We start from the raw sequence: 61,700 nt of genomic DNA, 5'->3' as shown, positions 1-61,700 counted from the left end.
TGCCCAGGGTGGCGAGCTCCATCCCCAGTGTGGGGCGTGCAGGAGGCGGCCGATCCACGATTCCCTCTCATCACGGATGTTTCTCTCTCCCTCCCTCTCCCTTCCTCTCTGAGATCGATAAAAATATATTTAAATAAATAAATCTGGCTGCGGCAGGAGGCCAGGGGTGGGTGGACAGCCTCAGGCTGTCTGTGCAGAGGGTGGAGGGACAGGAGTCCCTGGGGCAGGATGAACAGGACAGGAGTTGGGGGGGGGGTGCCGAGCAGTGAGCAAAGACATTGACTTCTGGGGCCTGATGTCTTCTGCCTAGCAGGGGTGGGCAAACTTTTTGACTCGGGGGCCACCATGGGTTCTTCAACTGGACCGGAGGGCCGGAACAAAAGCACGGATGGAGTGTTTGTGTGAACTCATATAAATTCAAAGTAAAGGAGCGGAGGGGAGAGCAAGAGAACCGGATAGAACAGCCGGATCCGGCCCGTGGCTGGTCCTGACTGGGGAAAAGAAATGGGCAATTTTTTTAATATATTTTTTTGGTATAAAATTAATCGTATACCTCCTCCGTGAGCCGGAGTCCTTCCGCCTAGCTATTTCTTTAAGAGAAAGGAAAATGTTTTGCCCATCCAGAAGCCTGGATGTGAAGTGTCCTTGAAATGATGAATGGATAGTTCATCGATGAGGCATCCATCAGATAAAAGACTTTTCAGCGGAGGAAGGACGCAAACCATTCCAAGCATGCAGAGTCGCGGAGGGCTCTTCGATGCGTTTTTCCAAGCGAGACGAGAATGACCCACAAGGTGACGTGTTATGCAATCCCATTTATATAACCTTGGGGAGTCCAACCTCTGGGGAGGGAAGCGGTTCACGGGGTGTCTCGCTCGGAGGAGGGACGCGCGGAAAAGGAGAGCTCAGGGGAAGACGGGACGGCTTGGTAGAAACACGCTGATGGGAAACGGTGGTGGCTGACTCTCGTCATTTGTCAAAATCCACAGAACTCTTTCCTTAAAAATATATTTTCTTATTGATTTCGGAGAGGAAGGGAAAGGGGAGGGGGGAGAGAGAGAGAGAGAGAAACATCCATGATGAGAGAGAATCATCCATCGGCTGCCTCCTGCACGCCCTCCTACACTGGGGATGGAGCCCGCCACCCCGGGCAAGTGCCCTGACCGGGAATTGAACCGTGACCTCCCGGTTCATGGGTCGATGCTCAACCGTTGAACCACACCAGCCAGGCTAATCTTTATTTTATTTTTTTTTTTAGTTTTGATCAATGTTCTATGGTTGTGTAAGTTTGTAACATGAAAGGAAGCTGGGGTGAGGGGGTATCCTGTAACTCCCCACAACTTTTTTGCAACTCTTCTCTGAGTCTAAAATGGTATCAAAAATAAAAATACTGCCCTGACCGGTTTGGCTCAGTGGATAGAGCGTCGGCCTGCGGACTGAAGGGCCCCGGGTTCGATTCCGGTCAAGGGCGTGTACCTTGGTTGCAGGCCCATCCCCAGGTGGGGGTGTGCAGGAGGCAGCTGATCGATGTTTCTCTCTCATCGATGTTTCTGGCTCTCTATCCCTCTCCCTTCCTCTCTGTAAAAAAAATCAATAAAATATATTAAAAAAATAAAAATAAAAATACTACCAAGTCGCCTTCCTGTGGGTCATTGGAGAACAACAAATTATAAGGAAACGTAGGTAAATATAAAAAAAGAAAATCTTTATTCTGTCTTTCTTTTTTTAAAAAAACACTTGTTTCTCATATACTGTATGTGTGTGTGTGTGTGTGTGTGTGTGTGTGTGTGTGTATATTATTGATTTTTACAGAGAGGAAGGGAGAGAGAGACAGAAACCTCGATCAGCTGCCTCCTGCACGCCCCCAACTGGAGATGGAGCCCGCAACCGAGGTACACATGCCCTTGACCGGAATCGAACCCGGGACCCTTCAGCCCGCAGGCCGACGCTCTGTGCACGGAGGGATTCTGTCTTCCTGATAAGCTGGCCTCCCGGGCCCGGATCCCCTGCTGACACCCGATCTACAAGGGCCTGCCTCGCAGCCCAGAGACCCTCTGACCTCTTGGCATCCCACAGGACCGGCCCTGGGCGTGATCTGAGGATGCGCATTTTGTGGTGTTTGTTTTTTTTTTTTGCACCGTTGGTTGCTACAGATTTAGATTTATGTTTTCTGGGGACGTGGTGCCATGACATGAGACGACCCCCTCGGCCACGCTCTCCGATTACCCGCGGACACGTCGTCGGGACTGGCAGGCCTGGACCTGCCCTGGCAGAATCGTTGGGCTCCCGGCTGCGGGACCCCACCCGCCTCCCCTCCGAGAACCCCGGCCCCCGCTCCAACATCCTGCACGTTCACACGCTCTGAGGAATAGAACCCCGGAGCCATCATCTCTTCAAGAGGCCCCCCGGGGAATGCCCGGGCGGTGCTTAAGCGGCTGTGAACGGACGGAATGAGGGTGAAGCAGAAATGCCCCGTTATTGAAAGAAGTCCCAGGATGGGGGTCGGGAGGGGGGGGGCGGTGAGGGGGACTCAGATATTCAAAGTGGCCAGGAGGAACATGCTTTATCTGGGTCACCCACGGCATGGGGCACTAGCCCCCTGTGAGAGGGACCATCGGAGCTGAGAATGACCTGATGTCAAAGGTCAGCTGACCCACGCCAGGGCCAGGACAGAAAGTGCCCGCCTGCCGGACGGCTTGATCGGTGGCCGTGGCAGCACGGGACTGGGGGGACCGTGGAGGACTCAGCCTCTGTCTGGTCGGGGTCTCATCTTCCTTAAAAAATTAAAAAAAAAAAATTGATTTCAGAGAGGAAGGGAGAGGGAGAGAGAGAAACATCCATGATGAGAGAGAATCCTGGATCGGCTGCCTCCTGCACGCCCCCCACTGGGGATCGAGGGTACAACCCGGGCATGTGCCCTTGACCGGGAATCGAGCTGTGACCTCCTGGCTCATAGGTCGACGCTCCACCACGGAGCCACACCTGCCGGCGGGGCTAGGGTTTTTTGGTTTGTTTGTGTTTTTAATGTATTTTATTGCTTTTTTACAGAGAGGAAGGGAGAGGGATAGAGAGTTAGAAACATCGATGAGAGAGAAACATCCATCAGCTGCCTCCTGCACACCTTCCACTGGGGATGTGCCCACAACCAAGGTACATGCCCTTGACCGGAATCGAACCCGGGACCCTTCAGTCCGCAGGCTGACGCTCTATCCACTGAGCCACACGGGTGAGGGCAAGGGTTGTTTTTTTTTTAATAAAAGGAATTCTCTGTTCATCATTCCAGGGAGATCAGAATAAAGAGAAACATTGTTTCAGCGAGGAAGGACAGAGCAAATATGATGACATCAATTAACGGATAATTAACAGACGTTAGAAACCTTTAAAAAGCAGCAAAGCGCCAGGACTAATGGTGTCTGAGTTACCGGGAAGAGAAGGGCCTCCGGGGAGGGAGGCCAGGGAATGTCACAGAGGAGACTGCGGCCATGGAATCACAGCAGGAGGCTTTTATTTTACTTTAATTTTAAAAAATATATATATATTTTTATTGATTCAGAGAGGAAGGGAGAGGGAGAGAGGGAGAGAGAGAAACAGGAGGCTTTTAAAGAGCATCCGGAGAACAAAAATTCTGGGAAGGGAAGGATATGATGGGAAGAGCAATAATACACGGACGAGCAGGCCCGGGAGATAAAGCGGAGTTATTCGTCGAGTGTGTGGAGCAAAGCAGGCTAACAGAGAGGCTCTAAGAGAACAAAGAGCAAGCTGGGAAGGCCAACGTGCAAATAATTAAAGTTCCAAAAAAATAAATAAATAAATAAAATAAAGGAAAAGGTGAAGAAAAAGGAAAGAAGGTACGCGATGGTGAGAAAACCCTAGCCCAGGGGTAGGCAAACTTTTTGACTCGAGGGCCACCATGGGTTCTTAAACTGGACTGGAGAGCCGGAACAAAAGCATGGATGGAGTGTTTGTGGGAACTAATATAAATTCCAAGTAAAGGAGCGGAGGGGAGAGCAAGAGAACCGGATAGAACAGCCGGATCCGGCCCAAGGCTGCGGCCTAGACGGTTCAGAAGTGTGGGGCTCGAGTCTGTGGACTGCAAGGTCCCTCTGCACATCTGGTGCCGCACAGAGAAGGGAATGGCAGGAAGCTCGCTCACCACCCGGAGGGCAGAGCTCCCAACGAAACACTAAAAAACCTACACAACGTGGCCAACACCAAGACCCGTCATTCCATGGCCTCAGGCAAGCAAGGCCTTTACCTTCCTAAGGAAATAGGACTTCCGACCCAGAGGGAGGGAGGGAGGAAGGGAGATGTCGTTGTGAGAGAGACACACCTATTGGTTGTCTCCTGCACCGCCCCCGTCAGGCTTGGGATCAAACCTGAAACCCATGTCCGTTTGTGCCCTTGACCGGGAATCGAACTCGCGGCCCTTCAGTGCTCGGGCCCAATGCTCTGACCTCTGAGCACACGGCCCGGGCCCCACCCTGTAATGACCTCAGGGGAGCCGATTCCTGCTTGGCCTGCATTCTCTTCCCAGGCCCCGGTGGGAGACGGTTTCCCAGCTTCCCTTGGGGCCGGGACCTCAGCTGACATGGCTCACCATGACCAAGAGCTTCACACTTTCGACATCCGTACCCCAGTTTTCACAGGTTACCCTCTTATCTCAGGTTGGGGGGGGCGGCACACCCCGTCTCCTGGGTATTGTGCCTGTGGTCCTCCCCTTCAGTCCCGCCCGCCCTGTAAGCTCCAGGACGTGTGTCCATCTCCCGGTTTGATGGATTGGAAATGGCAGTCAAATGCCCCACACTCCCTCCTTTATTTTATAAACGAACAAAGGAGAAAGCACAGCGTCCCGTCGATGGGGGCGAAGGGCCAGGCCACGGAGAAATCCTGCAGACCTGCTGCCCACGGAACGTGCCTTGTTGCTAGGTCTCTGGTATTATGGGGCACAGGGGGGTGCTCTGCTTTCAGGAACAGGGTCCCCATGACCACACCCAAGATAGAGGAATTCCCGGGGGGCCCCCTCTGGGCTCACATCCTTCTGGCTCGGGAGGCAGGGATCTCGGGCCCTTGGGGGACACGGGTAGGACAGGCAGCGCTGCAATCGCGTGGCCGGTGGACGCGCGGGCGGTGGGGGGGGGACGGCGCGCGTCCCCCGCACACGGTCCCTCAGCCTCCTCTGTGCGGCTGAGGGGTTCTCTTCGCCGTCTCTGACCCCCTGTCTGCCGGCAGCCAACACCCCACACTCATTCCTCCGTCGCGTGCCAGCTCAGCCACAGATGGCGTGAACCTCGGCGGCCAGAAGAACCTCAGTCAACGCCTGTCTGCGCCTGTCAACATGGCCCTGGGGTCCCCGTCTCCTGGCCCAACGCCTGCTCCGAGGCAAGCCCGGGGCGGCTGCCTCCTCTTCTCTGACGAATCCTTCCCGTCTGCGTCCCTCTCTGGACCCATTCATCCATCCATCCATCCTTCCGGATCCTCCCACAGTGATCAAAGCCTGAGGATGAGTATTGGCTTGCACCCGCATCTGTGAACGGGTGCGGATTTGCCCCAGGACACCTCCCTGCCAGGCTGTGACATCCCCTCGTCTTTCCCCACATCCCATCGCCAGCTCAGCCGTCCACTCCTGCTGCGAGGGAGGGGGACACTGCCGGGGGCGGCCAACGTGCTCATGAGCCTTTCCCCAGTGTCTGGGTGCTGTCCCGGAGCCGGTATCAGATGCAGTTCAGAAAGGTGGGCATTGCCTCGCCTGCCCCCCCTGCCCCCGTCCCCCCCTCCCCGTGGTGGAGCTGTGGGCCAGAAGGAAGCCTGCTGCTCTGCAGCCCCCGGCTGGCTGTGGGCAAAGGAGGCGGAGTTCTCTGCCAGTGAAAGCCCCTCCTCCTCCCCTCTCCCTGTTCCTCTCCCAGAACCACGCCCCCCTCAACACCTAGGACTTGCCTTAGTCCCTGACCCCCCACCCTCATCCCCCTCCCCCCCCGCTGGTGTCCCCTCTGAGCCTCCCCTGGCACTGAACTCTCGCCCAGGCTCACAAACAGCCCGGCTCACACCTCAGCCTTCCAGCCAGAGGCTGGGGAATCCACTTTCCAATCTTCCGCATCTCCCGCCGGAGAGGGGGTCCCCCGGGGGGTCCCTCACACACTCCGGCAGCCTCTCTCCCCACCCCCGCTAGGAAGGTCTCACAGCCCCGCCGCCGCCGCCCAGCATCAGGCTGGGATGCTGGAAGGACACCCGGCCCCGGTGGGAGGCCGGGATAGCGGAGCCCGGCTCCAGGTCGCTGACACCCAGCCGCCGGCGCGGAAGAGGACTGGACCCCAGAATAACCCGGCTCCGGCTCCCCCTCCTTCCCCCCCCACCCGCCGCCCCCCAAGGCTTTGCCCCAGGTCAGCTTCTGTCCGAGCGGGAGGGAGTGGAGCGGAAACAAAGAACAGCGGAGCCGGGTGCCCTGCACCCCGCGGGCTTGGTCAGTGCGCCCTGCGGCGGGAGGTCTCCCTGGAGACGAGTCGGGGGTGGGGCCACCTCCCACTTGCACCCGGGGCTGCAGTTCCCCCGGTGGCCGGCTGGGGTGGGAGTCGGGGAGCGGGGGTGGGGGTGGAGATCGTCACGTGGAGAGGCGGGGCGGGGGCGCGCTCGGCTCTTGAAAGGAGCGCGCGCCGAGCGAGCGAGCAGGCGGGCGGGAGCCGTGGCTCGGGCGGCCCCAGGCGCAGGCCCGGCTGACAGCTGACAGCGAGACGCCGGGGCGCGCCGGCCGGCAAACATGCGCCGCTCGGTCTGGCTGGTGCTGGCCGCGTCGCTTCTGCACGGTAAAGCCGTGGGCACCTCGCACCCCCGCTCCTCCTCCACGCGCTCCCCGGCGCAACCCGGGCGGCTCCGTGCGCCCCGCGCCCGGGCCAGCTTTGGGGTCCCTCGGGGCATCCGGGGGAGTGGAGGGGGGCCGGCTACGCGGGGAGGGAAGCTGGGATGGCGGGCACAGGGGGTGGGTCGGGGGGGGGGGCGTAAGGCGCACCCCCGCCGGCCTCTCCTTGAGCAGCCCGGCCGGCTGTCCCCTCGCCAAGGGTCCCTGCAAGGCGAGTTCCAGAGGAAGCTCTACAAGGAGCTGGTGAAGAACTACAACCCGCTGGAGAGGCCCGTGGCCAACGACTCGCAGCCGCTCACCGTCTACTTCTCCCTGAGCCTCCTGCAGATCATGGACGTGGTGAGCCCCCTGCGTGCGCGGGGCCGCGGCTGCCCTCTCCCCGCCCAGGGCTCCGGGGGGGCCGGCCGGGCGGGGTGGCTCGGCCCGGGCCAGGGGGTGGGGGTGGTAAGGGGGAGCGTGCTAGGATCCCAACCCGGCTGCGTGCCTCAGCCTCCCCGCCTGCCAAGGAGGAACCAGGGACGCCGTGTCACCCCCGGGCCACCTGTGCATAGAAACTCCGGGAGAAAGTCTCCCGGGGGCCGGGAATCGGCAAGAACACGCTCTCCCTGCGCCCATGTCAGCCGGCAGAGGGGAGGAGGGCCCACGTGTTGGTGTCATGTAGCCATTTCTACATTGTTCTCCTGTTGGGGGGGGGGGGGCGTGAAGTTCCCATGGGTCGGGCCTGGCTCTGGGCTCTGTAGTGGGTTCATATGCCCAGGCAGGGGGCGAGCTGTGAGCATTGAGGGACCCCCCCCCCCCGCCCCGCCGCCTCCCCAATTTCAATGTGTTGCCTTCTTGCTGAGGGTCGTGCTGACCCGTCCTGCACGCAGCCTCAGGGCGCGCCCCTGGGTGTCCCTTCAGGCGGCCGTCCCGGGCCCACGGGGCTCCCCAGCGCTCGCTTCCGTGGCCAGCTCTAGGCCATCGCCCGGTCACTTGGCTGTTTGGGCGCGTCCGGACTGCTCTGCATAGTCCATTTCCACCGGCGCAAGGCCTTCCCGCGACACAAACATTTTTACCGCGTGGCGTCTCCTTCCTTGTAAATGGGCTGGAGGGTGTGTGTCTGATGGGGCACTGGATTCCGCTGCCGAGGCGCGCGCGTGGGGCTCCGGGGTCAGGGGGTGCAGGGGGAGGGGAGGGGAGGGGAGGGCAGGGTGGGAAAGAGGCGCGACCACAGCCAGGACGACCGGACGACGGGACGACCGGATGACCGTGCTAAGAGCCGGCAGAGGGGTTCATATCAGTGGGGTAAGAAGGCGGGTGATGGCTCCTAGCCCTGCAACCGGGGAGGGCGCCGAGGGCCAAGGTGGCCCGCGATGGGAGCGCGCTGCCCTGTCCCCGCCCGCCCCTGAGCTGGTAGACACAGAGCAATGGCTCCTGCGAGACAACCGGCGCCCTGGGACCAGCTTTGGACCACGCACCAGCGCAAGAGGCCGGACAAGGTGCTGCGGAGGCCGAGGGCCTGTCCAGCCTGAGCACCATGGGTCACGGCCCTTCCCCCCTCTTCCCCCCCCATCCCCCCCCCCCCCGGGCTACGGCTTGGCCCACCTGCAAGGTCACCGCGGAGGGTCCCGGCGCCAGCGGGAGCGGCGGCTGCCCTGTCCCCGACTTCCCGCCACCCCCCGCGCCGCGGCTCCTCCCAGCAGGCAGTGCGCGCGGGCGCCCTGAGCGCATGCGCAGGCTCGCCCCTCCTGTTTCTACAACCGCCTGCACATGGCGCCCGGCTCGAGGCCGCTTCTAGACGGGGGGAGCACTTTCTCCACCGCAGACGAGAGGGAGACTTTATAGAAGGAGGCTGGGGGGCTGCCCCGGGGCACCTTGGGAATGCTCCGCGCAGAGGAGCCTGGGAGGGAGCACCACTGTGCACATCTGGGTGCCCCTGCATGGGAGCGGGGGGGAGGGGGGCGCCACCCAGGTGCTAGGCCTCCCTGCGAGGTCAGTGCGGTGCAGTGCCAGCCTCGGCAATCAAGGCCAGAAAAAGACACCAAAGGCATCCAGATGGGAGAGGAAGTAGTAAAACTGTCACCGTCTTCAGGTGGCATGGCCCTCGGTACAGAAAATCCCGAAGACGCCACCAAAAAACGATTAGAAGAAACGGAAACACCGTCTGCAGCATCGGTGGCATTTCTCTACCACCAACCGTGAATGAATGATGAGGAAAAGAAGTGAAGAAAACAGTTCCCTATTCAGTGGCACAGAAAAGGCCATAAGATACCCAGGAATAAATAAATGTTAGCGAAGGAGGTGTTGGACTCTGAAAACGAGACGACGCTGAGGAAGGGCGTTGAACAAGATAGAAACAAATGGAAGGACAGACCTTGCTCGTGGGTTGGAGAGATGAATACGGTAGAGGTGTTCTCTCTTTTCCGCGTCCAGCACGGAAAAGGAACAGGTCCGGTTCCTGAGTGGAGGAGCTGGGGATTAAGAAATAAAAGAAAGAAAGAGACCAGATAGAAAGGTAGGAACAAAGCTGGGAGCCAGGTGGGACGCCATCCTCTCTGATGGAGAGGCAGGGACCCCGGAGCCCACGCGGCACATTTATTTTATACCCCCAAATGCCGGGAAGTGTCACCAAAACTTAGGATCCAAGGAGCTCATTTGCATTCTTGAGTAGGCCCTAGTGTTCCTGGTGCTTGCCTGGATTTACATATCAAAGCCCGCTCCCCGGCAGCACCTGGACGAAGGTAAAAAGTCAGTATTGATAACGGCCCCCACCTCTTTGGGGAGGGCCTAACCGAGACGCGGCTCTGCCAGTCGCCTCGGGCTCAGCTGACAACAATTTAAAGAATGTCCATGTGCCTTCCCAGGCGGCCCTCTACAGAATACCGTTCAAACGTGCTTACTGCCTAAAGGTATTCTACGGACTCAGTGCACCTAGAGGGTCTCTCGTGCCTCCCAAATCAGGGGGGCAAATGGCCAAGGCCGGGCCCAAGGCATTGCATTCCGGCTCCTTCCACAACGGGAAGGAGCACATCTGCATCCTCTGCGTGTGGCCAGGAGTCCGCCCGGGCACGGAGGCCACACTCGGGACCGTGACACGGGCTCTCCCCGAGGCCCACGCAGCCACCGCCCGCCCAGGTCAAGGGCCACGCGCTGCAGAGTCCCCGGATGCCCAGGGCGCGGACGCACCCAAGAGGAACTGAGGACCCTGCCTGGGCCCTGGCCGGGTAGCTCAGTAGGAACGACAAATCCATGTCCCCTCCCGCCCCCTCTCTCTCCCTTCCTCTCTCTCGCAATAAAAACAGAGGCTGCCAGTATCGCTAGAGGCAGACAGTATCGCGACAGGTGCTGTCAATATCGCGACAGACATGCAATGTCACGACAGGAATGCACTATCGCGACAGGCGCTGTCAATATCGCGACAGACATGCACTATCGCGACAGGAGCTGTCAAATATAGTGACAGGTGCTGCCAATATCGCGAGAGACATGCACTATCGCGAGACGCTGTCAATATCGTGACAGCATGCACTATCGCGTCAGGCATGCACTATCGTGACAGGTGCTGTTAGAATCGCGACAGACATGCACTATCGTGACAGGTGCTGTCAATATCGCGAGAGGTGCTGTCAATATCGCGAGAGGCATGCACTATCGCGAGACGCTGTCAATATCGTGAGAGGCAGACAGTATCGCGAGACGCTGTCAATATCGCCAGAGGCAGACAGTATCGCGAGACGCTGTCAATATCGCGAGAGGTGCTGTCAATATCGCGAGAGGCGCTGTCAATATCGCGAGAGGCATGTCCTATCGCGAGAGGCAGCAGTATCGCGAGACATCGTCAGTACCGGGAGAGACAGGCGCCATCACGAGAGGGGCCCAGTCCCTCAAGGGGGAAGCCAGTACCGCCTCCTGCCTCCTTGAGAGTCGGTGACTTCTTTTGCAGAACCAAGTCCGCTGAGTTTATTTAAACGGGCCGAGCTGTAACGCACTGACGGGGGGACTGTCCTGAGATCCTGGGGGAGGGGGGGCGGGCAGGGGAGTCTCTCCATCCGGGACTATGAGGTATGCGGGCCTTTGCCACTTCCGGTCGGACGGGGCTCCATGGAAGGAAGTCGTGCCTGGTACGAGGTTCTCTTCGCTATTTCAGTTCCGGGGAGGGGGGGGAGGGGCGTGTGCCCATGGGGACGGGCTGTATTAGAGGCTGCGCCCTTCCCCCCCCCCCCCCCAAGATCTTCTTACTGTCCCCCTCTTTCCCCAGCAGAGGTTTCCACGCTGGGGTGATAAGGACACGACCTAGGATGCTCGCATTTTACTTTTTTTTTTTTTTTTTGGTGGCAGATCCTTGCTGTTGCGTCGCTTGACTCCACGCATCGTCGCTGAGCTCGGCTTGCAAAGTTTGCTAGGTTCTTGGGGATTCACCCGTGAGTCAGCGCCGGTAGTTTTCTACTTTTTAAAACCCAACATTCGGGCGAGGTCACCGCGGAGGGTCCCGGCACCAGCGGGAGCGGCGGCTGCCCTGTCCCCGACTTCCCGCCACCCCCCCGCGCCGCGGCTCCTCCCAGCAGGCAGTGCGCGGGCGCCCTGAGCGCATGCGCAGGCTCGCCCCTCCTGTTTCTACAACCGCCTGCACATGGCGCCGGTAGTTTTCTACTTTTTAAAACCCAACATTCGGGCGAGGGGAAACGGACGGGTACCTCCGGGAGCCTCGCATGTGTAAAGGTAGCCGAAGCGCCTGTACCCGAGGGCTGCGGGAGATTTCACGCGGGAGGAAGTGCTTTTACTTCCGGCCAGGGTGGCTGGGAATGGTTGCAGAGCGTGATTCTAGAAACGCACCCTCCAAGGTGACGCGTGGGGTGATTTTTTGGAAGGAGGGGGTTCGGAGACGGGAGGGGTGTAGAGGACGAGGTGTCTCGGGGGTTCGGGGGGGCCTCTGCAGAGTTTAGATTTTTTTTTTTGCCCGGAGCCCCAGTCTCTGGGCATCTCCGAGAGCAGCAGGAGGCCGCGTGCCAGGGTGTGTTGTTGAAGCAGCAAAATCAGCTTGCCGTAGCATATTTTTCCTAGAAGTGGAAACCGTCCAAACCGTGGCATTTGTATCCAGTCCAACCAGCATAAGTGATAGAGGAGAATGAAAAAGAGACGTGCATCCATTTGGAAGACAAGGCATTGCATCGCCCAAGGAGCGCTTTCCCTGCGGGGGGGCCTCTTGGTGAAGGGCGAGGTGGATTCTGGGAATTTCACCACAGGGTGAATTTTATGGAGGAGGGATGTAGCTAGGTCTGTGTTTATTTTTTATTTATTTTCATTTTTTAAAATATATTTTATTGCTTTTTTTTTTTTTTTTTTTTACAGGGAGGAAGGGAGAGGGATAGAGAGTTAGAAACATCCAAGAGAGAGAAACATCCATCAGCTGCCTCCTGCACACCTCCTACTGGGGATGTGCCCTCAACCAAGGTACATGCCCTTGACCGGAATCGAACCTGGGACCCTTCAGTCCACAGGCCAACGCTCTATCCACTGAGCCACACCGGTCAGGGCTAGGTCTGTGTTTAGAGAGAGGATGCTGAGGGCAGTGTGTGTGGGATAGATTATAGACCTCTGTAGCCTATTATAGTTATAGGAATCTATAGTCTATTATATATTATAGGAATCTATGGTCTATTATAGATTATAGAAATCTATAGTCTGTTGTAGATTATAGGAATCTATAGTCTATTATAGATTATAGAAATCTACAGTCTGTTGTAGATTATAGGAATCTATAGTCTATTATAAATTATAGGAATCTATAGTCTATTATAGTTATAGGAATCTATAGCCTGTTATAGAGTATAGAACTCTGTAGCCTATTATAGTTATAGGAATCTATAGTCTATTATAGATTATAGGAATCTATAGTCTATTATAGTTATAGGAATCTATAGCCTGTTATAGATTATAGAACTCTGTAGCCTATTATAGTTATAGGAATCTATAGTCTATTATAGATTATAGGAATCTATAGTCTATTATAGATTATAGAAATCTACAGTCTGTTGTAGATTATAGGAATCTATAGTCTGTTGTAGATTATAGGAATCTATAGTCTATTATAGATTATAGAAACCTACAGTCTGTTGTAGATTATAGGAATCTATATTCTATAACAGATTATAGATTATAGAAAGGAGGAAAGTGTGAGGGGACGAGGAGGTCGGAACTAGAAGAGTCACCGTGGGAATGTGGAGAGAAGGACAGATTGCAGGGGCATTTGGGACCCATTATCTGTGATACATATTATCTGTGTATATAAACTTCACGTCGGCACGTAGACAGATTTGTTAAGTGACAGACCCTAAATTATCCCGGAGTGCATGCCCCGACTTCACGGCGATAATTAATTTGCTTCATGGGCTGGGAACGAGATAACACGTAAGACGTCATCGTGAAGCGATGCAAATGGGAGGTGCTAACCTGCCGGCAGTTCCCACAATATTTCTTTTCACTTCGTGCCATTTAGTCGTTCGCCGGTGCACACGCACCTAGAGGCCATTCCGGGCGGGGATTTGCATAAAAGACGTGCACAGTTACGCAGGCGTGTTCAGAAGGCAAGCGACTGAGAATGAGCGGTACGCCTCAACTCATCCTTACACATATGTGTGTAAAGCACATCGTCATGCCTGAAGGGTTTGGGGCCCTTTGCAGAGTCTGGGTTACAGACTCCCCTTCGGGGAAGCTCTGGCCCGCAGACGGCAGCACCCGCGGCGGTGCGTCTGGGGTCTGCCACGGCGGGTGGCCGGCGCGGTTGGGAAGCCCCGGATCCCACGGGCGTGTGTGTTACCTGATACCTCTGTGGGGCTTTCTGCTTTGGTGGGTCAGACCTACAGGTCTGCGTTTACTAGCCAGTGTTTAAAAACGCTGCCACTCCTCACCTGATGGGAGCAGACATGAGCTATGAGAATCACACACCTGAACACAGTCTATGAAGACGGTCCCAGGAGCAATGAAGTCATTGTCCTAGTAATGCTTTGAGTGGTGTTATTTTTTTAAATATTTTTAAATTGACTTCAGAGAGGAAGGGAGAGGGAGAGAGAGAGAAACAATGATGAGAGAGAATCATGGATCGGCTGCCTCCTGCATGCCCCCTACTGGGGATCAAACCTGCAACCCCGGGCACGTGCCCTGACCGGGAATGGAACCGTGACCTCCTGCGTCATAGGTCGACACTCAACCCCTGAGCCGCGCCGGCCGGGTGAGAAGTGTTACTTTTTTAAGACTACAAACCAAAGTAAACAACAAAAAGGACTAAGGAGGTGATTACCCAAATCACTATTACTCGAGACATCGGTACACTCCCTTCTATTTTTTCTCTGTGGTTATAGGAGGTGCAGAGAAATACCTAAATATTAAAATGTCCCTGGCTGGTTTAGCTCAGTGGATAGAGCATTGGACGGGGAACTGGAAGTTCCTGGGTTTGATTCTGGTCCACGGCACAGGCCCGGGTTGTGGGCTCGGTCCCCGGTGGGGGGTGTGCAGGAGGCAACCGATCCATGATATTCTCTCATCATTGATGTTTCTATCTCTCTCCCTCTCCCTCTCTGAAATCAATAAAGAAATACATTTAAAAATACATTTAAATATTAAAACGGTCTAACAGCATTATGGCCGCTTAAACAATAATTAGCAGGCATTAATCTAAAAATGACACAAATAGGCCAAGTCCTAAACAAATAGGAGCTTTAAAATGAAATTGTATTCTTGTCCCACTATTACATAACTCTCATCATCATTGCATATTCAATCCCTATTCCAGTTCTTTATTTTAGAAAATGTTTAAAAAGCGTTTATTGAAATGATTCATGGTGCTGCTAAGCCTGGTTATTTTTCAGTTGTGTCCCAGACATTGTATATGAAAAATTGTGGCGATAATTTGGGGTGGGGGGGGGTCTTGAAACTACTCTCCAATTTTATGTTTGTTTATCTTTTTTTAAAAATACATTTTTTATTGATTTCAGAGAGGAAGGGAGAGGGAGAGAGAGATAGAAACATCAATAATGAGAGAATCACGGACCGGCTGCCTCCTGCACGCCCCCCACTGGGGATGGAGCCCGCAGCCCGGGCCTGTGCCCTTGACCGGGAATGGAAGTTCATAGGTTCATAGGTCGACCTCCTGGTTCATAGGTCAACCACTGCGCCCCCGCCGCCCGGGTTCCCCAGCGGTTCTCACCGTCCGTCCTCCCGGGAGGTTGGTGAGAGCCCCTCGCTCCTCCCTGCGGATGGCGAAGGGCAGTGCTGGGTGAAAGCGTGTTTGTAAGGCCCTTGGACAGCGGGTCCGATTGCTGATGGAGGGAGTGTTACCCCTCGCAGCCCTCTCTCTGGCTCTGGGCCATAAACGGGCACCGTGCTCTCGGCTTTATAGACGGAATTATGGGCCCGTCTGCCACAGGAACATTTCCTGTAAATGCTGCCTTTCAAGCCGGCTGCCGGCGGTGTTTCCCAAAGGTCCCATTCTCTCCAAGCCCGTGTTTCTTCCCCGACCGGAGGGAGGCCCACGGAAATCCCTCTTCTCTCCTTGGTTGGTTCGGGCTGGGAGCCTTCCACTCAGAGAAGAGGAAGGTCATTTGGAGCCTTCTAATGGAAATCCCCATGACGTTTGCCCGGCCCGAGTGGCTCAGGGGTTGAGCGTCGACCTATGAACCAGGAGGTCACAGTTCAATTCCCGGTCCATTGCAGGCTCGATCCCCAGTGCGGGGCGTGCAGGAGGCAGCCGATCCGTGATTCTCTCTCCTCGTGGACATTTCCATCTCTCTCTCTCCCTCTCCTTTCCTCTCTCTGAAGTCAATAAAACATATTTAAAATATTTTTTAAAATGCACTTTGATTTAAGTCTCTAACGCTTTTTAAAATCGGTCTTCTGGAAGAGTCGTGCATCGGCTGTGGGGCACAGCTCCCCTGGTAATGTGCAAAGTGCTGTCTTGCATTTCCACGGCGATTATTCTCCCGAAGCAACGGGGCGGCCTGGCTCCTCAGGACTCTGCAGAGCTGCCAGCACTTTTCTCTGCTTCTGTGCAGGTGTCGGGAGAAACAGACAGCCATACATCTCACTGTGTCTGCACTCCTGTTTGCACGGAAAATTGCTGGGTGATATAAACCCCCATCTGCGTAGCACTCTGGCGTTTATAGCGAGAATTACTCCTCCTCCCTCATTTAGTCTTCCCGCCGACCACATTCCTCTTCTCCCCCCCCCGCCCCCCCCCCGCCCCCGTTTTAAAGAGCAGTAAGTTGAGAAGGTGTTTTTCCCCGAGTCAGCGAGATATTGGAGCTGACAAAAAAAAAACAACTTGTATTCAGACTAAGAAATCAACTCCTACCCATCAGAAAGGCAAAGGCAGGCAATCCGGTAGGAAAAAGGGGCAAAGGATGAGCAAGCAGGAGGCCCTCACCACCGAGGATGCCAGCAAATGAAGCCCCGAACGTCAGAGGGCTGAACCTGAAAGAGAGAGCGTTTTCCTAAATCTCTCTCTGAGCTCTCTCTCTCTCTCTCTCTCTCTCACACACACACACACACACACACACACACGACAGCCAACACTGCCACGGCTCTCATTCAGTCACGGGGGCTGTGAGGGAGCCCCACACGGAACTCTGTGTCTCGGTTCTGCCTGGTGCTCTGCAGGGAGCACACCATCAAGAGGGAAGGGGGCTGCTTAAGCACAGTTGTTGTTTTAATACATTTTTACTGATTTCCGAGAGGAAGGGAGAGGGAGAGAGAGAAACATCCACGATGAGAGTGACTCGTGAATCGGCTGCCTCCTGCACGCCCCCCCACTGGGGTCGAGCCCACGACCCGGGCCTGTGCCCCGACCAGGAACCGAACCCTGACCTCCTGGTTCCCAGGTCGACGCTCACCACGGAGCCAGGCGGGTCCAGTGCTTACGCACAGCTGAGAAGCAGCCAGGCTCCCGGCCCTGCGCACAGGGCCCAGGGTGAGAGCCGAGACACCTCCGCCCGCCGTGCCCGACCCGGCCCGCCGTGGCGATGGACACAGAAGCGGGTTCCCTCGGGGGTCTGTGTAGCACAGACGGCCTCGATCGCCGGCCTGGGACCCAGAGTTTCTCAGCTGCTCTCAGGAGAGCGGTGAAGCCCAGACATGCTTCGTCATCGTTCGACGTCACGAGCCTGCTTCCTGGACCACAGTTGTGTACGGGGGAGGCTGGTCCGCAGGACTCTCTGCTCCTGGTCCCCCCGGGAAAGCCTGCCTCTCTGCCCTCTCCTGTGACGGTGCCCTGCTCCCGTCTCCAGGGCCTGCCACTACTTGGGGTTCTCTCTCTGTCACCTTGAATTGTGTGATGCCCCACCCCATGAGCTCAGCAACAGTGTCCGCTTAGGGCCCTGTACCTGTCATCCTGGCCTAAATGCCTCCAACAGGAAGTGCTCCATCAACATTCATTGAATAAATGAGTGAGGAGTGAATGAGTGAATGAGTGACTAAGAATGATGAATGACTAATGAATGAGTGAATGTATGAATGAGTGAATGTATGAATGAGTGGATAATGAATGAGTGGATAAATGACTGAATAGTGAATGAATGAACATGAATGAGTAACAATGAATGAGTGAGTGGATGAATGAGTGAATGAATGGATGAGTGAATGGATGAGTGAGTGAATATTTTTTTCTATTGACTTATTTTTCAGAGAGAGAGGAAGTGGGGGGGAGGAGACATGATGTGAGGGAAATACACTGATTGGCTGCCTCCTGTACGAGCCCTAAATGGGGACAGGGATCTAACCCAAGTCCCGTTTATTTATTTATTTATTTTAAATACTTTTTTAGTTATTTCAGAGAGGAAGGGAGAGAGAGAGAGAGAAACATCCATGAGGAGAGAATCATGGATTGGCTGCCTCCTGCATGCCCCCTCCTGGGAATCAAGCCTGCCACCCGGGCATGCGCCCCGACCGGGAATCGAACCGTGACCTCCTGGTTCAGAGGTCGGTGCTCAACCACCGAGCCACACCGGCCAGGGCCCTGGATCCCTTTGACAAGGGCACTAATCCCCGTCATGAGGGCCGCACCCTCCTGACCCAATCACCCCGCAAAGGTCCCGCCTCACATACCCTCACAGTGAGGGTTACGTTTCGGTGTAGGAATCTGGGGGGAAGAGGGGGTGCTGCACGGGGGGTGGGGGTGGCAAGGAGCTGGGATCCCTTGTCATGGAGCAGACAGAGCTGAGAGGCCAAGCCAGCGAGTGGGTGTCGCTGGGTGTCCCTGCCTGCTGGTTTCGGGGGCCTGTCCCCCGGAGTCGTCCCTACCCGGCACCGCGACACTCGCAGGCTGTGGCCGCGCTGTGCTGGTGACGGTCGGGATGCCGTCCGGGCCCCAGGCCGCCGCGCTCCACAGACACCCCGCTCGGCTCTAACGAGGTCTCGGGCCGGGTGCTGGGAAGAAGAAGGCCTTTAATTAGATGGGAGGCAATCAGACTCCCAGACCACAGAAGCCTTTTTTTCCAAGAAGACAGACACGACGCAATTAACAGAGAGGAGGCCACCTGCACGGAACCCCGGCCGGCTCACTTGAAGTCCATTCAAAAGAACAAGCCCTCGCCCGGCCCGCGTGGCTCAGTGGTCGGGCATCGACCTATGAACCAGGAGGTCAGGGTTCGATTCCTGGTCAAGGGCACATGCCCGGGGTTGTGGGCTCGATCGCCAGCCGGGGGCATGCAGGAGGCAGCCGATCCATGATTCTCTCTCATCATGGATGTCTCTCTCTCTCTCTCTCCCTCTCCCTCCGTCTCTCTAAAACCAATAAACTTATACTCAGGTGAGGGTTTTTTAAAATATTGGACTCTGTGCCCACTTTAATTTTTTAGGTATATAAATTATTATTTTTTTAAAAAAATAGATTTTACTGATTTTTTACAGAGAGGAAGGGAGAGGGATAGAGAGTTAGAAACATCGATGAGAGAGAAACATCGATCAGCTGCCTCCTGCACACCTCCCACTGGGGATGTGCCCGCAACCCAGGTACATGCCCTTGACCGGAATCGAACCCAGGACCCTTCAGTCTGCAGGCCGACGCTCTATCCACTGAGCCACACCAGCTAGAGCTGTAAATTATTTTTAAAACAGAAAAATGAGCTAAGCCATTAGCAGGTGCCACCTCCAGGTGGTGGGGTAGCAGGGTTTTCATTTTCTATTTTGTACTTTTCAGCCTTTCGTAAGGGCTCGATGACGAATGCGTGTTCCCTCCAAACGAAGAGGGAAGCTGGACTCGGGGGCCGTGCGGCTGGAGCCGGCTCGGCGCCTGCCACCTTCCGCACGTCCCCGCGGTCCCAGGAGTCGGGCTGCTCTCAGCACGGCGGGGCAGGGCCTCCGGGGAACCGTATCCATCAGTCACAATCCCTTCTGTTCCCTCTATAGGACGAGAAGAACCAGGTCCTCACCACCAACATCTGGCTGCAGATGGTAAGTGCAGACCAGGGCAGTCCTGGCCCCCCCACGGCCCTGCCCTGGCTTCTGAGACGCTGGCGTGTGGACGGCAGGGACGGCAGAGGCCCCGGGAGAAAAGCCAGGCCTGTCGTCCCCGACACCGAACAGTTGCAGGTTCGATTCCCAGGCAGGACACCTACTTAGGTTGTGGGTTCCATCCCTGGTCTGGGCGTGTACGGAAGGCAACCGATGGATGTTTCTCTCTCCCATCGATGCTTCTCTCTCTTTCTCCCCGCCCCCTCTCTCTCCCTCCTCTCCTCCTCCTTCTTCCTTTAAAAAAAAAAAATCAATGAAAACATATCCTCGAGTGAGGATTGAAAGGAAAAGATTTGGCAATTTGTCCGGAAGGGTGCTGATTGTCAGGAGGAACCCATATACCTGGGTGGCCAGGTACTGTTTTGAGTCCCGTTCTCCATAAATACACACCCCTCCCCGTTTGCGAGGAGGCCCGGAGACCTGGGCTCTCCTTCAGGCACAGCTCGGTTCTGACTGAGGCTCGTACGTGCGGAGGCACCCTGCGCTTCGTTTGCTTTAAAACTCACCCCTTTCACCGCGTTTACTTACTCAGCGACTCCCAAGCCACTTACAGTCCGGCTGTGGAATTTACAGTTGGAGCCCAGCCGGCGTGGCTCAGTGACTGAGCGTGGACTGGTGAACCAGGAGGTCACCGGTTCAATTCCTGGTCAGGGCACATGCCGGGGTTGCGGGCTTGATCCCCCAGTAGGGGGCGTGCAGGAGGCAGCCCATCGATGTTTCTCTCTCTCTCTCTCTCTCCCTTCCCTTTTCTCTAAAATCAATACAATATATTTTTTAAAAATACACGACAGATATAAGAGCAGCTGCGGGTGGGAGGCCGGGGTTCCGAGGGAGGGTGGGCATGTGGACAGGAAATGGGACTCCTGGGGTTTCACGTTGCTGAATTCCCGGCCCCCACATCTACGTCCACCTCCTGGGATGATGCTCCTGCGGATGCTCCACGCTCCCGTGCTTTCCGAGGAGAAGAAGCAGAAAGGCAAACGGCGAAAGCACAGGAAGTCCTTCCTGACCAGCTTGGGGTCTGATCTGCTTTCCCACCGTCCTACCGGCGTTCCGGTGACTGGCCCGGAGGAGGGGACAGCGGCTGATGTCGTGCTTGCCTCCTCCTGGTCCTCGGAGGAGGCGGAGGGTGGGGGGTGACCTGCTCCATGGCTTGGTTCATTGCTGCCAAGGGCTTGTCCGGCATCATGTGATCTGACCCAGGAAAGGAAGCGGCAGGTGCATTTCCTCTCTGCGGGGACATTCCGGCCACTGACACTCCTTTGAAAACGGGGACATTTGTCACCGAGTCAAGAAAAGCAATCTGTCTTCTCTGAGGGTGCAATGTCGGTCATTCTTCTAGGTTTCCAAGCTGGCTTACAATAGTCTCTATTCTTTTTTACCTCCCGATTCTGATTATGGGCCTACGAGCATCCACATGGCAGATGCTAGGCTGTAAACCGTATTTCTTTCTTTCTTTTAAATATATTTGTATTGGTCTCACAGAGGAAGGGAGAGAGAGAGAGAGAAACATCCATGATGAGTGAGAATCATGGATCGGCTGCCTCCTGCACACCCCCCTGCCCCTCTACTGGGGATTGAGCCCTCCACCTGATCATGTGCCCCTGACCGGAATCGAACCCAGGACCCTTCTGTCCCGCAGGCCAACGCTCTATCCATTGAGACAAACCGGCCAGGGCAGTGATCGGCAAACTGCGGCTCGCGAGCCACATGCGGCTCGCGAGCCGCGGTTTGCTGCTCTGTTGACTAATGAGTTTGCCGACCACTGCCTTAGGGAAAAACACTTAAAAAACATTTTAATAATGTACTAATGTCTTTAACCTGAAGTCAAAACTTCTGGGTAAGGTTAAGGCCTTACGCAGTGGTCGGCAAACTCAACAGAGCGGCAAACCGCGGCTCGCGAGCCGCACGTGGCTCGCGAGCCGCAGTTTGCCGACCACTGGGCTAGGGCAACCGTATTTATTTCTAACGCGTTTCTCTTGTTCATTTCTGAACTCTGTCACTTCACACGTTGGGCTCATAGACAAGCGAGCCCATGGCTTGCTGGGGGCCATGCTAGCAATCCGTAGTTAAAGGTGATGTTTCTTTCTTTCTCTTTTCTTCTTTTCTTTTTTTAAAAAATTGATGTCAGAGAGGAAGGGAGAGGGAAGGAGAGATAGAAGCATTCATGATGAGCGAGAACCATGGATCGGCTGCCTCCTGCACGCCCCCTACTGGGGATGGAGCCCGCAACCCGGGCACGTGCCCTGACCGGGAATCGAACCCTGACCTCCTGGTTTGCTCATTTTGGCGCTGAGCTTACCTGACGGTGTCACAGGCCAGTTTCAGTGGTCAAGGACATACGCGCTCCTGACGGCACTGTGCGTGTCAGTCTTGGACAGATCACTATCTGCAGTGGAACACGTCGGAGTACCCGGGCGTGAAGACGGTGCGCTTCCCAGACGGTCAGATTTGGAAGCCGGACATCCTCCTGTACAACAGGTGAGCCCTGAGGGAGGAGAAGCGGCTGCGCGCTCGCATTTGTTCAGCGGTCAAGCGTGTGCATGCGCGTGCGTGTGTGCGCGCGTGTGCGCGCATTTGTGGGTGCGCCTGGTCTCGTATCTACACTTTGGACCACTGCTCCCACTGGGCGTTGTGAATGGCCTTTGAGAAGAGGTGAGGGGTTCGTCTGTAACCCAAGACCATCTGGTTGGTACCCAGGCGGGTCAGTTTCTAGAAGCATTAAAATTCTTGGCTAAACTGCGTAGCAAATGCAGAGCATCTTGTTGCAATGAGGCCTAGAAAGTGACAAAGAGCTAAATATTTTCTAGAGAGAGAGATTTCCACCCGGCCAGTGTGGCTCGGTTAGGGGAGCGTCGATCCAGGCGCCCAGAGTCTCCAGTCTGAGCCCCAGTCAGGGCACACGCTCGGGTTCCGGGCTCGACCCCCAGGAGGGGGCGTGCAGGAGGCAGCCGATGGATGTTTCTCTCTCATGGATGGCTCTCTCTCCCCGTTTCCTTTCCTCTCTGAAATCAGTAACGTATGTATTGTTTAAGACGAGGCCGATGGCTGCCGACCAGCCGCCTGTCCTGACGGATGGTGGACGAGGCCGGTGCTGCCAGCCAGCTGGCCTGGCGGCCCGCGGAGAGGGCGGGGGCCAAGAAGGAAGGCCTGCCAGGTGCTGAGCCAGGCGTTGCTTGCTTGCTTCCTTCCGCGTTACCTGAAGCCTGCGGTTCAAGGGTTTCCTGGACACGGCGAGGGGGGCGGCCTGTCACGTCTCCCCCGTTGGGCGCAGGAAAGGCCTGGCTGGTATTGGGGGTCAGCAGCCTGAGGCGGGATGGCTGGGCCCCTCGTTGGAGTGTTTGGATCTTACTGAAATATTTTTAGATACAAAAGGAAATTTTGTGGTTTTAAAAAAAACATATTTTAAAGGTTACGGGTTCGATTCCCGGTCAGGGCACACGCCCACGTTTTGGCTCAGTCCCCAGGAGGTGGCTGGTACGGATTGCAACCGATGGCTGTTTCTGCTGTCGATGTCTCTCCTCTCCCTCTCAGCCTCTCTGGAAGGGGGCGGATGGTGGCCCCTGGGAACCCGTCTCCCAGGCCGGCTGCATAAGGAGCGCTCAGACCCGTGGCCGGGGGACCAACGGCCGCTCCGGGGGCAGTGCCAGCTCACGGAATCCTTTTCCCGTTCCTAGTGCCGACGAGCGATTTGACGCCACGTTCCACACCAACGTGTTAGTGAACTCTTCCGGGCACTGCCAGTACCTCCCCCCAGGTGAGGCTGCGTCCTCGGTGCTCCTACGGAGACGGGCGGAGTGAGGGGTGTCCGTCCTGCTGCTCCCACGAGCCGTGAGCTAGTCCTGAGCTCTGGGCGGGGGGCCGCTGCCCAGGTGCTGCCCCCCAGGTGCGCCCTCCCTGTTGTGAATGATGCTGCCGGCTGCGAGGCTGTGGGTTTGATGCGCACCTCACCGGCTTCCCCTGCGCTCTGACGGGGCCCGTGGCCCACGCAGGCATATTCAAGAGCTCCTGCTACATCGACGTGCGCTGGTTCCCGTTCGACGTGCAGCAGTGCAAGCTGAAGTTTGGGTCCTGGTCCTACGGAGGGTGGTCCTTGGATCTCCAGATGCAGGAGGCGGATGTCAGCGGCTACATCCCCAACGGAGAATGGGACCTCATAGGTAAGCCCCCCGCGGGGCGTGGGGGCTCGCCGCCCGGAAGGAAGCGGCTTTATTCCTGGGCTTTGCTGACAGTTGGGCATTTTCCACTCTGCTTCCCGCTGTGTGTGTACTGCGCCCGGCGGCACTCTCCATGATTCATCGAGAGCGATGGGGTTAGACGCCAAAGCAACAAGAAGATTCAGTGCTTCCCGGGGACTTTGGTAATAAACATTTAAATGGGCCGGCGCTAGGACAGGCATCCGTGCATCTGCGAATCCTCTGTGCCTACAGTCCCGTTGGACAGCAGCAAACTGCCTTTATACTGGTGTAAGGTCCACAACGTGTTATTTATGGTCATGGCGGCTCAGTCCATTTGGGGCGGCAAATAAACAGCAGACATTTATTTCTCACAGCTCTGGAGCCTGGGCGTCCACGGCCAAGGTCTGGCGAGGGCAGCTTCCGGTCCACAGACACGGCCTTCTTGCTGTGTCTCAGTGGCAGGAGGGGCCAGGGAGCTCTCTGGGGTCTCCCTCACAAGGACACTAATCCCCACGCATGAGGGCTGCACCCTTCTGACCTAATCACCTCTCAGAGGCCCCCCCTCCTGACCCCATCACTTTAGGGGTTAGGTTTCCACCTATGAATTTTTGGGGGGACACAGACATTCAGTTTATTTATTTATTATTTTTTTTAAAATCTTTTTTTTTTTTAACGTATTTTATTGGTTTTTTTTTTTTACAGAGAGGAAGGGAGAGGGATAGAGAGTTAGAAACATTGATGAGAGAGAAACATCGATCAGCTGCCTCCTGCACACCTCCTACTGGGGATGTGCCCGCAACCAAGGTACGTGCCCTTGACCAGAATCGAACCCGGGACCTTTCAGTCCGCAGGCCGACGCTCTATCCACTGAGCCAAACCGGTTTCGGCCAGACATTCAGTTTATAGCCCAAGTAATTCCAATCCATCAAAAAAAAACCCTGCTGAGCTGTTCAAATATCACTAATATACCCCTAAAGAACTCGATGGTAACCCAGGAAGTGTTCATGCAGACATCAATTACCCAGTTTTTTAAAAAATATATTTTTTCTTGATTTCAGAGAGGGAGAGAGAGAGAAGCCTCAATGATGAGAGGGAATCATTGATCGCCTGCTTCCTGCACGGCCCCTACTGGGGGTCGAGCCCTCAACCCAGGGAATCGAACCGTGGCCTCCTGGTTCGTAGGTCCACACTCAACCACTGAGCCACACCGGCCAGGCCCCAATTTTTTTTTTAGGGCATAAACTCTATGGCCACGGAGGCCATGTCTTGCTGTGACTTCATTGGCCCATGGCCTCTGCTCACCTGAGCACCGGTGAAGGGGTGGGGAGTCCAGCTTTGCAGTTCGGCTCTAAGATGCAGACCCGGCCCCTCCCTCCCTCCCTCCCTCCCTCCCTCCCTCCCTCCCTCCCTCCCTCGTGCTTGTTCGGAGCCAGAGATTGTAGCATTAGAGATTCACTGTGTTCGCCGGAACCACGTTTTTTATTGAAATCATTAACGTGTCAGGCGCGTTAAAACGAACAAGCAGGGTGACTGCGTTTCCTTTCCTCCCCGTCCCCGCCGAGGCATCCCGGGCAAGCGCAGCGAGCGGTTCTACGAGTGCTGCAAGGAGCCGTACCCGGACGTCACCTTCACCGTGACCATCCGCCGCCGCACCCTCTACTACGGCCTCAACCTGCTCATCCCCTGCGTGCTCATCTCCGCCCTGGCCCTGCTGGTCTTCCTGCTCCCCGCCGACTCCGGGGAGAAGATCTCCCTGGGTGAGCGCCCGCCTTCCCCGGGGGCCAGAGCGGGCGGCTCTGCCCGGGGTCAGCACCGCGGACAGCGCCCGGGGCGCAAGGGGCTCTGGGTGCGGAGATGTTGTGGGGGGGGGGGTCTGTGTGACGTCAGATACCGCCTTTGTGTCGGATGCCATGCCCTCAGGAGACAGCCTAGCAGCCTCTGGTCCCACAAGGAGGGTGGGAACACCCAGGAAGGGGCCAGTTCTCCCCTGGGGGCCTGGGCTTTCTCCCCTCCACCACCCCATTCTGCTTTTTTTTTTTAAATTTATTTTTATTTTTTAAATTTTATTTTATTTAATTGTTTGAAGTATTACAGATAGTAGTACATATGTCTCCTGCTTTTTGTTTTTTTAAAATATATTTTATTGATTTTTTTTTTTACAGAGAGGAAAGGAGAGGGATAGAGAGTTAGAAACATCGATGAGAGAGAAACATCCATCAGCTGCCTCCTGCACACCTCCCACTGGGGATGTGCCCGCAACCAAGGTACGTGCCCTTGACCGGAATCGAACCTGGGACTCTTCAGTCCGCAGGCCGACGCTCTATCCACTGAGCCAAACCGGTTAGGGCCTGCTTTTTGTTTTTAAATATATATCTTTTTATTGATTTCAGAGAGGAAGGGAGAGGAGAGAGAGGTAGAAGCATCAGTGATGAGAGAGAATCATGGATCGGCTGCCTCCTGCACGCCCCCCCCACTGGGGATGGTGCCCACAACCCTGGGCAGGTGCCCCGACCAGGAATCGAACCGTGACCTCCTGGTTCCTAGGTCGATGCTCAACCCCTGAGCCACGCCGGCCAGACTGGCTGTTTTCCTCTTCCTGCCTCATGAGACGACCTCTCCCTACGAATGAAATAAAGAAAACGAGAAATGCTAGCGCTAACGTCAGAGATGCATTTTGTCTTGTCCTAAAAGTGCTGGCGCCTAAATCCGACCCCGCCCGGGGCTTCTCGGGAACGCGGGTGCGGGGACGTGACTGTCCCCAGAGAAACCCCCGCCCCCCAGCAATACAGAAAACCAGGCCCTTGTGCCCAGGAATGCCTCAGACCCCGCCTGCCCCTCCTTCCACCCTCTCTGGTTCTTGGAACCTCAGGGCAGGACCCCTGCAGGAGGGAACGGAGGCCACGGCCGGTCTGGCTCAGGGGCCCCGTTTCTCTGCCTCAGGGATAACGGTGCTGCTCTCTCTCACCGTCTTCATGCTGCTGGTGGCTGAGATCATGCCTGCGACGTCCGACTCGGTGCCCCTGATAGGTAAGGCTTCCTAGCACGGGCCACGGAGGCTGTGTCTTGCTGGGACTTCACTGGCCCGTGGCCTCTGCTCACCTGGGCACGGGTGAGGGGGTGGGGAGTCCAGCTTTGCAGTTGGGCTCTAAGATGCAGACACAGCTTCTCCCTCCCTCCTTCCCTCCCTCCCTCCCTCCCTCCCTCCCCCTGTGCTTGTTCGGAGCCAGAGATTGCAGCATTAGAGATTCACTGTGTTCGCCGGAACCACCGTCCCCCCGCAGCGCCTCCCTTAAAACGGGAAGGCACGCACGGTCATCCTCCGCAGCCGCTTCCTGGGACGACTCGCTGCGAGGACATGCGAGCAGGACACACGTGTTTGGGCCGGGACAGACCTAAGGCGTGACCTCCTGGGCCCGCCCCCGCCCCCGCCCCGCGGCCCGGCCTCACGCCCCTGCTCTCTCCGCAGCCCAGTACTTCGCCAGCACCATGGTCATCGTGGGCCTCTCCGTGGTTGTCACGGTGATCGTGCTGCAGTACCACCACCACGACCCTGACGGCGGCCAGATGCCCAAGTGGGTGCGTTCCTCCGCTCCCCCCTGCAGCCGGGGGGGAGGGGAATGGGGGGGGCGCCAGGGGGGGCTCACGTACTTAATCTTTAAAAATATATTTGTTACTGATTTCAGGGAGGAAGGGAGAGAGAGAAACATCCATGAGGAGAGAGAATCACGGGTCGGCTGCCTCCTGCACGTCCCCTCCTGGGGATCGAGCCACACCCCGGGCCTGTGCCCTGACCGGGAATCAAACCACAACCTCCTGGTTCCTAGGTTGACGCTCAACCACTGAGCCACGCCGGCCGGGCCCAAACCATGTTTAATGACCCAGTGGTGCTTGACTGCCCCAGAAAAAACAATATTTTTTTTTAAAAAAATATTTTATTGATTTCAGAGAGGAAGAGAGAGGGAGAGAGAGTTAGAAACATCGGTGAGAGAGAAACATCGATCCGCTGCCTCCTGCACGCCCCCTACTGGGGATGTGCCCGCAACCAAGGTCCATGCCCTTGACCGGAATCGAACCCGGGACCCCTCAGTCCACAGGCCGACGCTCTATCCACTGAGCCACACCGGTTTCGGCACGTTTTTCTTTCTTTCCGGGGCACCTGGCACGTAAGGAGCCCCCCAGGGCCGTTCAGGATGACCTGTGGCTGTGAAGAAGCCGCCGCCCAGCCCGGTGGCGTTGTGTGGCGTTTGCACAGCCAGAGACAAAACCGTGACCTAACAGAGGAGTCCCAGCTCAGGGTGACACGTGCGGGAGCATCATTTCACTTCGGGGACGCTTTTGCCTTGAGCGCGAATGACTCAGACCGTGGAATGGAACGGCAGCTTGGCGGGAGGGATCGTATGAGCTTGAGATGGGCCCCACTGGATGCAAAGCCCCCCCCTCCCCCCCTCCAGCACGGCGGGAGAAGCTGCCAGCAGTGCGGCTCAGTCTCCGTGGGCCCCGCTGCCCCTGGGTTAGACACACTCATGCCCAACACGCTCTGGCCCAAGCTTTCCGGTGCCTTCTGCGGGAGGGTTGGGCCACAGGCCGCAGCCAGTCCACCGAGTACTTTGGCACATGAAATGTTATTACAAGACAGCCAGGCCCGCCTTTTTTTTTTTTTTTTTTTTTTAAACAGGCTGTCTGTGGCTGGTGCTTGTCGGCAGAGCAGAGTAAAAGCAGAACGTTTACTCTCTGACCCCGTACAGAATGGTCGGCAGGCCGTGCTTCAGACTTGGCCAAGTTCCTTTATACACATCCCCCTTATTCCGTCTTCCTGCCGTCTACCGAGTTAGAGCAGAGGTCCCTAACTCCCTCGCTTCGCACACCTTTGCTGTCTGAGATTTCCCCCCCCCCCAGAGCCCCTCGGGCAAAAGGAATACCTAGCAGTTCTGTCCATTAAATAGCTCAGAACCGCCCTGGCCGGGTGGGTGGCTCAGTGGTTGGCATGCTGTCAGGTGCACCCAAAGGTTGCAAGTTCGATCCAGGTCAGGAGGCAACCAGTTGATGTCTCGCTCACACATCAGTGCTTCTCTCTCTCCCTTTATAAAATCAATTAGAAAGTGTATGTCAGGACAGCTTGGCGGCTGGGAGCCCGGGACACCTTCCCAATCTTGGGAGCACACTGCCCGCCTTTTCTGCTCCAGTGTCGCCTTTCCCGGCACCTGCTTTTGTTAAGATTTTTTTTTAAAAAAATACATTTTTATTGATTTCAGACAGAGGAAGGCAGAGGGGGAGAGAGGGAAGCATCCATGATGAGAGAATCATGGGTCGGCTGCCTCCTGCACGCCCGTTACAGGGGATGGAGCCCGCAGCCCGGGACTTGAACCGTCACCTCCCGGTTCCTAGGCGGACGCTCCACCCGAGCCACAGCGGGCAGGGCTGGTGTTGGAGGATGGCACCGGCCGCCCCTAACTTCCCACCGTGTCTCCCCCCCCCCAGACCAGGGTCATCCTCCTGAACTGGTGCGCCTGGTTCCTGCGCATGAAGCGGCCGGGGGAGGACAAGGTGCGCCCCGCCTGCCAGCACCGGACCCGCCGCTGCAGCCTGGCCAGCGTGGAGCTGAGCGCCGTGGCCGGGCCGCCCGCCACCGCCAACGGCGGCGGCAACCTGCTCTACATCGGCTTCCGCGGCCTGGACGGCGGCGTGCACTGCGCCCCGACCCCGGACTCCGGGGTGGTGTGCGGCCGCCTGGCCTGCTCCCCCGCGCACCTGCACGACGAGCACCTGCTGCACGGCGGCGGGCCGCCCCCCGAGGGGGACCCGGACCTGGCCAAGATCCTGGAAGAGGTGCGCTACCTGGCCAACCGCTTCCGCGGCCAGGACGAGAGCGAGGCGGTGCGCAGCGAGTGGCAGTTCGCCGCCTGCGTGGTGGACCGCCTGTGCCTCATGGCTTTCTCCGTCTTCACCATCCTCTGCACCATCGGCATCCTCATGTCCGCGCCCAACTTCGTGGAGGCCGTGTCCAAGGACTTCGCCTAGCGCGGTGCTGGCTCCAGGCCTGGGGAGCGGGGGGCGCGCGGGGGGCGCGCGGGGGGAACGCGAGCCGGTGGCTGTCAGGCATGTTGGTTACCTCTCCTGGTCACGCCCAGTCTTAGGATGCCAGTCAGCACTTTTTTTTTTTTAAATCCTTTCAGCTGCACATCCCTGGAGCACCCTCCAGGTCGGCGGGACCCCTGACAGGGCCCTGGGCCGGGTCCCTGCTCCTCGGTGAGCCCTGCTGGCCAGGACAGCTTCGGGCCCTCGAGGCTGGGACTGCACGCTGCACGGTCCCTGGCCACCAGGCCCAGGTGAGCATTCCCCATCCCTGCCGCCTGTGCGCTGCCCTCGACTGGAACCCTGAGAATAAGCCACACCCTCCATCCCGGTACCTGACCGGAGGGGACGCACAGCTAAACCTAGAAACCTAACCAGCTGGTTTTCTGGCGATGCAGCTTTTAATTTCCAGAGAGAGTTGGCAGGAGACATCGTGGTGCGCTGTTTCAATGTTAAAAAAAAAAAAAAAAAAAAAAAGACACAGTTGACCTTGTCCGTGATCCTTTCACCTGGTGGGCCTGCCCCAGGCCAGGCAGGCGGATTTCCCGAGACACTGGGGGAGTTCAGCGAGTCTGCTCCATGCTGCGAACCCCAAAGGATGGTCGGGTTCCATCCGGACGAGCAGCCCAGTGTACTCTGCAGAGCTAAATGAGTCCATCGTTTAAAAAGAATGCATTAGCCCTGGCCGGTGTGGCTCCGTGGATGGAGCGTCGGCCTGCGGACGGAAGGGTCCTGAGTTCGATTCCAGTCAAGGGCACACGCCCGGGTTGCGGGCTCGATCCCCAGGAAGGGGCGTGCAGGAGGCAGCCGATCCATGATTCTCTCTCAGCCATGGATGTTTCTCTCTCCCTCTCCCTTTCTCTCTGAAATCAATCTATAATAATAAAAGCGTAATATGCTAATTAGACCGGATGTCCTTCCGGACGAAGCCAGGGCTGCGAGGGAAGCAGGTGCCTTCAGCTGGGGGAAGGAAGGTCTGCTCCTGCACTAATTTTGTGCATCGGGCCTCTAGTAAATATAAACTAAAAAAAGAGAGAACGCATTAGGAAGCTGGCTGAACGGGCGGGCTCCCTGGAGATATGCTTTGAAAGCCAAAGGAATGTTCATTTTAAACGGACACGGTGACAGAAGTCACCGCTTAGATCAGGGGTCGCCAACCGGTGGTCCGCAGACCCCTGGTGGTGGGCGAGGTCCAAAAGGTTGGTGACCGCTGGCCTAGACGATCCAGCCGACAGTAGTCAACGCTGCTTCTCCCCATAGTCCTTGTTTTTAATGACGTCAGAGGAGACTCAAGAAAAGGTTGTCCGTTCTAAGGTCTCATCCAGTAACTGCTCAGAGCCCCAAAGGCTTTAAGCCCTTCTCTGCCCCCCCTCACCGCCCCCCACTTTCAGGGTCTTTAATTTGCTTCTAACCCTCGAGGTGGATCCATCATGAGCAAAGATTTGATTTTTCAGAGCAAGAGAAACTGCATACATGTCTCCAGCCGTTTATTTCCCTCCTCGCTGGGTGATGCACAGATTGCTTTGCACGGAGGATGGCGGCGTGCACATGCTGTGTGTGTGTGTGTGTGTGTGTGTGTGCGTGCGCGCGCGCGCACATATGTACCTGCTCAGAACGGACACCTTGTTTACAACAAAATGGATAAATAAGAGCAAACCCAAATCACACCGTCCTCAAGAGTTCACCCATTTTACATGAGACAAACAACACACAGTATTTCCTTCCTCTCTCTCTCTTTTTTTAAATTTAATCTTTATTGTTCAGATTATTACAATTTTTTCTCCTTTCCCCCCCCCCCATAGCTCCCCTCCACCCGGTTCCCACCCCACCCTCTGCCCTTACCTCCCCCACACTGTCCTCATCCATAGGTGTACGATTTTTGTCCAGTCTCTTCCCGTACCCCCCCGCACCCCTTTCCCCCTGAGAATTATCAATCCACTCCCATTCTATGCCCCTGATTCTATTATATTCACCAGTTTATTCTGTTCCTCAGATTTTTAATTCACTTGTCTCTCTCTCTTTTTTTTAAACTACCTTCAGAAACAAGTAGAGTGTGTTGATGTATAAAGAGCATGCTTCAGCCCTGACCAGTTTGGCTCAATGGTTAGAGCAACAGTCCTCAGACTGAAGGATCTGGGATTTGATTCCAGGTCAAGGGCACATACCTCAGTGGCAGGCTCGATTCCCCACCCCGGTCAGGGTGTAAACATCTCTCTCACATTGATGTTTCTCTCTCCCTTCTCCTCCCCTCCCTTCCCTCCATTGTCTCTAAAACAAAACGTAACAAAAATCAATGGAAAACATATCCTAGAGTGAGGATTAAAAAAGAAAAGAAAAAGAGAACACCTCATTTCTTCTTGCTATCTGAAAACTGATCCCTACTGCAAATATGCTTTTGAAAACAGCCTTTGTGGTTTTGTATCTTGTAGAGAAAAACACAGACACGCGAACAAAATAGCTCGTATTTTGACCATCCCAATAACCACTCTGCCGTGTACAGACGCAGTAAGGAGAAGGACATGTGGTTAGAAAAGTGAATGCCTGAAAACAGCAGCCGTCGTCTTAATTAATTCGCCTGTGCACTTGGGAATCTTTCTGTCACACGTCTTGAAATGTTTTTATTTGTTTGTCTTTTGATGTTATTGATTGATTGGCATATAGAAAGTGTAAAGTTTCATGTTGTCAGTTTATCATCCTTTCCTTTGTAGATCCTGGAGTTTGGTTCTAGTGTTAAAAGACCTTCCCCATTCTGAGATTATAAATAAACTTACTCATATTTTCTTCTAAATCCTTGGGGTTCCATTTGTTTACATCTTCTAACTCCCCGGAATTCGTTTGTTGCAGGTAATGGAGGTAAAGATGCAATTTTTTTTTTCTCCAAATGGTTGGTCACTTGTGCAATAAAATAGATAACCTACAGTTTGGCGATACAATTATAATCCTTTCCCCACGCGTTCAAAATGCCACCTTTTTGTAAGCGACATGCCTTTAAATGTTTGGCTCTATTTCTGTTTTGTTACCTCTCCATGAATGCCTTCAGATTTCTCAGGCTTTATTCAAATTAGTATCAAATAATCATATTAACGTGAATATCTGCAAGTCAACACTCCCCTCAACTAAGCCTCCCTCCCCCCGCCTCTCTCTCACACACACAGTAATAATAGGGTCTTTGAGGGAACAATGGCTAAAAACACACTGTCAAAAATTATTATGCTATCTCATTTATAACTCTTCTTCAACTATACTTCAGGAGTTCTGATTTTTATAAAGCCAGATGAGTGTTCAATATCTAGAAACAAATGACCCTTTTCAAAAGTACTTTCAAGCCTGGCTGGTGTGGCTCAGTGCTGGGCGTTGACCTATGAACCAGGAGGTCGCTGGTTTAATTCCCAGTCAGGGCACATGCCCGGGTTGTGGGCTCAATCCCCAGTAGGGGGTGTGCAGGAGGCAGTCGATCAATGACTCTCTCTCACTGATGTTGCTGTCTCTTTCCCTTTCTCTTCCTCTCTGGAATCAATCAACATACATATACATATACATATACATATACATATACATATACATATACATATACATATATATACACACACACATATATATCCTATCTAATAAAGATGGAATATGCAAATTGACCGTAACTCTGCGACAAAGATGCTGGCGCCCACAGCCAATAAGGAGGGAATATGCAAATTGATGCGACAAGGTGAGAGGCGGAAAGGCGGCTTGGGGCCAGAGCGAAGGCGGTGCTGGCAGCCAGGGGAAGGAAGGCCTATTCTTGCACGAATCTTCATGCATCGGGCCTCTAGTGTGTGAGTGTGTGTGTGTGTGTGTGTGTGTGTGTGTGTGTATGTCCCCTCCCCCTGGCCAGGTTGGCTGGACCCCACCCATGCACGAATTCATGCACCGGGCCTCTAATACACACACACACACACACACACACACACACACACACACACTGAGTGGCCAGATTATTATGTGTTCAGAGATCATAATAATCTGGCCACTCAGTATATATATATATATATATATATATATATATATATATATATATATATATATTTTTTTTAAGTACTTTTGAAAGTTAATACTCATTCCCGGAACAGTTCATACCAGATACTATACAACGTGCTTTTCGTCTCTAACCGTCTTAATAACCCTTTGAATAGATGATGTATTTCCAGATTACAGAGAAGCAAACCAGAACACATAAAAATTGGCTAACTTAATCAAGGCCACCCAACCAGTAAATGGCAGCCAAAAAGATGTCAGGAGATGCTCCACAATACTAAGAAAATTAAAATAAATATCGTCACTTAGCAAGACGTACACACATTACTCACTCATCGCCAAGGGTTGCCAAAGGCAACTTGGCTTTTTCCAAAGATGAAAAAAATAAAAAAAAAGAAGTTACCTTGTTCTGGTTTGCCCTTATCATTATGTTGACATGTAAACACACATATGCATGTACACAACGATAAAGTTATGTTGACTGATGTAAGGAGATATTTCTATTCCATTTATATGCTCTTTCATACTATGCTAAAATATGCTATCCTACCCCAGTTCCAACGCACCCAAGCATTTAACTCCGAGAAGGCTGAAGCAACCGACAAGATATATAGAATTCCATATGGAAAAAAAAACTGGCTACCAAACCCCTCTACAGGCAAAAGACATATTGACGTTTATGAATTCCCCACTTCAGATAAGTTTTATCGATCGTTTCTATTTCAAGAAAGGTCATGTTCCTGCTGGATGTCACAACCCCCGATCTGGACATCTTTCTTGCCTGTCCTTATTTCAGATCGTCCTTATCTCAGCAAAGATTTATGTAATAAGAGGGCTTCTCCCATGGGGCTCGGGGAAGACAGTCAATGTATTATCCCTCGTGGTTATTTCACAGTTGACTGGACCTCCCTCGAAGAATGACAGTTTATCCCAGAAGTGATGTGTCCCCTGAGTCCTTACGATGGCCGTCCGTGATAACTAGGATTCAAAACAGCAGATGTTAACACGTTACAAGAACAGCGTAGGACAAACAGCCTGCCCCCCTCGGGAACTTCATTTTGGCACGTCATTTCTTTCGGTAGCAACCGAAGCAGAACCAGACAGGCACCAACCTCCACTAAGAGGTATTTCTGAATAACAAATTCAGAATTTGCCCGGCCAGTGTGGCTCAGTGGTTGAGCATCAACCTATGCACCAGGAGGTTATGGTTCCGTTCCTGGTCAGGGCACATGCCCGGGTGGCGGGGTGGATCCCCAGGGTGGGACGTGCAGGAGGGCAGCTGATGCATGATTATCATCATTGATGCTTTTATCTCTCTCTCCCCCTCTCCCTTTCCTCTCTGGATAAAAATATAATTTAATAAAAGAAACTCAGAACTTAATAGCATTTTTTAAAAAATATATTTTATTGACTCTTTTACAGAGAGGAAGGGAGAGGGATAGAGAGCTAGAAACATCGATGAGAGAGAAACATCGATCAGCTGCCTCCTGCACACCTCCCACTGGGGATGTGCCCGCCACCAAGGTACATGCCCTTGACCGGAATCGAACCCGGGACCCTTCAGTCCGCAGGCCGACGCTCTATCCACTGAGCCACACCGGTTAGGGCTTAATAGCATTTTATCCTAGGAAATAGTTAGCTAGCACCTGCAGGGCCAGGCACCAGATGGGGGAAAAAAAAAACCCACAGAGAAAAGCATTTTAAGAGACCTGGAGGATGGACTGCAAAGTTATAATTGATCTCTAGTTCCCAGGCTAGTTAGAATAAGAAGGGGGGGCTTTCCTTCATAGTGTTAATAATTTCAGCAGCTTGGCTAAAGGGGCTCCGTTTTATATATGTCCTATCTTCAGTCTTTCCTCAGCAGTTAAAATAAGGGGATTTCAGGAATTAAAGAGGCAGCGGCACCTCCGCAGCTAGCATCACCCGCTGGAACCAGAACCAGCCACCAGGCGGAGCCAGAGCCCAGCCAGAGCCCGGCGAGCCGAGACACCGGAAGGGCTCCCGGGGCATTGTGGGAAATGTAGTCCCCCGACAGCCCGGTCCCAGGCTTCTCCGCTCCGATCTCCCCGTCACGGTCCCGGGAAGTCAGCTGACCCTGCTCCGAAGGTGCCTTGTGCTCCGAGAGCGCCTGGGTCTTAGGCGTTGGAGGTCCCGTGGGTGCCGAAGTGAAAGGGTCGGGGTAGGGCGGCGAGATTGGGAGAGCGCACCCCCCCCCACCCACCCCACCCCACCCCCCCCCCCCCCGCCGCGTGCAGCGCTGGCGCCGAGAAGAGCAGAGTGCGCATGCGCCCAAGCCGGTGCCTCTCCAGTAACCACCCCTTTGGGCTCCCAGCTGGGAACCCTTCCGTTTCCCCAAAGTCCGCTGCAGTTCCAAATTTCCCTCTGCAAAAACCATGCCAAGAGCAAGAAGGAGGGGGGCCCCAGCCGGTTTGGCTCAGTGGATAAGAGCACGGGCCTGCGGACTCAAGGGTCCTGGGTTCGATTCCCATCAAGGGCACATGCCCAGGTTGCAGGCTCCGTCCCCGGCGGTGGGGTGTGCCAGATCCAGGATTCTCTCTCATCATGGATGTGTCTATCTCTTTCTTCCTCTTACTCCCTCTCCAAAATCAATATATTAAAAAGAAAGAAAGAAAGAAAGAAAGAAAGAAAGAAAGAAAGAAAGAAAGAAAGGAAAAGGAGGACAGAGTTAGTGGAGCATGAAGTCATCAGGGGTCCAAGAAGGCGAATTGAGTGGACTGAGAACTTCCTGGGGGAGAAGCCAGGAAGGAAAACTTCCGGCCAGCCGGGAAAGCTTTCTCGCGAAGCCTGGAGTGTATGCAGCCCAGCTTCCGAGAGCATTTCAGAACCACAGGGATCAAGCTCTGTCCTTACCCTGCGTCCAGGGACTGTCATTGGCGCCCTGGCTAAGGGGTCTCCCTCGCTGACAGCTCCTTGATGGAGATGCAGGCTTCCCAGGTGTCCTGGGTTGAGAGGGCTGGAGGGTCCAAGGATGAATATGATCCTGTCTGAGTTGCAGGCACCTGAGCAGTTAAAGAAAAAAAAAATTATTCATGACACTCGTTAAGGACAGCAGGACTCTTTTACTAAAGAGGGTAAGGTAAATGGGGTTTTAAAAAGTATGTTTTTATTGCCTGGCCAGTGTGGCTCAGTGGTTGAGTATCTACCCATGAACCAGGAGGTCATGTTTCAATTCCTGGTCAAGGTACATCTCGGGTTGAGGGCTCCAACCCCAGGAGGGGGCGTGCAGGAGGCAGTCGATCCATGATTCTCTCTCATCATGGATGTTTCTATCGCTCTCTCCCTCTCCCTTCTTCTCTGAAATCAATAAAAAATATTTTTTAGCCCTGGCCGGTTTGGCTCAGTGGACAGAGCATCAGCCTGCGGACTGAAAAGTCCCAGGTTCGGTTCCGGTCAAGGGCATGTACCTTGGTTGTGGGCACATCCCCAGTAGGGAGTGTGCAGGAGGCAGCTGATCGATGTTTCTCTCTCATCGATGTTTCTAACTCTCTATCCCTCTCCTTTCCTCTCTGTAAAAAAATCAATAAAATATATTTTTAAAAATCTGTAGCTATATTGCTGCTATGTGCAGACAGCCAAAAATGAAGATTCACATGGACAGTGACTTCAGTCACAGTATTCTTGGGATGATTCTAAAAAAAAAAAAAGAAACATTTATGGAGAGCTCAAAGACTATCCCTTGTAACTGGTGCGATCATTTTATAAGAATTCTCTCATTTAGTTCTCACAGCAAAGTTGTGGGCTAACCACTCATTATTACTACTGTATTATTATTTTCCAGATGAGATAAAAGAGTGTGATTGATTTGCCCAAGATGAATTCCTGGATTCAGGATCGAACCCCTGATGTCTGATTCTAGATACTTGCTTTTAATCCCCCCTCCCACCAACGCCACTCCCCAGCACCACAGACGTACTTAAATGTTGGGCCTGAAGCAGGAGTGTGTGCTGGAAGAACTTGCTGTGAGACCGTGTGTGTTCTTAAAATATATAGATTGGCAGCTGTCAGAGGGGAGGGCGTTGGGGGCTGGGTGAGAAGGGTAAAGGGATTAAGCAAAGAATAAAAGACTCATAGACACAGACAACAGTGTGGTGACTGCCTGAGGGAAGGGGGTGTGGGGGGGGTAAAAGAGGGTAAAGGGGGGGGGGTAAATGGCGATGGAAGGAGACTTGACTTTGGGGTGGTAAGCACACAATGCAATATACAGATGATGCATTATAGACTATACACCTGAAACCTGTACAGTTTCATTAACCAATGCCACCCCAATAAGTTCAATTGAAATACATAAATAAATAACAGCATAGGGGCCGTGTGGGGCTCAGCCCAGCAGGCCTGAGCTGTCTGGAATAAAAGACGAGGGGGCCTTTGGTTCTTTTCTATCCGTCCTTACAGTCCACTTCTGAACTAGTCTCCTGCCTCTCTGGCTTTTGTTATGCTTTCTGGACAGGGTCTCACCCCTGCATTGCTGTAACCTGCCCCCTACACACACACACCACATTGTCACTCTGCTCCCTGGTGATGGGGGGGAGGTGCTTAGCACAGCCTGCTCAAGTGGAATGTCACTTCCGTTCCTTCTCCTTGGACACCCAAATGCGGACCAGCCAGGAGATGGCGTGCAGCCCTGCAGACGGGAGTGTGTACACAAGTCTGTCTCAATCAAGTCTCAGCCCCTGATCCCCTCAGCGCTTGGGGGAGAAAAGAAGAATCAACTGAACCAAAATAACTAGATAAATGGCCAGATGTGTATTCTCAGGGACTGTGAAAACAATATCCGTGCTCAGAAAAAGAAATATACCCAGACAGGAAAATGGACTATGACAGAGGAAATTATTTGAGAATAGTGGTTTGATTGGGATGGGGAAATATTGGTTTATTTCTCTCCAGATGCATACCCAGTAACTCCACTAACTCAGTCTCATACAATATTTATCACCAGGAGATACAATTTTAGTTTCTGATGGTGCATATGAAATTTTGTCACCATAAAACAAGATGATACAGATCACCATGAGGTGCTAGGACATGAATGTGACCAGGAGGCACACAGGAGGGGATGTGGAAGCAAACAGTCCCCCCATGCCAGCAGCATTGCCTTGGCCAAGTTACGAAATCATCCATGATCCCTCCTTTTGAGGAAATAAGATGGTGAAATACTGCCTGCAACTTCACTGTCTAGTATAATAGCTACTAGCCCCGTGTGGCTATTTAAATTAATTCTGAAATTTAAAAACTACAAATTCAGCTCCTAAATTATTCTAGCTACATCTCAAGGGCTCAAGGGCCACATGGAGTTAGTAACCATTGCACTGGACAACACATATGTACAATTACCATAGAACTTCCATTGGATGGTACTGTTTATAAAAAAAAGATGGATCGAAGATAATTTAAACGGTGCTGGGGACAAAGTACTATTAAAACGAATAACACGTTTATAGTCAGGATTCCGAGTTTTGTGAATCTGTGAAAAGCCCGGTATATACTAGTAAGCCTAGTATCTATGCTCCAAGTCTTCTTCCTGTGAAACTCTCAGGGACTGTCAAAGAAATAGCCATTAACAAATACATTTGGCAGACGTGAGAGTCAGATTTCGGGAGAACAATTCCTAGATTCCTAGATTCGTGGTGGGAAAGCCCTTCATGAGCAAAAATGATTTCAAGTTTCACAACGTTAATTAGCTTAATTCCTAAGAGGGTTAACTTTTACTATTGTAAATGCTATGAATTTTAAATGTTTTCCTGTCATTGACTATACATGTGTAATATCACAATAGAAGGAAATACAGCTGATCTTGTACACTGAACTTCTATCTGATGTCCTTGCTAAATGTGCTTATTAAATCTAATAGGTTTATCAGTTATTCTCAATTTTTTGCTGTCTCCTAGTAATAGCTCCTTTCCAATTCTAACATCTTTTTTTTTTTTTTTTGCTTCGCCTTTTTGTACTTGCAATAATAAATATAGACCATTTTGCCTTTCTATTTTTTTTCGGAAAGCTTACATTTAAAGAATTGTTCTTAATTACAGAATCACTTATGCAACAGATCAATATGTATGTTTCTTATTTCTGATCCTGTCATTTTTAGTAACAAGTGTGTTTCTAGAAATATGACCATTTCATATAGACTTTCTAATTTAATACACTAATCTCATTCCTGAAATTCTTTCATTATTTTAATGTGTTATTAATGTAGTGAGTGATGCTATTTTTTTAAATATCTGATCTTGGTTATTTGTGCCTTATTCATATATTTTCCTAATAAACCTCACCGGAAATGTATCAGTTTCAATAATCATTTCAAATAATAATAATAATAATAACAATTTCAAAGGATTTTATTTGACTCAGCCCCCTTACTTCATGTTTGTTTTTCTTTCATTAATTTCTTTATTTTTTGCTTCGATCTGATTTACATGGTAAAGCATTTTAAAATACAAATTTAGGATATAAAATTCCCTCTGGGAAACGTATTTTAGCCAACATCATCTAATAACATATAAAATGATGACACAGCATAACAAATTTATTCTTGGAAAAATGGTTACGCTAAATCTTTAAAAAAAAAAATAAAACACCACAACACACCTATCAGTGCAAATAATCCCATTAAGAGGGAAGCACAGTAAGATCTCAGAAAATGACATGATAAAATTCAGGATTGTATTCATGATCAGTACCCTTAGCCTAGTAGGACTCTGATAAAGCATTTTTTTTTTTTACTCCATTAATAAAACGCATCTGCAAAATGACAAAGAGCTCACAGGTGGAGGTTAAAAAGCACCGCCCTGAGCAGATGGCAGAGAAAAATGCTGCGAAAGGCTGCCCTCCCACAAAGCAGCGCAAGTCTCGGGGAGACAAAGGAGCCCCCCGAGACTTCTCAGAGCTGGGGGACACACAGCGGACCCCGGGGGCGTCCCTTAAGCCAGCAGCGGGGCTGGGCGAAGTCTGCGGCTTAGACACAGCGCGGGGAGAGGCCGGTCAGAAAACCCCATAAACCCTGGGACCCCCCACCCCCGAAAGGCGGGCTCCGATCACAAGCGCCCCCGGCTCGCCGCGCCCCGCAGACCGAAGCATCCCCAACGCCAGCCCCCCTAAAAATTCCCAGGACACACAGAGACCAGAACACATCTTGTGCACAAAGCCAAAGGATGCAAGCTTCCATCCGCGACGAAAATAAATTAAAAAAATAAAAAATAAAAGCACCAGCTTGAAATTGAAAAAGCCCCACATCGACCTCATCGGAACAGAACATTCATAAAATTCACCTGGGAGATGTTTCAGAACACTACGAGGCGAACTTTTCAACATGGGGGGGCGGGAAACAAGGGTTATGGTTTTTACGATTTTTTTTTAAAAAAAATAAGACACATGCATACGAACGAGAGCAAATGCAGCGTGTCTGCGTGAACGGCGCGACAGAAAAAAAAAAAATCAAAACCTCAGCGGCTGGCGATTGTATCCTCCGGCAGCGGCAGCGCGCGCGCCCGCAGCGCTGCCGCTGCAGAGCCTGGGGTGGGGCTGGCCGGGGAGGGAACCCAGCTGCCCGGAACAAAGCCGGCGCGAGGCTTTGTTCCCACGCCGGGATTTTTTTACACACGGCGCGGACTGGTTAGAAGACAGCCGGTGTCCCCACCGGAAGTGTCCGCCACGCCGGCCGGAGGAAGCCGGAACCAAAAGCAACCGGAAGTCGGGGGCTGAGCGGAAGGAAAAAAAAGGCGCACCTTCCCGTCTAGAGCGCCGTGACGGCTCCTTGGCCTCCGGGCTTCAAGCCCGCGTGCAGGGGGCACCGGACACGTCTTGGCACCGTTTCAGGGGGCAAAAGGTGCAATGGAAGAGGCTGCAGCTCCCTCGGAGCCCCACGAAGCCGCCGGGGACGCAACAGATGCCCCGGCGGCCGAGGAAGCGGCCGCTGGGCCCAGCTACCGCACGCACCCGGTCTTCCGGCGTTTGGAGCCTGGAGGCCCGCCCCCCATCGGCACGTCACGTCTGCGATTGGCCTACGCCTCTGGGGGCGGGGCCAGGCCCAGGGAAGGGCCCGGACCCAGCTGGCTGCAGAGCCAGCGGCGCCCAGGCCCCTGGACCAACCAAGTCGTCTGCAGGTATTTTCGCCATGGGATGTGCAAGGAGGGGGAGAACTGTCGCTACTCCCACGACCTCCCGGACCCGGAGGAGGCCGGGGAGGACCGCGGGTCGTCGCCGCCGCCCCAGGCCCCCGAGGAGGAGCTAGGCCCCGGCGCGTTTGCGGCTGCGCACTACGAGCCAGAGAACCAGCCTCAGGAAGTGGCGTGGGCCCCTCCTCCGGCCTCCTGGGGCGCCTTGCCTGCGATTTGCTGGGTCACTGACAGGGGCTCCTTGGAAGCCGAGACTGACGATTCAGAGCTCGGAGCTGTGGGGGGAGCAGGTGCTGCAGGCTGGGCAGCAGGCGCGCAAGGCTGGGGAGCCGGTGCGCAACGCTGGGCAGCCGGTGCGCAAGGCCGGGAAGCCGGTGCTCAAGGCTGGGAAGCAGGTGCGGAAGGCTGGGCAGCTGGTGCGGAAGGCTGGGCAGCTGGTGCGCAAGGCTGGGAAGCAGGTGCTCAAGGCCGGGAAGCTGGTGCGCAAGGCTGGGCAGCTGGTGCGCAACGCTGGGAAGCCGGTGCGCAAGGCCGGGAAGCCGGTGCTCAAGGCTGGGCAGCTGGTGCGGAAGGCTGGGCAGCTGGTGCGGAAGGCTGGGCAGCTGGTGCGGAAGGCTGTGAAGCAGGTGCGCAAGGCTGGGCAGCTGGTGCGGAAGGCTGTGAAGCAGGTGCGCAAGGCTGGGCAGCCGGTGCTCAAGGCCGGCAAGCAGGTGCGCAAGGCTGGGAAGCAGGTGCGGAAGGCTGGGCAGCTGGTGCGCAAGGCTGTGAAGCAGGTGCGCAAGGCTGGGCAGCCGGAGCGCAAGGCTGGGCAGCCGGAGCGCAAGGCTGGGCAGCCGGTGCGGAAGGCTGGGCAGCCGGAGCGCAAGGTTGGGCAGCCGGAGCGCAAGGCTGGGCAGCCGGAGCGCAAGGCTGGGCAGCCGGTGCGCAAGGCTGGGCGAATGCCACTGAATTTGTTCCCGGGCAACCGTACTGGCGCCGCGAGGTGTTCCCCGCCCCCGAGGTTCCCCAGCAGAACTTGGAGATGGAAAGGGAGCCGGATGCTGCGGGCTCGGGGCGACGGCTCTGCCGCGATGCCGCCGTGGGGCAGTGCTTCCGCGGGGAGAGCTGCGCGTATCTCCACGGCGAGCTATGCGAGCTTTGCGGGCGGCAGGTGTTGCACCCGGCGGACGCCGCCCAGAGGGCAGACCACATCCAAGCGTGCATGGAGCGCCACCAGCAGGATATGGAGCTGTCCTTCGCCGTGCAGCGCAGCGCGGACAAAGTGTGCGGCATCTGCATGGAGGTGGTCTACGAGAAAGCCAACGAAGGCGACCGCCGCTTCGGCATCCTCTCCAACTGCAACCACACCTACTGCCTCAGGTGCATCCGCACGTGGAGGACGGCCCGGGAGTTCCGGAGCAGGGTGATCAAATCCTGCCCGCAGTGCAGGGTGTCCTCCCGCCTGGTCATCCCCAGCGAGTTCTGGGTGGAGGAGCCGGCGGCCAAACAGGAACTGATCCGGCAGTACAAGGAGGCCATGCGCGCCAAGACCTGCAGGTATTTTGCCGTCGTCAGGGATTGCTGCCCGTTCGGCGAGAACTGTTTTTACAAGCATGCCGAGCCCGAGGGCCAGGGGGAGCAGGTGGTGGTGGAGGAGGAGGAGGTGGAGGAGGCGCAGGCGCAGGCGCAGGAGGAGGAGCAGGAGCAGGCGCAGGAGGAGGAGCAGGAGCAGGAGCAGGAGGAGGAGGAGGAGGAGCCTGAGCCTGAGAGGCAGGGTTCTGGGGCCTCGAGCAACCAGGAGTTGGAGCATAAGCAGGTGGGAGAGGACAGCATGCCCTTTAATCGCCGTCAGCGAGAGCTTGTCACGCTTTGGCTGGTCAGTCTGTGGTTGTGTAAGTGTTCCTTTTCACCGGGAGAGAATGAGCCTCTTTTTTTTTGTGGTGGTGGTGGTTTTTTGGTGGTGTTTTTTTTTTTTTTTGTTTTTTTTTTTGTTCAGAGAACCCGTGGGGACGTGCTTCGTGGGGAAGGCGCGGGGAGGCCGCGGGGAGGGGGGAAGAGATTGCAACTGGAATCTGTGGCATGTGGTGTAGTGTGTTCACTGCTTCTGTGCTGACGCCCTCCCATCCGCTATTGCCTGTTCGATTCTGCCCGTGGGTAGGCTCATCCGCCATGTACAGCAGCTGTGGAAAGCCATTTCGATGGGTCACTCATCCGTGTTCTCGCCCATCCCCATTACTCTCCCCAACCCCCAGGAGTGTGGTGCTCCCCACCCCCCCAGAATAACACAAAGTCCTTGAACGTTATTGCTGTTGTTTTTTTTGGTGTGTGGTGGTGTTTCTTTTATTTTTTTTTAATGTTTATTTTTCTGGTGCAATGCCTCTTGACTGTCAGTTTTATGGTTTATTTTGTCATCTCTGTTTTCAACAGGATTGACTCAGTTCTAGGCTAGTGTTTGCAGGACTACCACACTCATTGTGAAGGCCCTCGAGAGTAAATGGGACAGGGTGAAGGGAGAAGTCTGAACTGAACAGACGACCTTTGTGCTGCTACAGCCTTAAGAAAGCCGGACCCATCCGGGGGGGGCCCTGTGCAGCTGCTCCCTCGTCTCTGCTGTTTACATGTGTGTGTGTTTTCCGCCCCCCCGCCCCCCGATTCAAGTGCCCTTGCTTAACTGTGGTGACCTTGTGGTTTTTTGTGAACCAGGTATATCTATGTTTACATGTTCTCATCCTGCTTAACTTGATGTGAAAAGTATTTCTACTTGGAAGTATCTATTTCAGAACTCGGCGTATCAATCTGTGTGCGTAGAAGTGAGTATCAAAGTGATGTATTTGAGCCCTAGCCAGTCTGGCCCAGGGGTTAGAGCATTGGCCCGCGAACCGAAGGGGTCCCGGGTGCGAACTCCAGTCAAGGTCATGTCCCTCGGTTGCAGGCCTGATCCCCGGCCTTGGTCCGGGCGAGTGCAGGAGGCAACGAGTCGATGTCTGTGTCTCTCTCTCTCTCTCTCTCTCTCTCTCTCTCTCTCTCTCCCCCCCCCCTTCCACCCTTTCTAAAAATCAATGGGAAAATGTCCTCGGGTGAGGATGAACAACAACAACAACAAAAAAAGTTATTTATTTGAAGGCGTCTCTATAAAGGATACATGGTATAATGTTTATGTAGTCAAGTAAATATTGAACTGGAAGCTAAAGGCCACAGGCTAACAGAAATTTCGCTGTTGTGTGTGAGCGTGAGGTGGTGAATAATTCTTAATGTTCCTTCCACAGGCGTCAGTGGTTAGCATCTGTGGAAAAAGGCTATTCAGACGGATCTGGCCAAATAGGGCACAGGTCTTAAAGGACTTGCTAAATAGGACATTGGTTTTTTTCCGTGGTGGCTTTACTCGCTCTGCTGTTATCAATAAAGAAATGTGTGTTGACAACCATCTCATTTTCCCTTATTACAGCACAATTCTGGCCACAGCTCTTGGTATTCCGTATTTTGTGTCATCTCTAGACATTCCGCACGTGGGGCTTTGGACAGAAGTTTTCAACATGTCACTGAAAAGCTTTTAAAAAAGCAAAGAGAAAAAAAAATGAAACCAGTCAAAATACAAGATTGGAAAGGCCAAAAAAAATTGAAATCTAGAAACGAACAGAAACTAAATACAACAGTAATGTCAAAAGTTTAGAACACAAATGCCCCATTATTAGATTGCATGAACATGTTTTAGAAACGAAAAGCCACTGTTTTCCAGCCTTGATTACAATGAAAACGAAACTCTGTGCTGTTCAAAAGACACGTCTAAAATGTAAGAATACAGGAACATTAAAAGCGATAGGATGAAAAAAAAAAAATCAATCCAGCAGGGAGGCTGTGACTTCTTATCAACAGAGTGTATATTAAGGATAAAAGCATCCCTGGAGATAAATACGGACGGCATACAATTCAGTTAAAATTGGCCAGGAAGGTAAAATTATCCCAGCTTTGTAGTCATTTAATAACCCAGCGTCAGATGCCCAGATAAATAATTGATAAGAATAGAAAAATTACAGAACAATTTTGAAAAGTCTTTTCAGTAACGAACAAGGAGAGACTGTGAGGTGGACAGCACGGGTTAACCATTGAGTGGACCTGCATGAAGTGCTGTCCGAATTGGTTGAGAACGCTCCCCGCTGGGCTGACGTAGCTGAAAATACGCCGGGGGCCCCAAGTCCCAGGACGTTCGATATCTAACGTATTTGCCGAGTTTCTACCACCTACTTAGCACTCAACAAAGCATGAGTTTAGTTCCCACAACCTCCCTCCCCTTGACTATGGTTTTTCTCCTCATCCTCATGAGTCCAAGTAACGAGGTTAAATTACTTGCTGCTTTTTCACTGTGGCTCATGGGTACACATGACCTACAGGTACTCAGTCTATTTCCAGGTCGCAGACACCGCGAGCCCCCATATACATGGCCCAGAGCGGGTGGAGCACGTGACTCTGGCTCCCGGAAGCCCACCTGCAGTCTCTTAAGTATGGACGGTGTGCCAGGTGGGACAAAGAGGGCCATACGTGAACACCAAGGGGAGTGCGGGAGTCCTGGGGCTTTCTCTGTGGGCCGCCAGACACAGCATTTCTGGGGCCCCCTCTCGGCCTCCCGTATCTTTTACACTGCCTCTCCCCTGGGACGGGAGGCCCATAAGTTAGTATTCAGCCTGTTTGCGCTGCGACCCTTGCCATAGCCCTTCCTTCTTATCCAAAGAATCCCCCATCGGGAGGCCCTGGCCGCTAACTGGCACGCAGGGCGAGCGATTCGACGTGAAATCTTAAGCGTGCGCCCACCCCCCAAGGGATGGGACGCTCCAAAGACTCGAGCTGATGCCAAAGGCTCAGTGAGCGTCGAGTGGGTGGCTGAGCCGTCAGAGGGGGGTTTTTTAAACAACCTGGGAAGCTCAGGGAACTGTGTTCTAACGTCCGCTCCCTGGCGGTGTGAAATGTCACGTTTTTTCATTCCCATAGATTCTTGCACCAGATAACAATCATGAAATGCAGGGAGGGGCGGGCGGGGGGACCTGGGTTAGCAGAAGATAAAATGTTCAAGCAACAGGATCCTGACTCGGCTTCTCCCCAGCCATGCACTCGGGAGCAAGTTCCATCGTCTGCACCTCCGTTTGTTCATGTGAGAAATGGGTACAACAGCACGTACTCTGCAGGGGAACTGTGAGGAGCAAGGATAATTAGGCAAGGAGCTTGAATCCTGTGGTATTTTTTTTAAAGTGGCCGTTTTAAAAGTGGGACTTGGGTATGTTTGTGGACCCGATCAGAGCAGACCCAAGAATTGGCAGTCCACTAAGTTTTTTTTTTTTTTTTTCTTTTTGGGGAACCTTCGGAACTGGAATTAATGTACCATCATTATTTTATTACGAGATGCCCGATGCACGAAGATTCGTGCAGAATGGGCCTTCCTTACCCCGGCTGCTGGAGCAGCTGGGGCTGTGCGAATCCCTGCATCGTCGCTATGGCGACGACGCAAGCGTCCCGCCCCTGGTCGCGGGGCACCCGTGTATGCAAATTAACCTGCCATCTTTGTTGGGTTAATTTGCATACTCCTGATTGGCGGGCGGGCGTCACGACGGTACGGTCAATTGGCATCTTTCGCTTTTATTAGCGTAGGTTACTTTCATAGATAGGGGACTCATTCCCTTTTGGTCATAATTTCAAAGAGGCCCAAGTAATTCTTTCCCCCCCCCAGCAAAAGCCATCCAGGTGAAACTAAAATGCTATTCTAGTCCTGAAAATATACTACACAACAAAGATGTTTTCTTTGGGATGGATGCCTACGTGAATCAAATAAGAAATAAGATGGTGTTTACCCATAGGAAATTTCCTGTCCCTCATCAGCTCCATCAGAAAGAGGTTCATTAATAGGGATGTCACTGACCCCAAGGCCGGGTGACACGTCCCCGGGGCCTGCCCATGGAGACAGCCGGGCCACCCTTGCTGGGGTCGGGATCAAAGGACCCCTCCCCACACACAGCTTTGCCCTGAGTGACTCAGAGAGTTGTGTGGGCCCTTCCTCCACGGGGACTCCTTCACTCAGCCCTGGGGTCTGTACACAAGATTTGGTTCTAACCACATGAAGAACGCCCGGGTGAAGCAAGGCTGCCTTGCCTACACTTGGTGTGTCTCAAGCTGGTCGACGTATAGACTTCACAAAGATGCTACAACTCTACATGGTCCTGACGCTTTCCTCCCCAACGCTCGCCCAGCACTGTATCATTTCTGGAATTTCAGTGACGGGAAGGGAAATATTTACAGTTCACAAACTTTTTTTTTTGGGGGGGGGGGGGTAAGTTTATTTAAACAGTTTTTTTTTTGAGGGGGGCGGGGGGAGGCTGGTTTCTGTTTTTATAGACATAGAACAGAGTTGGGGTGTAGATGGGGAAAGGGGCGTTTGGGAAATGGCCCAGCACGAGTGCAAAAAAAAAAAAAATACATCAGAATTTTTACCGTGAAAATGTAGACGATATTCCATTTTCCGTGTTGAATGACGACTAAGAAAAATAATTGCATTCGATCACAATGAACCTGTCGATTGAGATTGAGAAGTTAGCAGTGCAGTCAGCATTCTCTGATGTCGATAACAAGGAAATAAGCCACCGCCACATGGAAATTCTGTTAAGTGTCTCTCTCAGAAATAAATTTGATCGGAGGATGAATGAATGCAGAATCATTCAGCAGGACAGGGTAATCAAAAATGTTGCACGCCGTGATCTACAGCAGGGGTGGGCAAACTTTTTGACTCGAGGTCCACCATGGGTCCTTAAACTGGACCGGAGGGCCGGAACAAAAGCGTGGATGGAGTGTTTGTGTGAACTAATATAAATGCAAAGTAAAGGAGACATGGATGGAGTGTTTGTGTGAACTAATATAAATGCAAAGTAAAGGAGAAGAGGGGAGAGCAAGAGAACCCTCCGCTCTTTCGGCTCTGCGGGCCGGATAGAACAGCCGCCGTAGTTTGCCCACGCCATGATCTACAGGACAGTGCTGGTCTGTGCTCACAGTAAGACCAACTTTAAATACGAATACAATATGCGTTGCCCAGAAAGACCACATAATAGAATAAGTATCCAAATCTGGCCGAAACCGGTTTGGCTCAGCGGATAGAGCGTCGGCCTGCGGACTGAAGGGTCCCGGGTTCGATTCCGGTCAAGGGCATGGACCTTGGTTGCGGGCACATCCCCAGTGGGGGGCGTGCAGGAGGCAGCTGATGGATGTTTCTAACCCTCTATCCCTCTCCCTTCCTCTCTAAAAAAGCAATAAAATATATTTTTAAAAAAAGTATCTAAATCTATAAACTTGAAAGACACAACAACATACATGCACACAAACAGACCATGTAGTAACTTGACCAAAAGTTAAAGGAGAACGTACAGCTGTCCCTCAGGAAGACATACGTACGTCTTTCGACTGCTTCCAGGGAGCCGTTCTGGAAGGTCACACGTAAGCAGGACATGGCTGTACCTGGTGGTCACCTACCTTTGAGACAGTTGCCCGGAAGTTGGTTCCAAGCCCCAACATTCATCGCCTGAAGCCGGACAGCATGCACGGCCCCGGAGAGCACGGTGCTGAGGGAAATAAGCCCGTCAGAGAAAGAACGCATACCACCCGGGTCTCACTCCTATGTGGAATCTAGTGAACAGAAGGAGCTAGCAAGCTACGTGGAGATAGACTCACGCACACAGAAGAGACTGTCGGCTGTCAGAGCGGGAGGACGTTAGGGGCTGGGTGAGAAGGGTGGACGTTGGGGGCTGGGTGAGAAGGGTGAAGGGATTGAGTCAATGAAAAAAAAAAAAGAAAAGAAAAGAAATCATGGACACAGACCACAGTGAGGTGGTGACCAGAGGAAAGGCGGAAGATAGGAGAAGGTAAAGGGGAGATAAATGGTGATGAAAGGGATCTTGACTTGGAGGGTAAGGACACGAGACGAAATACAGATGATGTACCGTAGACCTGTATTCCTGAAGCCTGTGTAATTTTATTTATTTTCTATTTTTTTAAATTATTTTCTTTTTTTAAAAAAATATATTTTATTGATTTTTTACCGAGAGGAAGGAAGAGGGACAGGTAGTCAGAAACATCGATGAGAGAGAAACATCCATCAGCTGCCTCCTGCACACCTCCCACTGGGGATGTGCCCGCAACCAAGGTCCATGCCCTTGACCGGAATCGAACCTGGGACCCTTCAGTCCACAGGCTGACGCTATATCCATTGAGCCAAACCGGTTTTGGCAAGCCTATGTCATTTTATTAACCCGTGTCACCTCTATACATTAAAAAAAATAAATAAATAAAACCCTGCAGCAGACCTTCAGAAATGTGAGCTGTCTGTTGTTAGCCGGCCCACGGCAGTGAGCTTCCGTGACTCTTGTCTCTGTCTCCCACACTCTGACCCACCCACGTCATTTCATCCAGGGACATCTCAGAATTTTTCTCCTATCACCTCTACCCACGTCTCTCATCTCCCACTCTCTACCCCTGGAAACCACCAACCTGTTGTCTGTTTCTATGAGTTTGGGGGTTTTGTTTTGTTTTGTTTTGTTTTTTTAGATTGCCCATATACATGAGATCATACAGTATTTGTCTCTAACTTCCTTCCCTTGGCATAAGGCCTCCAGGCTCATTCATGGCTTTTACAAGTGGCAGCATTTCCTTGCATTTTTTTATGGCTTCATAATATTTCATTGTAGGACATAATGTATACCAAAGTATAGCCGGGACATGCACACACGTGCCCCTCCACACCCATGCGATCCACTTTATGAAAAATGTTGCAAAAATGTAAAAACACACATTAGAAAAAAAAATCCGAGTGAAAATATTGCTGCATTTTTATACCTTTGAATAAGTCAAAGGGAAGTAATGCTGTCGGCTTGGATCAGGCCCAAACAAGCAGGTCCCTTCTCTTTACTGAGAGTGAAAATTATTTTGACAATTAATGCGTTGCCCACAAAAAAGCAGAAATGAGACATACAGACATTTCAAAGAGGGATGTGAAGTCTTCTCTCTGAGCAGGTGATAGAATATTGCATGTTGAAAATCGAAAACCGCTCTAGCCGGTTTGGCTCAGTGGATAGAGCGTTGGCCTGTGGACTGAAGGGTCCCGGGTTCGATTCCAGGTCAAAGGCACGTACCTCGGTTTCAGGTTGGATCCCCAGCCCTGGTTGGGGCATGTGCAGGAGGCAACCCATCGATGTGTCTCTCTGCCATCAATGTTTCTCTCTGTGTCTCTCTACCTCCCTTCCACTGTCTCTAAAAATCAATGGAGAAACATCCTCTGGTGAGGATTAACAACGACAAAAAAGAAAATAGAAGGCTATCCGGAAAACTTCAAAAAGCAAAAACCAGCGAGGTACTGAGAAAATCCCATCTAAAACGACAATCATAGAGAACATGGAACGAAGACCCACGTTTCATGGAAACCCCCAAAATAGGTAGCGGCTGGCGGAATACCAGTGGCTGAGCCCCGGACTAGAACTCGACGCCTTCCCGTCGCTGCATTTGAGGACTGTTTTATCTTCTGATTGTATCTTCAACGATTCCAGATCGCCTGGGTTGGAGGTTGAGTGTCGGTATCTTTTGTTTTTCATCATACGAATTCCTAAGGGGTGGTGGTTGAGCCTCACAAGGGGTAAAAGATAAGCACAGATCAAAGACCAAGGCCAAACTCCCTGTCCTGTGATGTGGAATTTCAGACACCAGTCAGGACTCCGCCCGGAGCCATGAGGCAGGGGCTGAGGCTGAACCCGGCTTCTCCTAACAGTTTAAGAAACAAGGACACCCATTCTTGCATCTTCTTAAAGGGACCGGCTGGTATCTTCCCTTCGGAGTTTCCGCTCAACGCCACCGCGTACGTGCAGCAGAAACTTCCCCGATCTCGGAGCAGATCTGTATTGGAAAATAACTCCTTGAAAAAAATCAATGGATGCCTGGCTGGTATGGCTCAGTGGTTGAGCATCAACCCACGAACCAGGAAATCACCGTTAGATTCCCAGGTTGCCGGCTGGATCCCCGGTATGGGGGTGTGCAAGAGGCAGCTAATCAATGATTCTCATCCCTGAAGTTTCTCTCTCTCCCTCACTCTTCCTCTCTGGAATCATTAAAAATATATTTTTAAATTTTTTTTTTTGTGGCCGGTCAAAGGATCTAGAATAGATAAACATAGTTTGGAAAGAAAGAATAGAGAATCACTGTGCTTGATCTCAAGGCCTACTGCGTAGCTACAGTAACGAAGATGGTAGTGCCGGTGGGTAGAGACGTACATCAAGGAGACAGACAGCTCAGAAATAGCCCCCACCAGTGCAGCCCGCGGATCTTGGATGAGGGTGGGAAAGCATCGGGAGAAATAAACCTTCTACCCTTGCATGCAGCATAAGCTCAAAAGGGATTATGGATTTAAGTATAAAGTACAAAAAGGACTAAAAACCAACCACGCTAACCTTTTAGAATAAAACTAGGAGCAAATCTTCAGGACGTGAGGTCTGATGGGAGATGTTTAGATATGAAATCAAGAGCGTGGTTCATGCAAAGAAATAAACCCACGAATGGAACGTCATCGAAACGGAGAACTTGTGCTGCGTGAAAAGGCCCTGTTACGGCCGAAACCGGTGTGGCTCAGTGGATAGAGCGTCAGCCTGCGGACTGAAAGGTCCCAGGTTCGATTCCGGTCAAGGGCACACCTTGGTTGCGGGCACATCCCCACTGGGGGGTGTGCAGGAGGCAGCTGATCAATGTTTCTCTCTCATCGATGTTTCTAACTCTCTATCCCTCTCCCTTCCTTTCTGTAAAAAATCAATAAAATATATTTAAAAAAAAGAAAAGGCCCTGTTATGACGAGGAAAAACCACCCGCGAGCTTCCCCTGCCCCCTGGAGACGGAAATCCAGGTGAAAGAGATCCCGAAAACCAACATTATGCAATAAAAAACATACCATTTAGAAAACGGGGCACGATGACGAAGAGACATCTCACCAGCGAGAATACACCCCGTAGTATTCTACCCCTTCCTGCTGGGATTCACCCTTGGAACCTTCTGGAAGATTTGGCAGAAAGAGAGGGTACTCAAGATCTGGGCTCTCTCCAGGTAGATCCCTCGAGTCTTCCTTTTCATGGGGATTCTACCCAGAGGGGCCATGCCTGTTGTGTGCTAACCATTTCTTTTCTGTGCCCCCCACCACCTGGCGGGTTGGGGACAAGAAAAAAATCAAGAAGCCGGGGGGTGGGGCGTGGGGGGCGTCTCTCTAACTGTGAGAAGCTTTTATGTGCCAATTCGAGGAGTTGCTAGAACTTCCCAGCAGAGGGAGCCATAGCCTTTCAAGTCTTAGAGCTGTGGGCGAGCAATGTGCTACAGTTGTGGGTGTGAAGGTCAGTCAATCTCAAGTGGACTGCGTGCCCGATAGAGGCCACAGGGACCCTGAAGAATGCTCCATCCGCCACAGCTTCAACCATCAGTTCCCGTTGGCTGACAATGTTGTTGCCTTATGTACGACTTTGACAAGTAACTGGCCTGCGTCTTTTTTTTTTTAATTATCATTTTTTAAAAAATATATTTTATTGATATTTCACAGAGAGGAAGGGAGAGGGATAGAGAGCTAGAAACATCAATGAGAGAGAAACATCGATCAGCTGCCTCCTGCACACCTCCCACTGAGAATGTGCCCGCAACCAAGGTCCATGCCCTTGACCGGAATCGAACCCGGGACCTTTCAGTCCGCAGGCCGATGCTCTATCCGCTGAGCCAAACCGGTTTCGGCTTAATTATCATTTTTAATGCATTTTTATTGATTTCAGAGAGGGAGAGAGAGAACCATCCACGATGAGAAAGAATCATTGATCAGCTGCCTCTTGCAGGCCCCACCCTGGGATCGACCTGCAACCGGGGCACGGGCCTTGACCGGGAATCGAACCGGGGACCTCCCGGTCCGTAGGTCGACGCTCAACTACTGAGCCATGCCCGCCGGGCACTAGCCCACATCTTGATTTCTCTCCGGAAACATCGCTTAGAATAAAAAATTGTCCCTCCCCCCCCCCCCAAATCGGATCATCCCTTTTAGAGAAATATACTAAGATATCCACTCGCTTGTACCTGAACATCCTGGATTTGGTCACTTTGAGAAGTATTTCTAAATTTCTCTTCCCCAGGAGTCAGACAGCGTCACGGGAAATGGCTCTTGTTGAGATAATGTTACGGCTTTGATGAGAGTCTACTGGCCCCCACTTAAAAAATTTTCAGGCCCGGCTGGTGTGGCTCAGTGGTTGGGTGTCAACCTATGAACCAGCAGGTCATGGTTCGATTCCGGGTCAGAGCACATGCCTGGGTTTCGGGCTTGATCCCCAGTGTGGGGCGTGCAGGAAGCAGCCAATCCATGATTCTCTCTCATCATAGATGTTTCTATCTCCCTCTCTCTCTCCCTCCTTTTCTGAAATCGATAAAAATATTAAAAAAATATATATTTTTCAGGCACATGTGGTCATGTCTCCGATCCCCCAGAATGTCATTTAGTGTTAGAGCCAACAGCAAAGTTGTTTTCTGGAGAAGTCTTTGGTCTTTTCAGCAGAAAACTCATTGGACCAACTCGATGTTAGTATGTCTGGCTCCATGCGGGGCAGGGCGGGGCTGGGTTACATATTCTGCTTAATATCTTAGTATCTCCCACTCTGATAAGCATGTTTTTGTGAAGAAATCTTTGCTCCCCCGGAAGGTTATTTCCGTTCGCTATAGTCCCATCGGAGTTTCTAAGTAGAAGAGCATCGATATCTTTAAACGTCTTGAAGATGCAGTGGGCCGAATTTATTTCAGGGAAGGTTGTAGTACTTTGCACTCTCGTCCGTAGTGTCTAAGGATGCCCGTCGCATGACTTTGTGTATATCAGGTGTCCCACAGGCTTTTATTTTATTCTATGCCAACTTAATACTGGCCTGATGTTTCTGTCTTGAGATATGAGTGAGGTGCAGCAGTTTTCAGAGTTATTTCCCATATATATATATATATATATATATATATATATATATATATACATATATATATATATGTATATATATATATATTTTTTTTTGGCCATTTGATACTTTTCCCCATTTGATTACAGGGACTTTATTCCTTTCTCCATTTTACGATACAACGCCTTGCGTGACGTTTATCGACACTTCAGTGCTTTCGAATAAATGGAGTCTTGGAATTATTCTTACCGCTTCTTACCCCATCTTTTTACATGTCCTCAGATATTGTTTTCTGCCTCTGCTTTCATAATGTCATCCCTCTTTTCTTAAACTTTTCGGTGGACTATCTGGCTAATTTGTTGGTACTTAAACATTCATTATTATTGTAATTTGTCTCTCCTTACAATCGAATATAAGGAAGTTCTCACATGTAGTGATGGGAAGGCTGTGAGTTCCATAGTTTGGGGCTCAGCCATGACATTCCACCAGCCACTACATATTTTGGGGGGTTTCCATGAAAAGTGGGTCTTCATTACATTTCCTATATGATGGTTGCTTTAGTGCAGTGGTCGGCAAACTCATTCGTCAACAGGGCCAAATATCAACAGGACAACGATTGACATTTCTTTGGAGAGCCAAATTTTTTAAACTTAAACTTCTTCTAACGCCACTTCTTCCCAATAGACTCGCCCAGGCTGTGGTATTTTGTGGAAGAGCCACACTCAAGGGGCCAAAGAGCCGCATGTGGCTCGCGAGCCGCAGTTTGCCGACCACGGCTAAATTGCAAGTGTCCTATGATGCTACTTTTCGATGTTGATCCACAAAGAACATCTTTTTAAAAAAATTATTTTGAGAGAGAGAGAGACAGACATTGGTGTGAGATAGAAACAACCATCAGCTGCCTCCTTCACGTCCTCCCCTCCCTGTCCCCCCCGTTGGGGATCGAACCCACAACCCCGGGCCAGTGCCCTGACGGGGAGTCTAACGGGCCACCTTTTGGTGCCCAAGATGGCGACACCCAAAGAGCATCTTGCCCAAGCCCCCCACCCATGAGTAAATGATTCCGAGGAAATGAGAGAAACAACTTTGCAGAAACAAACAAGAAAGACTAGTAGAGCCAGCAAACCCTCTTTGGGGGGATAATTCTCAGCTGCGTTAAATGGGCACTTCCTGTTCCCCAAACACCTGACCGTTGCTTTGGGGGCAGAAGCGCTGTACTACTCCCTGACCCAGCACGTTTGCAAAAAAAAAAAACCCCACAAAAACCCACCTGCCCCCCCATTTCAGGGCCCCCTGGTCACGTGGACAACTTGCCAAAGACCCCCTGTAGCCAGACCCCCTGTAGTCCTAGAAAGGGTGGAGAAGGGGTTTTACCTTGTGCTATGACCTAAGAGGAAATGAGGAATGTTTGGGCGGGAAAACTTGGGGCAAAGGTGATGAAGCAAGTAGTAGCCACAGCCCAGGTGTTTGGTGGTGATGGTGTTGGTGGGGGGGCGGTGGGTGGTGGCGACGTCGTACACCCGGCAGCTGCCAGAGCGACAGAACCAGGGTCGGCCGCTAGGTGGCAGGCGAATTCCACCATCACCCATGACCACCTGCCTGCCTGGGACTCCCATTTTTACCTAGAGATGGGGGGGGGGGGTGCGGGGTGGAGTAGGTGGGTTAGGGTTGGGGGGTTTTGGGCCTTATAGGGCAGTAGGGGTGGCGGCCACACTGATGATCCCCGTCCCCTTGAAGAGAGAATGACTTTCAGAAAGTCTTCTATATGCCAACCCGGTGCAGGCGTGAATATCTTCCCCCCACCTCGCCAAACACCCAGGATGGTACACTGGTCCCTTGGGACCCCTCCCTCACCAGTCCCTGCACCCCAGGGCTCAGATACTGGCAGCTGACGTCCCCTGCATGTTAGGATTGAGCCCCCCCAACCGCCAGGATCCCTTTAGCACCACCCCCATCACCCCCAATCTATAGGACCCCTCGTTGGTGGAAGGCAGTTGTTCCCTTTTTCCTACTAGAAGCCTGGATATGATGCACGTTTCCACCCCAATATCCGTGTGTTGATAAAATCCCAAGTCCCCCCGAGCTACCGGACACCCACCCAGGGCCACATGACTGACAAACGCCTGGATGCCCGTGTTCCTACAGGGGGAGGGTTCCCCCTCACCCAGGTAACCCCAAGAAAACCTGCTTTGAACGCCCACTTCATTGACTGGCCTGTGGCCCGTGCCCTTGAATCAATCTACCTGCATTTAAACACTTGCCTACAATGTGGAAATAATAAAGCCCACGGTGAGGGGCTTTGTGAAGTCTGGACTCCGGGTTTGATGTCAATCTTATGTCCCCCCGTCCCCCGTCCCCCCCCCCCCCCAATGCGCTGTAAGGAAGAACATAGTGTCTCGTCGTAGTCTCGATGTTCTGGTGTATTCAGAGAGGGGGGAAAAAACACACACACACACACACAAAAAACTTGGCTCCCACCCTGGCGAGTAAAAAAAAATGAGAATGAAGACAAAGCCCTCTGTGTTATGCTGAAAGTATATTTATTTAGATATAGATATAGATATTTATTTCTCTGCAGACAGCGTTACGGATGAGTCACGTTTCACATGTCAAAAGAACAGCCTACTTTCAACACTACAGAGTTTTGCACCAGGATGAGATGGATGGCTGCGTGTCAGTTCATTTCACAAAGCCAGTACAACTCTGGGTACAGGCAACGAGACCACGTCGAACACGACAACGAGAGAGAGAGAGAGAGAGAGAGAGAGAGAGAATCACACGGCTCACGGAAGTACACAAGTGCCCAGAGGTACCCAGGAGCACAGTAGCCACTCGAAGTCAACAGCACGTGAGGATGTACAAAGCTTTGGCAGATAACGGGAACCGGGTTTGAGATCCAAGTGTGCACGCACGGTAGGGCTGGGACAGAAAACACCAGGGAACAAAAACGACACGACCCTCCACCCCCCCACCCCCCCGCAATACGCACACACACGCACACGCACGACGACCCTGTGAGCGGCTCTTGGCCGGCGGTGGGGGGGGCGGGGAGGGGACATGAAGGAACAGAGATCGCTGTGGGATCTGACTTAGCGGGGGTGGGACCTGCGGAAGGGACCCCCAGCGCGACCGTAGTAGGGGCCCAGCTCTTCGTAGTCCCACTCGTCGTCAGACTCGCACTCGGCCAGGGCCTCGAAATAGTGGAACGGCCAGCACTCGGGATCTTTGTTGTGGAGCTTGGCCAGAAACTTGAGCACGAGCATCTTACTGATCTCCATGAACGCCCGGGGGCCCCAGAGGAACTCGAACTCGGTTGGCTGGGTGTTGGGGATCTCCCTGTACTCTAGGTACTTCTGCCTGACAAACTCGTCGGTGACGAGCTTTTTGATGTTCCCCAGGAGGCCGTGATCCCCCCGCACATCCAGCCCCAGCTTGTCCAGGAAGCTATAGAGCAGGTCTTCCCGGATGCAATTGCCTTTGATAAAGATCAGGCTCAGAACCGCCATCAGGAGGCCCAGCTTGGGGATCTCCAGGCAGGGGGGCGGCGTGGCCACGGGGCCCCCCCCAAACTTGTTGATGATCATGTAAGAGTGGGTCTGGGGGTCTATCTCCTTCAGCTGATACCCAAAGACACACTCTAGCTTGTGGTTGGCACGCTTGATGATTTCCAGGGACTGGTCCTTGTACTCGCGGATGATGAACTTGACCATCTCGGACCTCCTGATGGGCACGTTGCCTCCGTCCTTGACCAGGAGGAACTGGACCAAGGCGTTGGCCCTCTCATCCAGGGGAGACAGGGGCCCCGCCTCCACCTTGGGCTCCTCCTGGCTGGTCCCCACCCCCAGGGACACACCAGAGATCTCGGAAAGCATCAGGGACTGAGGGTTCCCCGGGTTTTCCCACAGACCCAGGGCCCTCGAGGTGCCGGGACCCTCCCAGGCGCTCAGGGCCCAAGAGGTGCTGGGTCCCTCCCAGCCACTCAGGATCCGGGAGGTGCTAGGGCCCTCCCAGCCACTCAGATCGCGGGCGGCGGCGATGGGGTCCTCCCAGTCCCCCAGAACCTCCCAGTCATTATAGTTCACGTTGCCCCAGCGCCGCGGGGGCTGCCAGTTGCGCATGGCCAGCATCCGGCCACGGCCGTTGTCTTCGTCGTAGTAGTCGTCGTCGTCGTCTTCGGTGTTGAGATGCTTCTTCTTGCGGGTGGCCTTGCCCCCGGGGCGGCGGGGGGGCTCGTCGGGGGTCTTGGAACCCTCCTGAGGGAAGGCCATGGCCTGGGGGGCCGCCGCCGTGGCCATCAGCATGGTGGGCTCCGCCTTGGACGCGCTGGGAGCATTCAGGTTGGGCTGGGGGATCCAGGGGACGGCAGGCAGGGCCTCGGCATAGGCAAAGGGATCCTTGGGAGCCAGCGGCAGCGACCTGGGGATCTCCGGGATGGCAGGGGGGCCCTTGAAGGCGTCGGACGAGGCAGGCTGGAACTGGGAGGTCGATGGGAAGCAGCCCCGGGGGGTGGCCGTGTAGGTGTCCGGGGCGGCCGGCAGGTTCTTCCAGGCGGGCGGAGCGCGGGCCGCCAGCCCCTTGGGCGCGCAGAAGGTGGCGGCGAAGATCATGCGCTCCTTGGAGGGAGCCCTGCGCTCCCTGGAGGAGGTGCGGCGCTCCTTGGACGAGGAGGTCCTACGGTCTATGGAGGAGGCCCTGGATTCCCCCGATGGAGTCAGCAGTGATTTGACAGGGCCCACGGGAAAATTTGCCGCCACTAGGGGGGCTGCGGGCTGGCCCTGCAGGGCCGCCGGGGGGCCCTGCTGCCAGGAGGGCTGGAGTTGCATGTCGGGCAGCTCTGCTTGCGCACTCGGCGCCGGGGCCTGCTGGGGGGGTAGCTGCATTTGCAGTGCCTTCTGGGAGGCCGGGCCCCCCGGAAAGGGCTGCTCCTCCACCTGCAGGAGAGGGGGGCCCTGCCTCTGAGCCTCCTGGGCGGGCAGGGGCTGCCAGAAATGCCCAGGGGCTTTGGGAGCCTGCCAGGTCAGCGCCTGAGCCTGGGGCGACTCCTGGAACTCCATCGAGGTGGGCATCTCCTGGGCCACTGGAGCCTGCTCCTTGGGGGCCTCCCAGAGGATGGGAGGGACTGGCAGAGGGGCCCCCAGTGCAGCCTGGGACACCTGCGGGCCAGCAGGGGGCGCCGTGGGCACCTGTGGGCCGGCCACCTGCACCTGTGGGGCCATGCGCACCTGTGGAGCCGCTCTCATCGGGGGCGCCGCCCGCAGCTGCGGGGTGGGCAGCCGAGCCTGGGGGGCCTGCCGCAGAGGGGGTGGGGGCGGCAGGGCCTGCCAGAGCGGAGGCGGGGTGCTCAGGACCTGGGGGGCAGGCCGGATGGGCGGCGGCGCCTGACGGATCAGCGGCGGCGCCTGGCGGATCGCAGGTGGCCCCTGGCGCACGGGAGGGGGTCCCGGGCGGATGGGAGGGGGCCCCGGGCGGATGGCTGGGGGCACCTGGCGCAGCGGGGGCTGAGGCTGCCAGGCGATGGTGGGCGCCTGCCAGGTGACCTGCGCCGCCTGCCAGCCCAGGGGCGTGGCCTGCCAGCCCTGCCCGGGAGCCTGCCATCCCGGCGAGGTGGCCTGCCAGCCGGGGGGAGTGGCCAGCTGGGCTGGCGGCGCCTGCGGGCCCTGGGGAACCTGCGGAGGCGCCCTTATAACCTGCGACTGGATTTGCAGGATCAGAGGCTGAGCCTGCGGGGCCCAGGACGCCAGGGGCTGCGCAGGGGGGGCCGTCGGCTGCGCCATCGGCTGCGCCATCGGGGCTGGAGACGCCGTCGGCTGGTTGATTGGAGCTCTCGCAGCCGTCGGATGAATCATCAGGACTCCCGGACCTGGAGGCTTGGCCATCGGGGCTCCCGGAGGCGGCGGCTGGGCGATCAAGGCTGCCGGGGGCGGAGGCTGGGCCAGCGGAGCTCCCGGAGCAGCAGGTTGGACCATCAGGACCCCGGGAGTCAGAGGCTGCGCCATCAGGACTCCCGGAGCCGTCGGCTGTGCCATCGGGGTCCCGGGAGGGGCCGGATGCCCCATCGGGGTCCCGGGAGGTGGAGGAGGCACCATCGGGGTCCCGGGAGGTGGAGGAGGCACCATCGGGGTCCCGGGAGGTGGAGGAGGCGCCATCGGGGTCCCGGGAGGAGGAGGAGGGGCCAGGGGCCCCCCGGGAGCCGAAGGATGCATCATCAGGACCCCCGGAGTTGGAGGCTGCGCCAGCGGGGCTCCCGGAGGGGGCGGATGGATCATCAAGACCCCGGTAGTCGGGGGCTTGCCCATCGGCCCTCCCAGCGGGGGCCCCTGGACCAGCGGGGGACCCCCGAGGGCAGGTGGCTGAGCCAGCGCAGCCACCGGGGCGGGCGGCTGGACCTGCGGGCTCTCCCAGGCGGGCTGCGGTGCCTGCCAGGCGGCCAGCGACGCCTGCAGATCCATCGGAGGTGGGTCCCAGGGGACCGGCGGAGCCCGGGAGGAGGCGGGCGGGGCGCGCATCAGGACGGTGGGGCGGCTATAGACCGGAGGCTTGGGCGCCTCGGCCGGGGGACTGGCATCACCCAGATTCTTACTTAGCTGCGACATGCCGGTGCGTGCGCCGCTGTCGCCGCCGCTGCGCTCTGACAGCCGATGGATGGGGCTCTCTCCGACAGCTGCCGGGCCTCCTTCCTTTCCTTTCCTTTTTCCTCCGGAGCGCAGAGAAGTGAGGAGGAGAGGGGAGAAGGGGAGAGAAGAGGAGAGAAGAGAGAACGCGCCTACGTGGCTTGGTCAGCGGCTCTCTCCCTGCTGAGCGTCTGCTGTGAATAGGAAGTCCGTGCCGGCAGCTCGCTCTCCGCAGCGGCTTTGCGCAGTAAGGAGGAGGAGGGAAGGGGGCCCCAATCCCGCCCCTTCCCCGCCCCCCGACCACCACAAGTGGATCCCGCACAGGGGGCGCACCTACCAGACATCCTGGCTTGGATACCACGTACCTTTTTCCCCCCCTGTCTTGTCTCCTCTGTCTGTCTCTGTCTCTGTCTCTGGGTCCTGTCTCC

General features: G+C 53.8%; 3 protein-coding genes across 5 annotated transcripts in view; 2 read left to right on the top strand and 1 right to left on the bottom strand.

Moving 5' to 3' along the window:
- The first annotated feature begins 6,633 nt into the window (after positions 1-6,633).
- On the top strand, positions 6,634-32,364 carry LOC308239121 (neuronal acetylcholine receptor subunit alpha-7). 2 transcript variants are annotated; one of them, XR_013959693.1, is made up of 11 exons: positions 6,643-6,797; positions 7,050-7,189; positions 19,226-19,270; positions 21,702-21,811; positions 23,008-23,087; positions 23,323-23,490; positions 25,071-25,265; positions 26,449-26,535; positions 26,975-27,084; positions 28,987-29,834; positions 32,010-32,364. XR_013959693.1 is itself a non-coding variant. In XM_080651718.1 (10 exons), the coding sequence occupies exons 1-10, from the start codon at positions 6,752-6,754 to the stop codon at positions 29,524-29,526; spliced, it is 1,521 nt and encodes a 506-aa protein (XP_080507844.1). In that variant the 5' UTR covers positions 6,634-6,751; the 3' UTR covers positions 29,527-30,034. The 2 variants fall into 2 exon arrangements, 1 of the variants encoding a protein (XP_080507844.1); XM_080651718.1 differs by lacking the exon at positions 32,010-32,364 and having other exon boundaries at positions 6,634-6,797; positions 28,987-30,034.
- A 9,072-nt stretch (positions 32,365-41,436) lies between these two features.
- MKRN3 (makorin ring finger protein 3) lies at positions 41,437-44,132 on the top strand (the record flags this gene model as incomplete). Its single annotated transcript, XM_080651579.1, has 4 exons — positions 41,437-41,889; positions 41,969-42,581; positions 42,638-43,407; positions 44,127-44,132. The coding sequence occupies 4 exons, from the start codon at positions 41,437-41,439 to the stop codon at positions 44,130-44,132; spliced, it is 1,842 nt and encodes a 613-aa protein (XP_080507705.1).
- Positions 44,133-57,192: 13,060 nt separating this feature from the next.
- MAGEL2 (MAGE family member L2) overlaps positions 57,193-61,700 on the bottom strand; it is a 4,664-nt gene continuing 156 nt past the window's right edge. The window contains exons 1-2 of one of the 2 annotated variants that reach the window (XM_080651777.1): positions 61,638-61,700; positions 57,193-61,355 (exon numbers count right to left, since the gene is read on the bottom strand). The exon at positions 61,638-61,700 is cut by the window's right edge and continues 156 nt beyond it. In XM_080651777.1, coding sequence (XP_080507903.1) covers positions 57,751-61,254 — 3,504 coding nt within the window. In that variant the 5' untranslated portion in view covers positions 61,255-61,355; positions 61,638-61,700 and the 3' untranslated portion in view covers positions 57,193-57,750. The remainder of the gene's footprint in view (positions 61,356-61,637) is intronic. The other variant, XM_080651778.1, reaches the window with a different exon arrangement.

This window comes from Plecotus auritus (genome assembly GCF_963455305.1).
Source record: "Plecotus auritus genome assembly, chromosome: 15".
Classification (NCBI taxonomy): Eukaryota; Metazoa; Chordata; class Mammalia; order Chiroptera; family Vespertilionidae; genus Plecotus; species Plecotus auritus.
This window is presented reverse-complemented; position numbering and strand designations above follow the sequence as displayed.

Bases quoted from the DNA above. Each gene is read 5' to 3' on its own strand.
- LOC308239121 (XM_080651718.1), top strand. From the start codon at position 6,752: ATGCGCCGCTCGGTCTGGCTGGTGCTGGCCGCGTCGCTTCTGCACG. The intron at 25,266-26,448 runs GTGAGCGCCCGC...TCTCTGCCTCAG, and splicing joins CGGGGAGAAGATCTCCCTGG to GGATAACGGTGCTGCTCTCT. The intron at 27,085-28,986 runs GTGCGTTCCTCC...CCCCCCCCCCAG, and splicing joins GCGGCCAGATGCCCAAGTGG to ACCAGGGTCATCCTCCTGAA.